This window comes from Rhododendron vialii, chromosome 5a, assembly GCF_030253575.1.
Source record: "Rhododendron vialii isolate Sample 1 chromosome 5a, ASM3025357v1".
NCBI classification, from domain to species: domain Eukaryota; kingdom Viridiplantae; phylum Streptophyta; class Magnoliopsida; order Ericales; family Ericaceae; genus Rhododendron; species Rhododendron vialii.
In genome coordinates, this window is record NC_080561.1 from 40,061,047 (window position 1) to 40,133,135 (window position 72,089).

A 72,089-nucleotide genomic window follows, 5' to 3' on the forward strand; every position below is an offset into this window, starting at 1 on the left:
ATCAAAATCCACTTACCTTCAGTCATTGGTGAGTCTCAAGCTGCCTTTATTGGAGGTAAACAAATATTGGATGGGGTTTTGATAGCTAATGAGGTCATTCACAGTTGGAAAAAGAGTAATCAAGGGGGTCTTGTTCTTAAAATTGATTTTGAAAGAGCTTATGATTGTGTTAACTGGGGTTTTTTGCTGGATTTACTTGCTAAAATGGGTTTTGGGGCGAAATGGTGTAGATGGATTAAGGAGTGTTGCTCTTCTATTTCCATGTCGGTATTGATCAATGGCTCTGCTTCTAAAGAGTTTCAAACTCAGAAAGGCCTCCGACAAGGGGACCCTTTATCCCCTTTCCTCTTTAACATCATTGTTGAAGCTCTTAACATTATGTTGGAAAGAGCAAGGGAGCTAGATATAATCAAAGGAGTTAAGGTTGGAACTAATGGGGTTACTGTATCTCACCTCCAGTTTGCTGATGATACTATCCTCTTTTGTAATAATGATAGAGAGGAGATGGCAAATATTAAAAGGATTCTCAAATGTTTTCAACTAATGTCAGGATTGAAAATTAATTTTTCCAAGAGTTCGTTATGTGGAGTCAATGTTCCACATCAGGCTGTGATATCTCTTGCTCAGGTTATGGGATGCAAAACTGAATCTTTGCCGATCAAATACCTAGGATTGCCTTTGGGAGCCAATCCTAGAAGGATCAAGACGTGGGATCCAGTCTTGGAAAAGATGGAGAAAAGGCTAAATGTGTGGAGGAGGAGAATTAAATCTTCTGGTGGTAGACTTACTTTGATTAATTCTTCTTTTAGTCATCTCCCCACCTATTTCATGTCTATTTTCAAAATGCCGTTGGCCGTGGCAAAGGCTATGGAGAAACTTCAGAGACAATTTTTTTGGGGCGATACTTCGGAAAAGAAAAAATTGCATTTAGTCAAGTGGGAAACAATTGCAACAAAGAAAGAGTTTGGTGGGCTGAGAGTGAGGAGAATGATGCAACAAAACCTTGCTCTTCTATGCAAGTGGTGGTGGAGATTTAATAAGGATAAAGACTCTCTTTGGGTCAAGGTTATTAGAGGCAAGTATAACCTGTCGCAGGAGGCTTGGCTACCGTACTTGCCAAGAGCAGGTAATGTTACCATTATTTGGAGGGACATTTGCTCCTTAGGGGATCCTCTTTCCAATTTGGGTTCTATTATCAATGAGGGCTTCAGAATTCAAGTCAATTCCGAGCACAAAACTTCTTTTTGGAACAATATATGGTTGGGGGATGGTACTCTCAAAGAGGCTTTTCCGAGACTCTTTCTAATTTCTTCTCAAAAGGAAGACACGATTAGCACAGTGAAGGGGGGTTCTAGGATGAGCTTTGGAATCTACAATTTAAGAAGACACTGCGGGTACAGGAGAACCAACTTCTGGACGAATTGCTTCAGAGGCTGCAACAGGTTACTCTAGACCTATCTAAGGAGGATGTGTTGCAGTGGAAGTGGTCTTCTGACAAACAATTCTCAGTTAAATCAGCGTATAACCAATGGGAGCAGATCGGTCAATCCAAGAACCAGGTTTTGGGCTATATTTGGAAGAATCTTTGCCCTCCTAAGGTGGAAATCTTCTCGTGGTTGGCAGTTCAAGAAAAGGTAGCCACTAGATCAATGTTATCAAGAAGGAATTTGATCGAGGAGGATCAGCCGTTATCATGCCCTCTGTGTTCCTTGCAATTGAAACCCCCAATCATTTGTTTCTACACTGTCAGTTTTCTTGGAGTATTTAGTCATTGGTTCTCGACTGTTGGTATGTTGTGTGGGTATGCCCTTCATCCTTGGCAGACCTAACTTTATGGTGGTTCGACAGCAGGTTTGGAAATGTGGAGAAAAAGTTATGGGAAGCTTCTTTTTATGCTACACTCTGGTCATTATGGTTAGTTCGGAATGACTACGTTTTCAACAACGCTACAACTAGTGTTGAGGAGGTGGGGGAGATTGTTAAAACCAGAGTAGCAATGTGAATGAAGCCCAAGTTAGAGATTAAGTTTTACTCGGTGGAGGACTTTAGGCTATTTTTGGATGGTATCCGAAAGCTCAAATTGTAGTTCTTTTCTTTAGGCATTGTAACTGTCCAACTTTTTGTTGGATGGTCTTGCGTTGTTTGTTTGTCTTTGTTTTCTCCCCTCGATGTACCCCTTCGAGTTTTTAATAAATTTTGTTTGCCGAGAAAAAAAAAAAAATATTTCTGTTAGGTTTGTTACTGGATCATCCTTTAGTTTGAATGTAATTATTTGAGGAATAGGTCAATTGAGGATCCAAATGTTCTCCTTTTTGTTTATTACTCAGTCATAAGTGTGGGGTGTGTTGCCAGACAACGACCTTGGTGGTAGTGCAGATGGAACTTTGCTTAGATTTTAATTGAACTTCCTGTAAGTGAACAGTGGGATTGGGTCTCTAATTCTACTTGAAAAATATGGCAAAATGTTGATTATTATCCAAAGGGAAATAAGAGATTTGAATTACACAACACCCATATTATTACCACTTCTTCCAAAATAATACAACACACACAGACGAACTTTTTTAAAAAATAAAAATAAATAATCCAACACAATGATCACACGCATACAAACAATAGGGGAGGAATGGAAACTCCCAAAGGGGATCCCACAGCTAGCTCTCTCTCTCTCTCTCTCTCTCTCTCTCAATATACATCACACAAACACACTCGTTTTAGATGCACAATACTACTTCCAAGTTCCAACTACACCAATATATACATATGCACACCCAATTTTCGACCCACTTGATTTATTGACCCCATCTCTTCGTTCCTTCACAGCTACATTAGCCTTTTTTACCGAAATCGCTGACGAATCCAACCAAGGATATAACAAAAGCAATGAAGCCGACACAGAAAGCTATGAATGTCCACGGAGAATCAAAATACGTGCGTCTCACGTGTGCTATATTCTTCGGCCAAAAACGCTTGCTGTACTCGGTGGCTTCGCAGCACGTGTCAAGGAAGTATTCTCCTGCAACGATTTCCTTGCATAGGTTGTTGAATAGATCGGTGGCGTCCTGGGTGGCACCCAAGCAGTTCCTCAGGACTCCGGCCTTTTCGAGCGCTTGGATATCTTTATCAGTGTTCACGAGCGTGTCCATGACGTGCGCATAGGACGAAACGTGCCGCGAAACGCCAGGGCAGCACTGTTCAAGGGCAATGAGGTTCCTGAGTAACGCCTCCGTGCCGTCGTATATCGCGAGTGGTGGGATTTTGAAACGTGCCCTATGACACCGCCGAAATAGGCCTTTAGGTTCAGTGAACTTGAACTTGAACAGATCGTTTCCAGCATCGGGAACAAACTTGACTCCTGCATAGACGAGTTCCGATGCCGAAGGCATTTCTCTATAATCAAAATCTAGTAGTATCTGTTTTGTTTGATCATGAGCAGGAAGGTAACCATCATGTAGGTTATGGAGGATATGATAGTACTTGGCAGTACTACGGTGATCATCAATATTACCCTTTTGACCTTCTTCTTCTGCTGTACAACCAAAAACCCCAAGGACACAGTCTCTGGGCGAACACCAAGTACTTCTGGCGCTACCACTGTTGTCGGAATTTCGTAGTGTTCTCACCCATCCGCTATAGCACTTCCGCACATAATAGGTGAGTGGCAAGTTGTCGAGGCGATTCGGGATCTGACCCACCGTGAATGCAAACAACTTCTCAAGCACAAAGAAAGGAATCTGGTTCTCGAGGAGTATCAAGTCATTTATCACGTCAGGAAGGGTTGAACTGTTACCAAAAATAGGATCTGTTTTTCCTCCCTACACCATGAAATGCAAAATCATTAATTAAATTTGTATAACCTGATTTATCTGACAAATTATTTGGATTAATTTGATACTACTACACTTCCACCAAAGTAGCCTAATATGACTAAATCTAGAGACAAACTATTTCCACCAAAGTAGCCTAATATATTGCTCAATTATCTCAAACGATGCAGTTTTGAGGTTTGGTAATTTGTTTATATATGTTTCTCTTTCGTTGAACAAAAATGTATATGACAAAAGTAAACTTATAAAGTTAATACTTGAATTAAAATTATTTAAAATTTTAGTGGAAAAAATTGTGGTATAACAACAATGTTAACTGAAAAAAGGACCAGATCAATGAATCGCGAGTTTGTGTGTTGAAAGCTATGCAAAGAGAGAATATTTCTACCTACATAGAATTTTTAAATTTTTTACTAAATAATCGATAATAATGAGGGGCTGCTCAAGGATTTTAGTTCAGCAGTAACAAGAATGCATTAAATTTATTTTGCCTTCAAAATACAAAATAAAATAAAAATATTTATTATGATTGGAAGTCTATAAATCGGACCTAATTTATTTTATTTTGTTGAGCTACATATGATTTACTTACAAATTTCAGTGAATTTTTATTTATTCCAGCTTTGTATGATTGATCTAGTGCGACAATATTAATGAAATATATAGTTACATTTAAAAATTTGCAAAATTTTAGTACATTCTTTTAATCTAGATGCAAAGAAAACTTGAATCATAGAGAAGGCCAAAAGAAAGGAAAAAGAGCGGGAAAAAAAATACATTCAACAAAAATCTTCATAACTAACATCTTATTTATAAATATCCCAAGTTTAATTGCCAAAAATCTATCTTCATAACGACTAGAATAATCCCATTTAAGAAACTAGGATTTTAAAAATATTATTTTCATGATATGTAGTTCAATAACAATGGTTGCATTGGCCATACATGTAAAGAACATATTCAACCAGAAAACTATGTCGTGTTTACAAAAATTTAACTTGCACAAAAAAGTTTAGACACTACGAAAGCATTGCACAAAGTAAAGAGAACCATAATTAAATAATTAATACTACTATTGAAGAAAAAAACGTATAAAGGTTAAAGGACGAGGGAAAAGCTTTATAAACTAATAAGGAAAAAATTCAAAAAACCTCCCAAACTTAACATTGAAGGTTTGTTTTCTTCCGTTATTCAAACTTAACCCTTTTGTCAAATTCCATTAAATTGATAACGGAAATTGCTATATAACATGGATTGTTTTCTATTAATTAAATTATGAATTTGTGTCCCATTTTTAGCTCTCTCTCTCTTTTAAGAAAACTTTTATGTATACCGGGGATACCAAAGGGGTTGGTATTCCTTGTGGTCCGTTTCTCATATTCCGATCAAATTTTGATGATCTGTTCTATTCATTTTGTATAGTTTGGTGTGTAGGAGATGCTCTCAGAGAACTCTATATCCTCAAAATCCTCAAACTGAAAAAGTTTCAAAATGAGAAATCGATCCCTAACAAATCCCAAATGCTAGTTATATTGATTTACTGGGTTGAAGCGGAGCCAACATTCAATTTTCTTGCAGGTTATTGAATTTCACCCTTGAAGGTTAAAGATTTAAGCAAAACAGGGCCTTTTTTACCAAAAATGTGACACAAGAACAGAGCCCTATGGTTGAATTAGACTGACATGTTGTCACCGAATAGTGACAAGCGGAATCAATTAACAGAGCCTTTCACATTTGATCAAATAGTCAAGTAATACATACATACTATATATAGAAAACAAATTATGTGGAATCTTAGGTTAGCACCTAACAGCATCCACAGTGGAATAATTAAAAGTTTTTTTTTTTTTTGCTCGGTGTGGATAATCAAAAATTGCCACATCATCTTTTGATTATCTATTTAAGGGGTTGCTAAGGTTAGCAATGTAGAGGTCCACAATGGTACAATTAAAATTGAATGACCAAAACTTGCCACATAACCTTTTTAAGTTATAAAAATCTAGAAATTGCGGCATATAAAATAATTTTTTAAAAATAGTTTTCAAACTAATAAAAATAGGTTATTAGAAAAAGAGAAAATAGTTTTTTGAAAACTTTGATTTAAAAAAAATAGTTTTTGAATAGAAAAAGTTTTTTTTTCAAAACAATAGTTTTTGAAAAAAATGTTTTAATAAAAAACTGTTTTGAAATAAAACTTTTCAAACAAAAATTTGGGAAAAACAGTTTTAATAAAAAAACGTGTTAAAAAACTGTTTTTAAAAGTATTTTTGTTATAAACATGTTGAAAATGGAAGAAATGAGATTTTTGTATAATGATGATATACTTGATTGAGGAGATGTGAAGACAATGAAATTTGATTATTGGCAAAAGGTTGGTAGTTTTGATTATTCGATGGCCAAAATTTGATGAGTTGCTAAGAAGTTTTTAAGTTTGGTTATTCCGATATGAGCTCTTTTTAAGCAAATGTTGCTAACCTTATAAATTTTTTTGTTTTGATAATACCACTGTGGATTCTCTAAGAGCATCCCTAGTGAACTAATCAAAATTAGATTATTAAAAGTTGACATATCACCTTTTAATTATTCATTAAAGGGGTTGCTAAGATTAACAATGTAGATATCCACAATGGTATAATCATCAAAATTGGATAACCAAAATTTAGCACATCACTTTTTCAAACTACAAAAAACTAAAAACTATTAATATAGAAAACTATAATTTTAATAGTTTCCAAACTAATAAAAATTGTTTAAATTAAAATACAAAGTAATTTTCCCAAACATCAATTTCTGAAAGAAAAAATTTTCAACAAAAGAAAACAGGTTTTGAAAAAATAATTTTCACTTTTTTTTTAAAAAAAATTTTAAAACAGTTTTGTGTAATTTTGTTTTCGAGAAAACTATTTTAAAAATATTTTTTTGACAATATGGTTGAGAGAGAGAGAGAAGTTTCTATCAGGCATAGCTATTGCGAAGCTAATCAATGTGCAGATGCGTTGACAAATGATGCTCTAGTTTCGGTGGAAGATTTATATATCTACCCTGTTATTGCTAATTGTATTTCTAGTTTCTTTTATGCGGATTAAATTGGGGTCTCGTATCCTAGAATTGTAAACGCTTAATTATGTTTTCTTGTTTTAATGAATCATCTGTTTACCAGAGAGAGAGAGAGAGAGAGAGTGGATGAGAGATAAAATTTGTGTGTAATGATGAGTGTACTTGATTGGAAAGATGTAAGATTCACTAAATTTGATTATTGACAAAAGATTGCTAGTTTTAATTATTCATTTGATTAATTGTTATAAGAGGTTGCTAAGTTTAATTATTTCAATGTAAACATTTTTTTGAGCAAATATTGTTAACCTTAGCAATATTTTTATTTTAATTAGTCCACTGTGGATGCTCTAAGTGCATCATCAGCATTGAACTCTTTAATGGGATATGTGTGCTATGTGATAAAAAGTCAATATATATAGGAACTCAATTTGTGCATGTTAAGAGTGTGTTGTCATTATTATTATGTTTCTTTTCATCAAAGAAAGATTTTTTTCAAATAATGACAAATAATAAAAGAATGCAAGCACAATGACATGTATCACTCGGAAGAGGAGTTTCCGAGGAGAAAAATGAGGATGATGAGGTGGATGTTCCGGTGTCGGAGAATGATACTAATGGGTCCTCTTCAGATGCTGAGTCGATAGTAAGACAAGGGAGTGAATCCACTGTGATTTAGCAAGTGGCGGGGCTGATATTTTTTATGGGGCTAATTAGTTAGTGGCCAGCACTAAACCTGATGATACTGAAATTCATGCAAAGGATTCAACCAAAGCCTTGGCTGATGTTGGAGCTAATACTGCAGGGGTTAAACTTCCTTACTTAAAAAGATGGCGCAGAGGAAATTATCCCAGATTTATAGGTTGTGAAGCATGATGTAGGCTTTTATAACCTATCAGAAGTGGGCTTTTTAAATGACAAGGAAGTTGAGGGCCTCCAGTTAGTTGTGGATCTTAACCCAATCGAGGAGACCAAGGATACGGGGAAAGGAAAATGGAAGCAGAAGGCGGTAGAGAATATGTTGGGTTTTCCTAAGCCCAAGAAGAAATTAAAGGTGGAAAAAAGAAGCAAAGTGATCTGTCGAGATCAGCAGTTGCCGCTGCTGCTTTACCTCTTTCTTCTATAGGCATCAACAGGACTCGTCTAGAAGAGGCTCAAGCTGTTTGGGCCATTAACAAGATTATGGACCTCCATTATTCGGGTGATGAAAAGGATCTTACTCGTCGATTTGCGATTATGGAAGCTGAAGATGAGGAAAGGGCTAAGGCGCATGGTATCCATCATAATGATTAACTCTTAGGTGTGTTTTTGGGTGTCCGTTAGGTGTCTATTTGGGTGTTTTTGGGTATCCATCATAATGATTGACTGCGGGTTGCCTAGTTGGGTGTGCCCTTTTGGGTTATTTGCTTTGGGTCGGTCTTAGGTGTTCTCTTGTTGGATTCTTGCCAATTTGGTTTGTTATCTTTTTTCTTAGGGTCCGTGTTGGCTTATGATTGCTGGAGTGGTTGTTTCTCCTTGTGGGTTTTTTCTTTTTCAGCTTGAAGCTGTCTTGGTTCTTTTTAATCTTTGTAATTTGTTATCAAAGATTAATAAATTTTTCGCCTTTTAAAAAAACCAATGACATGTATCACGAACAAGCCAATAATCCGAATGATGGTGCCACCAAAAGCACGGACAAATCATGGCCACCTGTTTGGACCATATATTCACCGCCCGTCGATAATCGACCGAAAGGTGGCGATTATGGGAATGCCACCTATTTTATTATTATTAGTATTGGTATTTGTATTTTAATAATATGTGCAGGACACTTGGCGTATCTCTATTTACTTTGAGGTTAAAAAGACACATGACATTGTCCTACACACTTGGAGGTTGAAAAGACACATGTCATTGTCCTATACACTTGGAGGTTGAAAAGAATACTTGGCATGTTCTTACACACTTTGTTGTTAATGAAAAGTTATTTCGACAAGTGAAAGCAAAGAAGAATGAAGAAGTTGGGAAGTTATTTCCTACGCATCTTGATTTTTCTATAAATAGCCTTTTTAGGCCTCATTGTAAGGACACACACAAACAATACCAACAGGCTTTTATCTTTTCTTTTCTAGGAGTAGTTATAACTTGTTATTGTTCACTCGATTATCTTAATCGACTGTTCTTCTACTTTGGAGATTAATAAAGCCCATTTTGTTTGTCTTCTTCCACTATCCATCCACTTTATTGTTTGTTTTCAAAGAAGTCCTGAAATACAGCAAGGAACTAAACTTCACTTTTCACACTCACATTCCAGCAAGTCACGATATCATTTCTCCGTCGATTTCCCTTCGATTGGATAGAAATCAAAAAATTAGGTAACACCACCCACACCCAAAAGGGGAATATTGTTATTTTTAATCATATAAAGCATGCATGCGCATTAGTATGAACTACGAAGAGTATTTTAATTGAGCTACTTAAAAAGATGCTAAAAGTAGCAATTGAGGGGAAAAAGAACAAGAACAAGATTAAGTTGTCAACTGATAAAAAAGTTGATGCTTTAAGCTTCCTTACCTCTAAGGTATCCTGGAGGTCTCTATATAGAAATTCGAGAATGAAACAACCATCGACAAACATCATTTCCTCATCTAGTGTAACTTCTGCTGCGTAGCATTTCTTTGCCTGATCTATTGATGTCTTCATTTCCGCTAAACATTTTTGTACCACTGTGAACTTTTTCTGCTCTGCTAATTCTTGGTCCTCCATTCCTGCGGTCAGTCGCTGGAGTAGGTAATTCGTGTAGCTCATTTTAACGTGTTGCAAGGGTGTTTGGAGGTGTTCATCTTTTTGGTGAAGAGGGCCAATAGCAATGAGGCGAGGGGTGTAGGCACTTTTCTTCAGCTTACGAAGCTCTCTGGGCACCCTCCATATGTGAGCTGAAGAGAAGAAGGATTCAGTTTTCTGGGTACCTTCACCGATTTTCTGAATGATGGCCGATGTAAGGCGCTGAAGAGCCTCCTCATCATAGTCATTCTCCCCTCGACTCATTTCAGTTGGGTGGATTTCCATTTGATCAACGAAATCAATTTGCAGTTGTCTTATACTTGGTGGTATTTGTTGAAATATGGTAAGCTTGATCTAGATAGGAAAAAATGATTGTGGAGAACGGCAAAACATGGATAGCCAAGGCATGTGTGGCATTAAAGGCTGCGAAGAAAAAGTCTCAAAGCATTCATGGGCCGGGAATAGTGATATTATCTGCCTATAAATGGATGCTTTGATAGTGGGAAATAGAGTGAGAAAAGAGCAGAGAGGGAGAGTCGTCCGGAGCCCCCACAAGGGATTCTCCCCCCAGGAGTGAGTTTTTTGTGAGAAAGAGTGAGGAGAAAAGAGACAGAGAGAGTGAGTTTTTTGAAGAATAATCGAGATGAGGAGGATGGGTTTTTTGATTGACAGATCTGATGGGCCAGACGGGCCAAACGAATTGAAAGCCAAACGGGCCCGAAAAATTGACGGACTCCGACGAAGCAGACGACACCGACGTTTTCCACATATATATGCTGGCCAAACAATCGGAGCAGACACAACGGCAGCAACGACAAGAGGGAGCCAGAAAGGAGAAAGCACAGCAACAATCGGCGGCAAGAGACCGGCAGCGGCAAAGGAAAAGCTCACGACGCAAGAAATTTCGGAGGAGAAGAAAGAAGAGTTGCAGAAGGCGCTAAAAAAAGAAAGAAAGAAGACGGAAAAGAAGAAAGTGCAGACTAGATAGAAAGAAGCAAAGCAATTGCTAAATAATTGCTCCACTATCGCCTAATGATGTGCATTTCAAGTCAGTCAACAAAGGAATCCTGGCATCAATTACTAGCTCTACTCAAGAGAAGTTATCCTGTGTGGGTGGTACCATGTGTGGTATGGTGCAACCATATGATTGAACGAACACTACTGCACGATGATTTGACTAGAAAATCACTCTCCAAGTGATTTCTAGACGATGTTTTGGCTATCCATAGCCAAGTAACAGACGAGACGGGACAAAGAAAAATTAGACGTGATTTTGCTGGTATTTGACGCTAAGATTTTGGGCACTCCATGCCTAAAATCAAAGAGGACAGACGAGACGAGTCATGACACAAATTTTGTTGCGCCAAACAAAAAATGACAAGAAGATGAGATGTAATTGATCAAACGAGAAGCTCCAAACCAAACAGGTTTGTGAGGAGAACAAACATGAGACGTGTCACCCAGACACAGAAGACAAGACGTAGACAAAGGGAGCCCAACCAGGCTCTAGAGACGGAGGAGATATATTGGCTATAGAGACGAGATGACGAGGATTGACGCGCCAAGCGGTTCAAGCTATCTTCAGACCTAAGTTTGACAAATGGAACAAGGAGTGACATATTCCTTGTTTGACGATGATTGGCGCGTGATATCTTGGATATGAGTGCCTACGTAGAGCGAATTAGCGCATTAGAGGCGCGTTTTATTCCTCGTTCCACTTGATGTCGTGCTTTGTTTTGGTTTTGTGTTTTTATTATTTTCTCAGGTAATAAGGCGGATTTAGCGCCAAGGTTGGAATGAGTGGTTTCAAAGCCGGTTCATACGTTGCCGGGATGCCAAAGCTAAGTTGTGAACGTCGGGTGGCCAAATCCCATGCAAGGCTCGGAAGATGCCGTAACGAGGGCGGTATTGATACTAGCTTTTCCTGTATCGATACATGTGAAACTGTTCAGCCTTGGATCTGGGCAGCTAAAAGAATTGATTATGGATTGGGCCTTATTAGTTTTGCTTCTACTACGCACATAGTTTTGGAATTGGAAGTGGTAACAAAATAACACAGAAGTGATGCATGTTTGGTGGGCCCAAAAGAGGAGTAATATTTTGGGAAAATGACGGCCTAGGACGTGTTTTGATAATTAATACCCGCCAAGTACATGTTGAGAACATTTGAGAACATTTGTTAATACTGAAAATATCCTTGGAGGGGATATTAATTATCAAACACGTCCTTGACCGTCATTTTTCCTAATATTTTTGATATTTTGACCAAGTCTTGGACCTAGGAAAAGATTGGGGCTTCTTTGGAAAAAAAGGGATTTTGCGAGACTTTTTAGCCCCTCCATGAAGGAGTTATTAGGTCGGCACTTCATCACATATAAAAGGCGGAGAACAGGAGGCGGAAAAGGGAGGGATGGAACGACAGAAGTTCCGGATTAATTAGAAGCAGTTTTTTTTACTTATGTTATTTTTCTTTCAGAGTTTCTTCCCTTGAAGTTTTGGAAATTTGTTTAATTACTCGCACCGAGGTAAATCGTTTTAATTTTTGTTCTTAATAAATTTTATTTGTTGGTATTTGATTAGTTGATATTTATTGTTTATTTTTCATCTCGCATAACAGAAGCATGTTTCAAATTAGGGTTTTTTTAATTTCATATGCAATGATTAGTAAGTAATCGTATAGATAGGGTCGCGGGGTGATTAGCATACCGTGGCCAGTTCGGGCACTACTCCTATTTTCAAACAATGAAAAAGATAATTTTAGATTGGAAAAATACTTCCTGCAGACGAACCCGGGCATTGTCGGAGCCCATGTGAACGGGAGAATGGGGGTCCAAAACTCATTCTCCACTGCGCATGGGTAAACGGCGACCCTAAGGTTTCGCATCTTGCGGGGTATCTTTTTCTATCTAAAATTGAACGTTTTTAAAAACACCAAATGGAACAGGTTAATCCGAAATTGGTTGCGAGTGCTATGAACCCTACGACCGTACCTCCTTTTAATTATCTGAAAAGTGCAATTAATTTTTAGGTTTTAGTTAATCTCAATATCAATCGACAAGGGGTGGCTACCTAAGAGCTAGTTTAAATAAGTAACACATAAGTTTTTAGTCAGTACACATCACCGTCTCTGTGGATTCGACTCCAGACTTACCGGATATTGTGCTGCGTCGGTCTCCGCCCTACGCTTGGGGCAACCCATTAATTTAGGACTAGGAAATCGGTCAAGCAGACAAGATCAACCAACACAGTGGTTGAAGAGGCTCAATGAGAGGGAGCCAGTACGAACAACAGACGGTTTTTCCTATAGACGGAAAAATTGACAACAGACGATCGTCCAGCGAGATGAGGTGTCGAGACGACGAGACAGATGTAATGGACGAGGGAATCAAGCTTACGGGGGCTGTTGAAATACGGTAAGCTTGATTCCTAGCTAAGAAAATATAAAGATTGTGGAGAATGGCAGAAACTTGGAATTGGATCAAAGAAAAACTTGGATATGTCCCAGGAGTGAGCATCCAAGTTGATAGCCAAGGCATGTGTGAATTTGAAAGCTGGGAAGAAAAAGTCTCCAAACATGCATGGGCTTGAAATAGTGATATTCTCTGCCCGTAAATGGATGCTTTTGCAGTGGGAAGAAGTGAGAAGACAGCAGGGAGGGAGAGCCCCCTCAAGGGGTTCTCTCCCCACCAGTGAGTTTGTGTGTGAGAAAGAATGAGGAGAAAAGAGACAGAGAGAGTGAAGACGTGCATGGGAGCAACGTCAGATAGGGATTCTCTCTCATAAGCTATATATGTATTTGTGCTTTGTTGTTAATCAATAGATAAGAGTTTGTTTAGTGTGTGTCGCTTCCGCTTTCCAAACAATCTTTTACCCTCTTTTCAAAACTGCCCAGAACTTGCAATCTTAGGTTGGTTAAGATTCCATATCAGTTCGTATCTCTGTTGTCAGTCAGTTCAAGACTTATGTTTTCCAGCATTGCATAGATTGAGTTCATATCTTCCACTTCCCAAGAGTATAGAATTTAACTGAAATGGAAGTCCCAACTCCCAAGTATCTAGCTATTCTTTTCTCTGGAAAAACTGCAGCTACAGTTTCATTTTTGAGTGTAACAATGTTGAAAATTCTGGGAAAAGCAGAGTGTAATGGCAGGCCCTCGAGCCAAGTATCCATCCAGAAAAGTGTCTCATTGCCATCCCCAATCTTGAATTTGATGTTGTCCTTGAATATTGCAAGTGCATTTGGGTTTTTGGACTGAATTTGCATGATTGCTTTCCAGATTGGAGAGACCTTGTTGTTTAACCCTTCAATTAGATAACAGTAAGTACTCGGATACATATGGCATGTACATACTATGAACATATAAATTTTGTAGGGCCCTCCTCGGGTCCCATAGAGATGATTCGAATTGTCCATTATTTTTAAATTTTTTTTATAGAATCCTGTAAAAAATCAGCTCAACCCGATTTCTAAACTCTAAAGAAAAAAAGAAAAGTTTAATTACATGGCATGTCCAAAGCACAAAAAAAATTAAATTAAGGACAAATCAATAAATGGGAAAACATAGTTCATTTGGAACTACAATCATTCTAGTACCACACACAAATGCACAGACTCGTTAACAATATTCACCATGGGTCCTGCACACACTGCACAACTCCACTATGTGCGGGACCCACAGTATATGTGAGTGAGTCGGTGTTAGTCTAAGTGTTTGTGGTGCAGTTCCATTGTGTGTGGGACCTATGGTAAATGTGAATGAGTTTTGTCTTTGCGTTTGTGTAAGTGTTGGTAGTACGTACTAATTTATTTGTTCATAACTATACTAACGACTATCGAGGAATCACTGTTCAATATATGAAGGGTTAATTCTTGGGGCGAAAACACTATTTGTTGTAGTGCCTCTTTATGTACAGAAAATTGAGTGATAAAGGTGTACATGACCGTGTGGGTGAACAAAATTGCAGAAACCGATAATGATGGCAAAACGGCCGGGGCCGTCACCTCCGGTTGCAACCACCAATTCTCAGCAGGCCGCTGTTGTAGCTCCCTAGTCTTTAGTTGTTGCTTGAGAAAGGGAGAGAGTAGTTGCATGCTTTATATGATTCTCCTTGGGAAAAGCTATTAACCTAAACTCCTAAAGTATATATATGGTTGAGTTTGTACTATATATATGACTTTAAAATGTAACTTTGTACTATATATGGTTGAGTTTGTACCCAAAAAAAAAAAGAAAATGTAAGTGGCTTGTTAGTTAGTTTCTTGGAGAGATATATATATGGTTGAGTTTGTACACTGTGTTCGGTTGGACTTTTTGAGTTTTTATTTCAGAATGAAGTTTTGAAAGCAATTTGTTGTGGGGCCAAAAAATGCTGATAAATGAGCCCCCACTTTAAAGTCTGACTACAACCATGTGGAATACAATAAAAATGAGCCCCCACCATACTCCAATGTGATGTCTTTTTCATGGCCCAGATAATTTATTATTTGGTCGGAAGTACTGATAGAGATATGTGGTTCAAATTAAGAATTCCTAGAGATATTTAATTTGTTTTTCATTTTCAGCAATGAAAGAGGTTGGTGGTCCAGTAGTTTTGAGTTTCAATCAATTAATGGGTGCCTTGATTTTTCTGAAAGACCTAATGTGAAAACAAACACAGTTTGACGGAAAGAGTTCACTAATACCTCACCCCATGTGGGATTATGCATCGCATGCATGATGTTTAACAGAAATGCTAGAGACAAAGAAAATTTATCCCGAAAGTATTTCGAAAAGATCAACTAGTGATTGAGATTCACTTTGATGTGTGTGACATAATCATTAAAGTGATTCTCAACCATTGATTGCTATTTTCGGGGTACTTTCGGGATAAGTTTTCTTTGATGTTTAATGACACCGGAATTTGTTTGAACCAAATACCGGATACGTGGTCACCGTAGATATTAATTGAATTCGACATTCATATCCGGTCAAACGAATGGAAAATAACGTAGATTTTTCTTTTATGTTGTGTGAGACATACTTATGGTACACATAGTTTAAATTCCAAGTATATTTTGTCGCTTTTCTTATTCAAAAATACTAAAGCCACACACAATGTATAATTCAAATTTTTCTTAAAATTAGCAACCCCGAAATTCCATCGGGTGTTAACTAGGTATTACAAAAAAAAATGGTCCATTTTTTCAAAGAATGGTGATATTATTTTTTTTCATTCGCTAAACCTAATTTATTCTATCTTAAGGATTTGGAGAGGATGTGTCCTTACGAGAATCGAACATTGTCCAAGTGCATAGAAGTATAGGGGACGCACCAACAGCGCGCACTCCACTCAACTTGCATGCGAATTGCGATACTTATGAGATACATTTACATACGTTCATTAATGGTAACTACTTTAAGAAATTAATTATCAAACCTAAGCAAGTACTTTAACAGCTACACCCATTGAAGGATGGTGGGTGGTCATAAATGAGCAATAAGTGGGAGGAAATATTGACGGATTTTGAAAGCTATCAGCCTATCAAGGACCTATTTATTAGTGGGGACACAAGTGAGGTTGGGTTTCGTACAATGATGCTGCTCCTATTGTATATCGCTTTCATATCTTTTCCTTCGCAAAATTCCAAGAGAACTGGTATGTCTACGCGTCGTGGTTTAATTTGTCCAATGCCAATACAACGCTATCCATCTATGATCTCTATAAATTAAAGTCTTCGAACTAGTTTTCACTCTGAGCTTGTATTTGCAGATTAGCTTACCTCTATACATAAATACATAAAGTACCGGTAGCACAATTTATATTTATTGAGGCTTGAATCTAATTTATTTTTACATTAAAAACAAAAATAATAGTATTTCATTCTACTTCCATCCGAAAAAATTATCCGATCTGCGAAACAAGAACTTAAAAGTAATGCATATTTGTTGAAAGAAGTTGAATTTTTTTGCGGCTAGTTACCAGATGTCGATGAATTCTTCTAATTTATTGAAAAAAGTTTGAATTTTGCTTGACAAAAATTGACTACTCTTTTAAGTTATCGTTGTGTGGGCTTGGTAATCTTTTCAACCCAGAGAGCATTTATTCTTGCTAGGTTAGGAAGAGAAACATTGTATATGTACGCGTATAACCGATCGAAAGTATATATATGCACAAAGTAGCAGATGCATAATTTGTATTCTGCTACTTTGTGTTTAGCGGGGCTCAACTAGATCTCTTTATATATTGACTACAAAGATTATACTGTATTATAAGTATATACGTCGTACTCATTTCATTTTGTTGCCAAAAAATGGTTGTAAATTAATGTTTTAATTAGGTGTCTTTATGGCATATACTATAGGAAAGTTGGGGTGTCACACCCCAAAATGGAAAGTGACCGGCCATGAACCACAAGACTGAAACTCGTAGAACATGCAGCCTAAAAATAAATTTGATTAAAAACCAAGGCATTAAACTAATAAATGGTAAATCATTTTTTTTTAATTAAGAACAACTCCAACAAAATTAAGTTCAACAAAAAGTATGGGGCACAACCATCCCATGAACCAACCAATATCCAGTAATCCAACAATAATAAAAAAGGAGTCGTTATCTGACAATTGTTTCAAATGCGGAAGCGATTTATTAAAATAAAACTAAGGTGAGACACCCTAAGGAGGCCAAACAAAAGAATCCCCGAAATGCCGCCAAAGTCCTTGCCTAACTCCCCAACTTGCCTGAAAAAGAAGTTGGAATAAATCCGTCAGCTGACGAGCTCAGTGAATAGCAAGTATGTATAATAAATAAAGTTGAAAACGGAGATTAAAATATTTACCATTAAATCATAATTTGGCATACGAGGTGTCCAACAGAATAATAAATTAATCAATAAAGCCTTTAACCAATGAACATTCTTAGTGGTGATCACAATAATAACTCCATCAACAATGGGGAACCACAATCAAACAGTACCATGGCCAAAATAAATCTCATCAAAATTGTATCCAATATCGAACTTAGAGTCACCAGGGTTGGCAGCCCGTAGTACTTTTCCCTAAGACGATCCGGCGAAAGAAAGCCGTTGAGCATTAGGGTCACCGGCCTAACACAGTCTTTTCCCCAATGGCCAGGGTCACCAACACGAGAAGGAATAAGTTCCCTGGACTTCCGAAATAAATGTTCCCATTAATATCCACCAAGTTCTCACCAAAAAGAATATTAACAATTGATCTCAGAAAATTCATCGTATGCCAATTTATAGAACAACTTATAAACAGTTTTGAGTCTCCGAATAACATTCATATAAATTTCTGAAGGAAATACTTTAAGGGATACAGGGATCTTTCAAAAATACGTAACATACTTAACTACTCACCTGAATCCAAAAGTAATACAATCGAACGCGCAAAAAGATGTTAACCTGAATAAAAGAACAAAGAACAAAATGACTAACTATACATATATACACTTGTAGATACAGAATACCACTTCCTATCAAAATAAAACTTAGCCTAATCCTAACTACTGTCCTCAGTAATCACTACCGCTAAAACCAAACTCCATGCCTCCAACCATAAGCCACTACAACAAAAACGGTTTATCGCGACGAAAACTGGCGACGAAATCCAAAATTCGTCGCCAAATGGTACTTTTTGGTGAGGAAATCAAATTCCGTCGTTAAATGGGACTTTTTTCGCAAGAAAATTGAATTTCGTAGCCAAACGATACCTATTGGCGACGAAAAAAAATTTCCTCGTCAAATGGGGCATTTTTGCGAGGAAATTAATTTTTCATCGGCAATTAGTACAATTTGACGAGGAAATTAATTTTTCGTCGCTGATTGGTACAATTTGATGACGAAATTAATTTTTCGTCGTCAATTCTTAAAAAAATTTAAAAAATTTAGAAAAAAAATAAATTTATTTAAATGAATAATTCTATTTTCTGTGTAAATTACATATATTTCACACATTGTTTAATTTGAAAATTCTCAAAAAATGTCTATATATATTTGATTTTGCATAACTATCAACAAAGTGTTGGTTGGTCGAGTGGTTGAAATCATTGTTCAAGGACCCGTGGGTCTTGAGTTCGAGTCTGTGCAACAGCAAAGTGGAAAAAAATTTTGAGTTTGGGTGTTTTAGGCGACAAAAATAAATTTCGTCGGCGAAATGTACATTTGACGACGAAAAAATTCGTCGTCGAAGGGGCCAACCCTTTTTGCGTGAAACAAAAGACAATGAAATGGGGTGACGAAATTTTTCGTCGCCAAAAGCTTTAGCGATGAATTTGGCTTCTTTGGTGACGAATTTTTTTCGTCGTCATAGACCTTTTTTGTTGTAGTGAGCACACACCACTGTCCAATAACATTAAAAGAAAATAACTTCCAGCGAAACTCGTATAAAACCAAAACCATCCAAGTCTACTGCCACCATAAATTATTAAAATCATTCCACAGGAGTATTCCTAACTCTAGCAATTCCCATACCACGACAACAGAGATCAGCACCGCCCACATCTATTATAATTTTAACCCGTTGCCGCACACACGACACACACTCTCACCCACCGACTCACTCCATCCATATCACACCCAATTAATTCTAATACCACAAAAAGATTGTGCAACCCAACAAACCCAACAACTGCTTCCCTCCTCCAAACGGCAATAGAAAGTAATGGAAACATTAAAGACAAGATTATGTACCGTACAAAGCCGAGAGCAAGATCGGGAAAAGAAGTTCGACTGACACACCGGTACCTCACAACCTCTGGCTGCTTCTGCTCTCTCTTTTTCTTTCACCCAAAGTTCTCTCAACTTCTTTTCTCAAACACTCGGACCAAATAAAACCCTACACCGTGCAAAATATCTCCTAACTTTATAAAACTACCCACTACTCCCTATATTATAGTTAATTCGACTAAGATAGAATGTAACACAATTAATAAAATTACCATTCGGTACCACTTATTTTATCCAAAATCAATCTCATACCCCAAATATAATAAACGCGACATCAATATTCATAGCACGCACAAATTAATTAGTTGGGACCCAATCATAGCACTAATTAATAACGGCAATATAAAGTTGGGGAGATTGTAACACCCCGTCCCACATCGGAAGTCTACATGGATGATTTTGGGCATATAACAAACCTTGTGGGCTATTACTAGTACCTTGTGCTTAAGCTTTTGGGCCATGTGGTGTGGCTTGTGGATCAAATCAGGGTACTGGGCCAGTGGTCTGCTTGGGGTGTTACATGGGGAGTTATTTCAAACACAAGGAACATTAAGCGATATTTGGATGTAAAAGTAGTATAATTAGTAGAGATATTTGGATGTGTGCGGGGCCGGGCACCCCCTCACCCCTTGGGTACACACCTAGCAGTTGATTTACTCGGAGATTGTGGATTAAACAAGTTCGATTTCATTGTTTTCTTCTTGTTGAATTCGCAGTCTATACTGGAGATTTGAGCAAATTCGGGTTCAATTTTGAGGACTGATGCACATAATACCCTCTTACTAATCAATTTGTGGTTTGACATGTTAATGTACATTTTGTAGTTTCATATGATGCTGAACTCGATTCCAACAGCAACAAAACCAAGCCATCAAGGCCACAATACAACAGCACAGCCCAAACTTAGGCAGTAAAGACGATCAAAAATCATGAAGGGGGATATTCCAAGCCCGACACAAATACTGATTGGTGGCTGTCTTCTTAATATGCTTCCAAGAACTCACATACCATAGCAAATCAGTCAACACTCTGCATCACTGCATCCACACCCTCAGATTTGTGTGGAAAAATCTTAGAGTTTCTCGATCTTTCCAGATAAAGTAGATAGTAGTTGCCAAAGATAGTTTGTATAGAACCTGAGGAAGATCATCCCCCTTCAAAGTATTCCTTATTCAATCCAATTCCTAAGCCGGAGCACCAAGAGTTCTTGAAACATTGTTCTTAGCCATCACCTGCCTCCAGAATTGAGTAGAGTAAGGACAGGTTAAAATAAGGTATTGATGGCTCTCAGGGACATCGCGACACTTAACGCATCAATTGATACCAATTAAACTCCAATTTTGAATTCTGTCCATGGTACGTAGATAGTCTCCCCAACACAGCCATCCATTGGATGATAACCCATTTTGGAACCAAATAATCTTGCACCATGGAACTCTAGGCAAACGGTGTCTCAAGACCTGCCAAGCAGACTGGATGGAAAACATACCAGTTGCAGTCAAAGACCAGGAAACATAATCCTCTTGAGTTGAGGAGGGCAACTCAATTATATTTTTGTATAGCTGCACCTCTTTCTCTTGGATTTTGTTCTGCAAATTCTTGTGATTTTGAACACAATTATCACTTCAAAATACAGAGCGCTTTCCTCTGAACTCAATTATCTGTTGTGTGGTGTCCGCTAAAACTAGCACAATGTTTTAACCAATAATGAATAGATAATACATGCATGTAAGTAGGACCGGTAAAGGAACCAAGCTACATGCACGAGTTTGAGCTCATGTAAGATCGGTTTGTTACCTTGACAAATAAAGCTTTAAATTTTTTTTAAAGCTCATTGAGCTTTCAAACCTGCTACTCGGCTGTTTAGCTTATGTACTGTGAAAAATGCAAGATACTCAAGATTGACTCGTGATCGGCTTGATTGACTTTCATATGAGACCGGCTCCTCTAATAAGCAAGCCAAGCCTTATAGTTTCAAAATAAACTAGACTCATTATGAGCAGTTTCGTCCTCTAAGTTTATTAGAGCATCTTAGTACAAATTTTGGAATATGGAAGTTCTGTGGTTCCAATTTTAAGGTGGATTCCATGATGCCAAAAAAAAAAAAAAAAACCTCGTCTAAGAAATGCTAAATATTGTATATGCTAGCTAGTCGGGTGGGGTCAAATGGAATAGATTGTGTTCTTTAATCATGTAGCGGATGAGGAAACGCTAGTTTACCAAGAGAATTTTAAAAGCAGTTTTTATGTCACCAAGCGAATAGGCGACTTAGAGAAATTACTCCATTGATTAAACGTTTCTCTTTGGATCTTAGGAATGTATATTAGTCTTGTGGTGAAATGAACTCGGAGCTATAGAAATTGGGCATTTGTTTCGGCTTGCTAGAGTAAATTTTGATGGCATATTGTTAGTACGTAAACGTACCCTGTGGTATTTTTATAGCTGGCCTTCTACATCAGAGACTGAACGCCACAAAACTTGAACCACAAAGACTTCATCAAATAATGAAAATCTACTTGGTGACTGAATTTGCTGTGAGATACTGCGATGTCATTCTGCACTATGCCTGGTTTTTTTACCAAGCAGCTAACCACTTGCTGGTACTATGTAGGCATTTAAAGCATGTGAAATTTTGATTGTCGGAGACGGACTTTATTGAGCAGTTGACCTCTAGCCTCTTACACCACCATTAGTGTCTGCGTTGCTATCTATTGCATATGCACACAGAGAATGTTTGAGTTCTGAAATAAATTTAGTTCCCCTGCAACTTTGAAATCTCGAATACTTGGATATAATCAAATCTTGAAATGTAAGTCCATGCCACATCTTTGTTTTCCTGACTTGGATCCATATTGCAGCTGTTTTTGGAAAAACAAGCGACGTTCCACGGAGAAGCTAACAAGAGTTATTGGAAAGCAATTGCAGAGCTCATCCCCAACGAAGTACCGACAATAGAGAAGAGGGGAAAGAAGGAGAAAGCAAAGCAGCCTTCCATTGCTGTGATCCAGCGCCCCAAACCCGGTAAGCCAACCGATCTTTCAAGGATGCGCCATATACTCGTGAAGCTAAAGCATAATCCACCACCCCACATGAATCCTCCACCCCCACCACCACCTTCATCAGATACCGAAAAGGATGACAAAACGAAGCCGTCACCTCCGGTTGCAGCCACTAATTCTTAGCAGGCCGCTGTTGTAGCTGCCAAGGGTTTAGTTGTTGCTTGAGAGAGGGAGAGAGTGGTTGCATGCTATATATGATTCCCCTTGTGAAAAGTCATTAACCTTTAAAAGTCAAAATCTGTGTAAGTGGCTCGTTAGTTTGAAAGATGTAGGACTATTTTTCTTTTGTACAAAAGCTTCAGTCAGTCCTACTATACTGCCAAAAAAATCCTTTTGTGCTGTAAATGGTTTGTTATGCTTCATTACATCGTCCTCACTAAATTTCTGTAAGTTTTTTTCTGGATCATTGTTTAGTTTGAATTTAAATGTTTGCAGATAGTTCAATAGAGGATCCAAATGTTCTCCTTTCGTTTTTTACTCTTTTTATCATAAGTGTATCGCATGACAACAACCTCGCTGGTAGAAGGATAGGTTTCAATTGTGTTGTAACCTCGAACCAATGAACAATAATGCTCTTGGGACAGAGACATACGGACACAAATGTGATCTGAACCGTTGAACGAATGTGCATAGAACCGTTGGCGATATCTAGATGCCTATATTTATAGCACCATTCACCAACAAATGGCTTAACCATCAAAATGGCAACCGACTATTAAAAACAAGCAATAGATGACAGACAAAAAAAAGAAAGAAAGGAGAAAAGATACATATGTGCGTGATACACCACATCTTTTAGATGAATTAGCAACAGAGTACATAGCAAAGATATATGACACGGCCGGGGCCAACCAAATTATTTTTGTGAAGCCCAATTTGTTGATCCAACCTTCAAACTTTTCATTTCAGAATCATTAGAATCCTAAATTCTAAATAAAATTTGCAAAAATGGATCAATCATTTACACATATCCAGTTGAATTGAACTTTTTTCCAGAGCAATTTGAAGATTTATATTAAAATTAATGACACAAACACACTACTACTTTATAGACGCACATTACTACTTCCAACTACACCATCAATATGCACGCCCACCTTTTTACACACTTGATTTATTAACCCGGCCCCATCTTGATCGATCTTTGTTCCCTAAGCTTCATCCGCTTTTCTTAAAGAAATCGTGGACGAATTGGAGAACCGCCATGATAAAAACAATGAAGCCAACACAGAAAGCTATGAACGTCCACGGAGAACCAAAATACGTGCGTTTTACGTGTGCCATATTCTTGGGCCAAAAACGCTTGCTATACTTGGTGGCTTTGCTGCGCGTGTCAGTGAAGTATTCTCCTAAAGCGATTTCCTTGCATAGCTTGTTGAATATATCGGCGGCGTCCTCGGCGGGACCCCCCAAACAGTTCCTCAGGACTCCAGCCTTTTCGAACACTTGGATATCTTTTTCATTGTCAACGAGCAAGTCCATTACGAACGCATAGGACGAAACGTGCATCGAAACGCCTGGGCAGCACTGTTCAAGGGCAATGAGGTTCCTGAGGTATGACTCCGTGTGGTCGTCTATCACGAGTGGTGGGATTTCGAAACGAGCCCTATGACACCACCAAAATAGGCCTTTAGGTTCAGTGAACAGATCGTTTCCTGCATCGGGAACAAACTTGACTCCTGCATAGACGAGTTCCGATGCCGAAGGCATTTCTTTATAATCAAGTTGTATCTGTTTTGTTTGATCATGAGGAGGAAGGTAAACATCATGTAGGTTATGGAGGATATGATAGTACTTGGCAGTACGGTGATCATCAATGTTACCATTTTGACCTTCTTCTTCTTCTTCTGCTGCTGTACAACCAAAAACTCTAAGGACACAATCTCTGGGCGAACACCAATTAGTACTCATCCATCCGCTATAGCACTTCCGCACATAATCGGTGAGTGACAAGTTGTCGAGGCGATCCTGGATCCGACCCACCGTGAGTGCGAACAACTTCTCAAGCACAAGGAAAGGTATCTGGTTCTCGAGGAGTACCAAGTCGTTTTTCACGTCAGGAAGGGTTGAACGGTTACCAAAAATAGGATCTGTTTTTCCTCCCTACACTTTGAAATGCAAAATCATTAATTAAATTTTTATAACCTAGTTTATCTAACAAATTATTTGGATTAATTTGATAATACTACACTTCCACCAAAGTATTAGACGAAATCTAGAGACGAAACTATTTCCACAAAAGTAGCCTAACATATTGCTCAATTATCTCAAACGATGCAGTTTTGATGAGGTTTACTAATTTGTCTATATATGTTTCTCTTTCGATGAACAAAAATTTCTATGACAAAAGTAAACTTATAAAGTTAATACTCGAATTAAAATTATTTAATAATTTAGTAAAAAAATTTGTGGTAAAACAACGATGTTAACTGAAAAAAGGACCAGATCAATGAATCGCGAGTTTGTGTGTTGAAAGCAATGCAAAGAGAGAATATTTCTACCTACACAGAATTTTTAAATTTTTTACTGAATAATCAATAATAATGAGGGGTAGCCCAAGGATTTTAGTTCAGCAGTAACAAGAATGCATTAAATTTATTTTGCCTTCAAAATACAAAATAAAATAAAAATATTTATTATGATTGGAAGTCTATGAATCGGACCTAATTTATTTTATTTTGTTGAGCTACATATGATTTACTTACAAATTTCAGTGAATTTTTATTTATTCCAGTTTTGTATGATTGATCTAGTGCGACAATATTAAAGAAATATTTAGTTACATTTAAAAATATGAAAATTTTTAGTACATTCTTTTAATCTAAATCTAGATGCAAAGAAAACTTGAATCATAGAGAAGGCCTAAAGAAAGGAAAAAGAGCAAAAATAAATTAAAAAAATAAAAATACATTCAACAAAAATCTTCATAACTAACATCTTATTTATAAATATCCCAAGTTTAATTGCCAAAAATCTATCTTCATAACAACTAGAATAATCCCCTTTAAGAAACTACGATTTTAAAAATATTATGTTCATGATATGTAGTTCAATAACAACGGTTGCATTATTAAGTTTAGGGTTGCGATGTGGATTAAAGTCAAATTCAATGTTAGGATGTACACTGTGGAGGATTTCAAAAGATTTTTAGATGGCATTCGATCGCTTAATTTGTAATTTGTTTTGACGATTATCATTCAACTGCTAACTGGATGATTATCGTCTTCCCTTTCCCCAGTTGAGTTGAGCATGTTCGCTCCTCAACCTTCCCCCCTCGATGTAACCTTTCGAGTTCTATGAAATTTCTTTTAGCCGAGCAAAAAAAAAAAAAAAACAACGGTTGCATTGTCCATACATGTAAAGAACAGATTCAACCAGAAAACTATGTCGTGTTTACAAAAATTTAACTTGCACAAAAAAGTTTAGACACTACAAAAGCATTGCACAAAGTAAAGAGAACCATAATTAAGTAATTAATACTGAATCATCTGTTTACCAGAGAGAGAGAGAGAAAAGTTTTGTGTAATTAATGATGAGTAGTGTACTTGAATGGAAAGATGTGAGATTTACTAAATTTGATTATTAACAAAAGGTTGCTAGTTTTGGTTATTCATTGATTAGTTGTTATGAGGTTGCTAAGTTTGATTATTTCAATGTAAACATTTTTTTAGCAAAATTTTTTTTTCTCAGCAAAATGAAATTTTATAAAACTCGAAAGGATAGATCGAGAGGAGAGGGTTGAGGAGCACATAATCTCAACTCAACCAGGGGAGGGGAAGAAGAGAATCATCTAGCTGGAAATTGGATGATAAACGTCAAAACAGATTACAGTTTACAGTTTAAGCGAACGGATACCATCTAGAAATCTTTTGACATTCTCCACAGTGTACATCCTAATATTGAATTTGACTTTAATCCACATAGCCACCCTGAACTTAATTAAATCCACCACCTCCTCTGTGCTTGCAGTCCCGTTCTTAAAAATACATCAATTCCGCATCATCCAAATGGTTTTGAGCAAATATTGTTAACCTTAGTAACATTTTGATTTTGATTATTAATTCTACCGTGGATGCTCTAAGTCCATCATCAGCATTGAACTCTTTAATGGGATATGTGTGGTATGTGATAAAAAATCAATATAGGAACTCAATTTGTGCATGTTAAGAGTGTGTTATCATTATTATTATTTTTCTTCTCAGCAAAGAAAGGTTTTTTTCGAAAAATGACAAATAATAAAAGAATGCAGGCACAATGACATGTATGCTCACTCAAAAGAGGAGAAAAATGAGGATGATGAGGTGGATGTTCCTATGTCAGAGAGTGATACTAATGGGTCCTCTTTGGATGCGGAGCCGATAGTAAGACAAGTGAGTGGAAGCCACTGTGATTTAGCAAGTGGCGGGGCTGATTTTTTTGATGGGGCTAATCAGTTAGTGGCCAGCACTAAACCTGATGATACCGAAATTCATGCTAAAGATTCAACCAAAGCCTTGGCTGATGTTGGAGCTAATACTGCAGGGGTTAAACTTCCTTACTTAAAAGATGGCGCAGCAGAAACTATCCCAGATTTAGAGGTTGTGGAGCATGATGTAGGCTTTTATAAACTATCAGAAGTGCATGGGCTTTTTAAATAACAAGGAAGTTGAGGGCCTCCAGTTAGGTTTGGATCTTAACCCAATCGAGGAGACCAAGGACACGGGGAAAGGAAAATGGAAGCAGAAATCGGTAGAGAATATGTTGGATTTTCCTAAGCCCAAGAAGAAAGGTGAAAAAAAGAAGCAATGTGATCTGTTGAGATCACCAGTTGCGGCTGTTGCTTTACCTCTTTCTTCTATAGGCATCCACAGGACTCATCTAAATGAGGCTCAGGCTGTTTGGGCCGTTAACAAGATTATGGGCCTCCATTATTCGAATGATGAAAACACTACAAGAAAATCGTTCTATAGCAACGGTCGAAAGTGTCGCCAAAAAACCGTTGGTAGACTCATTTAGGCTATACCAACAGTTGGAGAACCGTCAGCCAAACCGTTGCAATATATCTGTTGCTGTAGAGGTATAGTAACGATTTTGACGAGCGTTGGTACAGATTTTTTTTACTAACGGTTTCATTAGCAACGCTTATAACCGTTGCTAAAGGCAATTTTCATTTTTTTTAAAACCAACCACTGTGTGACGTAAGTCTCCACGTGGCAGCCACATGTTGCCCGCATGGCGCTGATGTGGCGCCTGCGTGGCAGCCTACATGGCACCCCGCGTGGCGCTCGCATAGCAGCCTACATGGCGCCCACGTGGCGGGTGAAATAATCTTGCTCCTCCTGAGAATCGAACCGCCAACCTCGCGTGCGCGAACCAACTGTGCTAGCCCATAACTTGTGTAAAATCTTACACCTTTTAATATTTATACTATACTAACCGAATTTGTTTAATCCTTTTTTTTTTTAAATCCGGTTTATACTACACAAACACTTACTAATATCATTTTTTTCCGATCGGAAGCGTCTATTTTTTTACATAATAAGGAGTACAATATTCGTTCGAAGAATGAAATTATTATTACATAGAATTTAACGCTAGGTTTAATAATTACCTTTTAAAATTGGTATAAATGCACAAGACTGTATGCATGTAATCATATATGACACTATATTTAATTATAATTGTTTAGATTGATGCAAAGTAGGATAATAATTTTGAGAGGAGTATTATTTTGTAATATTCATTTACAAAAAATGATATCTTGTATGAGAAGAATAGTTCCATTATTCACTCATCTTCAATTAAAGTTTTTTGATTGGTAAGTCATTTCTATGAGATGAGTCTAAAAAATAAAATAAAAATACAATTAAAAGCATAAAAAATCAATATGGGCGAAAAAATATCAAACAACTAACATTTGTTGTCTTTAGTGTCATTTTATATGATATTTTTTTCAACTTTGCTCCACAATTTTATACTTTTTTATTCTTATTAAGATGAATGATTAATCCCAAAATAAATGATTAGTTTCAAAAATTACCACAAAATGCTAAAAAAATACATTAAATAAACAATACCGAAAAAATACCACAACAAAAATTTAGGAAAAATAGCCCTAACAAAAGCAACGGTCTCGAACATCATGATTGTGTCACAGTCGAGTGGCTAAAGTATGTTCAAGAAAGAAGTTTATTGAGTATCGCTACACACTTATCGGACAGAAAAACTCATTTTATTAATGAAATGGTGCATCGATAAAGAAATTTTCTAAATCCGATCGAGCCAAATTTGTACGAGAATGATTTAATCAACATGAAAAATAAAATCAACGGTCTCGATCGTTAGTTCGGGTTTGAAAAACCGATCGCATAAAAGAAAATTGATTTTGGCGGTGTAAAATTTTACTAATGGTTAATGAAAACCGTAGCTATAGTCCAGTTTATAGTAACAGTTATTGAAAGCCGTCCCTATAGTCCAGTTTTTAGTTACGGTTAATGAAAACTGTTGCTATAGTGTTGTAATCTACTAACGGTCACATGAAAACCGTTGCTATAGTTCTGTTTCTCGTAACATTTTGTAAACCGTTACTATACACCATCTATACCGACGGTTTTTTCAACCGTTGCGAAAAAAACCATTGGGAGATCCTGAATTTCTTGTAGTTAAACTCATCGATTTACAATTATGGAAGCCGAAGATGAGAAAAGGGCTAAGGCGCATGCTATCCATCATAATGATTGAACTTTACTCACTCTCAAGTGTACGACGACCCCAAGGTCTCCTCCCCTCCCTCTCTCTCTAGAAAAAAAGACGCTCTCTCTCTCTAGAAACTTTCAACAGATAGGTTTTCTGGGGGGGGGGCCCTGCCTCCGCCGCCTCTCCCCCTCCCTCTTTCCCCCCCTCCTTCTCCTCCCCTCCCTCTACCCTCTCCTTCGGTTCTCTCCCTTCTATCCCACTGTTTCGGTTTTTGGCTTTGTCTCACCCTCAGTCAGGATGGAATGTTGCGTGGCTTAGCCCCCGTGTTTCTTCTGATCTGGTTCGGCGAGGAAGCTCCGGTGATAGGCGGCTGTTGGTGGCGTTTTCCGGGGTTTCTGGGTATGAATAATGGGGCTGGAGTGTTTTGGGGTTTTTTTGGTTTTCTGTCTGTTTTTAATTTGCTTTCTACCGGTTGACTTGGGTTTCCCCCAAATCAATCCGGTTTGGTACCAGTTTGGCTTCCCCAAATCTGGTGTGGAAGAGGAGGTGGGCAAATAATTCGGCGCCTTTTGAGGATCGTCCGAAGTTGGGGTTGTTTGTGGTTGTTGGTGGGTTGAGGTTCATCCGGCTGACTTCTGCTCCGGTGAACGGCTCTTGCCGTCCAGATTTCATATGCGCTTCTCGGGTTTGAGTTGGGGTCCGGTCCGTTTGGGATTCTCTACTATCTTGGCTTTGATTGGTTCTCATCTGGCGATTTCGCCGGTCTTGCTTCTGCAGGGGGTGCCTGTGTCGAAGTCTGGATAGTTTTGACTCATTCTTGTATTTTATGATGAAATCTGTTTTGCCTTCGGGCTTTGTTATGAAATGAATTGAATGTGTTCAAAAAAAAAAAAATCATAATGATTGACTCTTAGGTGTGTTTTTGGGTGTCCGTTAGTTGTCTATTTGGGTGTCTTAGTTGTTGTTCTGACTGCGGGTTGCCTAGTTGGGTGTGCCCTTTTGGGTTATTTGCCTTGGGTCTTAGATGTTTTCTTGTTGGTTTCTTGCCAACTTGGTTTGTTATCTTTTCCCTTAGGGTCCGTGTTGACTTATGATTGTTAGAGCGGTTGTTTCTCCTTGTGGGTTTTCTTTCCTTCAACTTGAAGTTGTCTTGGTTCCTTTTAATCTTTGTAATTTGTTTTCAAAAATTAATAAATTTTTCGTCTTTTAAAAAAAAAAATTGACATGTATCACAAACAAGCCAATAATCCAAACGATGGTGCCACCAAAAAAGCACGGATAAATCATAGGCCACTCACACCCAAAAGGGGAATATTGTTATTTTTAATCATATAAAGCATGCATGCATGCGCACTAGTATGAAGAGTATTTTAATTTAGCTATTTAAAAAGATGCTGAATGTAGCAATTGAGGGGGAAAAGAACAAGATTAAGTTTTGTCAACTAATAAAAGAGTTGATGCTTCAACCTTCCTTACCTCTAAGGTGCCATGGAGGTCTCTATATAGAAATTCGAGATTGAAACAACCATCGACCAACATCATTTCCTCATCTAGTGTAACTTCTGTTGCAAGGGTGTTTGGAGGTGTGTCTTCATTTCCGCTAAACATTTTTGTGCCACTGTGAATTTTTTCTGCAAAGCTAATTTTTGGTCCTCCATTCCTGCGGTCAGTCGCTGGAGGAGGTAATTCGTGTAGTTCATTTTGACATGTTGCAAGGGTGTTTGGAGGTGTTCGTCTTTTCGGTGAAGAGGGCCAATAGCAATGAGGCGAGGGGTGTAGGTGCTTTTCTTTGTGGAAACTTTATATCCATCTCAAAGCCAATTGACAATGAGTGAAGAGGTTCCATATGTTATTAAGTGATCACCCATTCCACTCCCAAGCAATGTGGGATTCATTTCGTCAACATCCCCCCTCACGTGCAACCGCGTTTGAAGTCTGTCACGTATGGCCACTTTTGAGTCCTATCATCGTGCAGTCTTTTTGCTAGTCTGTCATCGTGGGGTGTGAATTGTGAATTTTATAAAATGTGGGGTGGAACGGGCCCCGCTTTGATACCATGTGGAAACTTTATATCCATCTCAAAACCAATTGGCAATGAGTGAAGAGGTTCCATATGTTATTAAGTGATCACCCATTCCACTCTCATGTAAAAACTTTATGTCCATCTCAAAACCAATTGGCAATGAGTGAAGAGGTTCCATATGTTATTAAATGATCACCCATTTCACTCCCAAACAATGTGGGATTCATTTCCTCAACATCCCTCAGCTTACGAAGCTCTTTGGGCACCCTCCATATGTGAGCGGAAGAGAAGAAGGATTCAGTTTTTTGGGGACCTTCACCTATTTTCTGAACGATGGTCGATGTAAGGCGCTGAAGAGCCTCCTCATCATAGTCATTCTCCCCTCGACTCATTTCAGTTGGGTGAATTTCCATTTGATCAACGAAATCAAGTTGCAGTTGTCTTATACTTGGTGGTAGAGTTTTCGGTTTGAGCTAAAGACAGACCCTCTCTATATATAGAAGGCTCACAGTTTCATTAATGGTGCATGATGCACTTAATTTTTGTTGAAATATGGTAAGCTTGATCTAGATAGGAAAAAAAGATTGTGAAGAACGGCAGAAACTTGGAATTGGATTAAAAAAAAACATGGATATATCCCCCCACGAGTGAATTTTTGTGTGAGAAAGAGTGAGGAGAAAAGAGACTAAGCGAGTAAGGACGTTGGAGCAATCCTGGGATTCTCCCTCCTAAACTATGTATTTGTGTTTTACTGTAAATCAAAAGATAAGAGTTTGTTTAATGTGTGTCACTTCCACTTTCTAACAGTGGTATCAAACGAGCCACGTGATCCGTGGTGAAGAATAATCGAGATGAGGAGGATGGGTTTTTTGATTGACAGATCTGATGGGCCAGACGGGCCAAACTTATCAAAAGCCAGACGGGCTCGAAAAATTGACGGACTCCGACGAAGCAGATGACACCGACGTTTTCCACTTATATATGTTGGCCAAACAATCGGAGCAGACACAACGGCAGCCAACAAAGGAATATTCCTGGCATCAATTATTAGCTCTGCTCAAAGAGAAGTTATCCTGTGTGGGTGGTACCATGTGTGGTATGGTGCAACCATATGATTGAACGTACACTACTGCACGATGATTTGACGAGAAAATCACTCTCCAAGTGATTTCGAGGCGATGTTTTGGCTATCCATAGCCAAGTGATGGACGAGACGGGACAAAGAAAAATTAGACGTGATTTTGCCGGTATTTGACGCTAAGATTTTGGGCACTCCATACCTAAAATCAAAGAGGACAAACGAGGTTCTGTTGCACCAAACAAAATATGACAAGAAGAAGAGATGTGATCGATCAAACAAGAAGCTCCAAACCAAACAGGTTTGTGAGGAGAACAGACATGAGACATGTCTCCCAGACACAGAAGTCAAAACGTAGACAAGGGGAGCCCAACCTGGCTCTAGAGACAGAGGAGATATATTGGCTATAGAGATGAGTGTTAAAAAAAATGTAATTTGTAATCTTCTAGAATAATGTAGAATAAGTGTCTAAGTTAAAAATAATTAGAAGTGTGTAGAAGTAATAATTGTATTTATGCACATGGGTAGAATTAGATGATTCTAGAAGATGGGAGATCTTTCATGAAATTAAGCACATGTGCTTATCTCTAGACAATTCTAGAGAAGTGTAGGTTGGTAAAAGTGCTCTATAAATAGAGCCTTGTTGTACTCATTTTGCGTAATGAAAATCTACTAAAAGCCTTTCACAACTCCTCCTTATAACATCTCTCACTCATCCTTTCCCACTCTCTTGTCCAATTTACTTCAAAATATAACCAAGCACCCCAACAATTTTGGTATCAGAGCAGGTTTAACCGATCCATCCTTGTCCTTCTTTCATCCACCATGGAGACCAACTCTTCCACTTTCAACTATGCACAAAATCTCATCCCTATATTTGAGGGAGAGAACTATGACTATTGGAGCATCCAAATGCATACTTTATTTGTCTCACAAGAATTGTGGGATCTTGTTGAAAGCGGATACGAGGCACCGGCACATGCCGAAGAAGAAGCAACTTGGACGGAAGCAAGGAAGAAGAAATTCAAGGAGAACAAGAAGAGAGATGCTTTGGCCCTCCTCAACATTCAACGTGGGGTAAGCAAATCTATCTTTCCACGAATTATGGGTGCAAAAACTTCAAAAGAAGCATGGGAGACATTAAAAATTGAATATCAAGGTTATGATAGGGTTATCTCCATTAAACTTCAAACACTTTGGAGAGACTTTGATAATCTAGCAATGAAGGAAAATGAATCCGTTCAAACGTTCTTTTCCCGAGTTGCTGGAATTATCAATCAAATTCGAAGTTATGGAGATACCCTTCCGGATAAAAGAATCGTTGAAAAGGTTCTTAGGAGTTTGCCTCCAAAGTTTGAACATGTTGTAGCCGCTATTGAAGAATCCAAGGATTTGTCTAAACTTACTCGACATGAACTAATGAGTTCTCTCGAGGCCCATGAACAAAGAATGAGCAGGTTCACAAATCAATCATTGGAGCAAGCATTTCAAAGCAAAATCAATTTTGGAATCAAGAAGATCAAGAGAAGGGCTCATCTCGAGGAGGAGGCATGAACGGACAAAGACGGGGAGGCCAAAATGCATTTCAAGCTCGGAACAAAGGAAAAGGATACGACAATCAGAGAAATCCTAATGGCGGTAACTCTAACTCTTCTTGCATTATTTGCAAAAAATCTAATCATGCATCCAAAGATTGCAGATTTAAATGCAAGAGATGCAAGGTTTCTAATCATTCTGATCGAGATTGCTGGTTCAATCAAGAAAAAAACAAAGCTAATTTTTCAGAAGAAAATGAAGCTGAACACCTATTCTCTTGCATGAATGCTCAACAAGAGTCAGATAACATTTGGTATTTGGATAGTGGATGCAGTAATCATATGACAGGCGATCGTAAAAAGTTTGTGCAGCTGGATGATAAAGTTTCTTCACAAGTGAAGCTCGGAGATGGAAAGCTGCAGAATATCGAAGGAAAAGGAGTTATTGCCGTCTATACCAAGGGAGGTAACAAAAGACTAATTTCTGATATCTTTAATGTTCCGGGGCTTACTCAAAACTTATTAAGCGTGGGGCAATTACTGCAAAAAGGCTATGCACTTAACTTTGATAGTGATGAGTGCACCATCATTGACAAAAAGAAAAATTTTAAAGTGGCAACAGTCAAAATGACTCCAAATAAAGTTTTTCCGCTAATAATGCCACTTAATGAAAATTTTGCCCTTAAAGGAGAAAAAATTGATGACTCATATTTGTGGCATCTAAGATATGGCCACTTAAATTACAAGGGCATGAGATTACTAAAGGAGAAAAATATGGTGAAAGGGCTACCAAATATTGATAAAATTGATAAAGTTTGTGAGGGATGTATATATGAAAAAATGCATAGACTACCATTTCCAAAGTTCGCTTGGAGAGCTAAAGCGCCTTTGGAATTGGTGCATTCTGATATTTTTGGCCCTACCAGAACACCATCTCTTGGTGGAAAAAGATATTTTCTCCTCTTTGTTGATGACTATACAAGGATGATGTGGCTATACATCCTTGACAAAAAATCAGAAGCTTTCTCTGTATTCCTCAAATTTCAAGCCTTGGTGGAGAGACAAAGCGGAAGACAAATAAAGACACTTCGGACAGATCGTGGTGGCGAATTCATCTACACTCCATTCATGGACTATTGCCAGGAAAAAGGAATCAAGAGGCAACTTACAATCCGGAAAACACCTCAACAAAATGGAGTGGCAGAACGAAAGAACCGGACAATTGCAGAGATGGCACGGAGCATGCTTAAAGGCAAAGGGCTTCCTAACACATTCTGGGCCGAAGCTGTCAATACTGCTGTTTTCATCCTCAACCGTTCTCCCACTAAGGCAGTTCGAAACAAGACACCATATGAGGCGTGGAGCAAAGAGAAGCCTCAGGTAAATTTTCTAAAGATTTTTGGATGCATTGCATATGCATTAGTTCCCTCAGAGAAAAGGGAAAAATTTGACGAAAAAGGGGAGAAATATATTTTCATCGGATATAGTGACGAATCCAAGGGCTATCGTCTCTATAATCCAAACACAAATAAATTTACTATTTCTCGAGATGTAATATTTGATGAAGCTGCGGCGTGGAAGTGGGAGGACAATTTCTTCCAAGAGCCAAAGCTTTTTGAGGCTGATAATGCAGGACATGAGCAAGAAGCTTTGACTCCAGACCCAGGTCCAAATCAAAGCCCACGGACCAATCCAGAGAGCTCATCGTCGGATGATCTCAATCCAATAAGAAAGGTACGTTCCTTACGAGATATATATGATTCTTGTGATTTTGCCTTCTTCACTTGTGAACCACATAATTTTGAGGAAGCAGCAAAAGAAGAAATTTGGCTAAAAGCAATGAATGAAGAAATTGCAACTATCGAGAAAAATCACACGTGGGATCTTGTGGAGCTACCAAAAGGAAAGGACGTAATCGGACTCAAATGGGTCTATAAGACAAAATACAAAGAAGATGGATCAATCCAGAAGCACAAAGCACGCTTAGTAGCAAAAGGCTACTCACAGCAGCCTGGAGTGGATTTCAATGAAACATTTGCTCCTGTCGCTCGCATGGAGACCATCAGAACAGTTCTTGCCTTGGCAGCACATCACGAGCTTCCCGTATATCAGCTCGATGTTAAATCTGCTTTTCTCAATGGTGAACTAGAAGAAGAGGTTTACGTGGAGCAACCACAAGGCTATACAGTCAAAGGAAAAGAAGGCAAAGTGTATCGACTTCGGAAGGCCCTCTACGGCTTGAAGCAAGCACCGCGAGCTTGGAATAGCAATATTGACAAGTACTTCTGTCAAAGCGGATTTCAAAGAAGCCAAAGTGAACCATCCTTATATGTCAAAAAAGGAGGTACGCAAGATTTTCTCATTGTTTGCCTTTATGTTGATGATTTAATCTACACAGGCACCAATGTAGCAATGCTCGATGAATTTAAAAATGCTATGATGAAGGAATATGAGATGACAGATCTAGGCCTTATGAGATATTTTCTCGGCATTCAAGTAAGGCAGTCTAAAGGAGAGATTTTTATCTCTCAAGAAAAATATCTTGAAGACTTATTAAAGAAATTCCGCATGAGCGACTGTAAACCAGTCTCTACACCCCTCTCTTTAAATGAGAAGTTGCAATTAAATGATGGAGCGGAGAAGGTCGATGCTACGGCCTATCGAAGATTGGTTGGATCGCTAAACTATCTCACTCATACAAGGCCTGATATTGTGTATTCTGTAAATCTTATCTCGAGATTTATGCACGAGCCGAGCAAGCTACACTATGCAGCCACCAAGCGGATCCTCCGTTATCTCCAAGGGACGAAGAAATTTGGCATCAAGTATACAAAAGAGAATGACTGCAAGCTTATTGGCTACACCGATAGTGATTGGGCCGGATCAATTGACGATCGAAAGAGCACATCTGGCCAAGTATTTTGCTTGGGAACTAAAATTATATCTTGGAATTCCAAAAAGCAAAAGACAATTGCCTTGTCCTCAGCAGAAGCAGAATATATTGCAGCAACAGATGCAGCATGTGAAGCTGTATGGCTCAGAAGAATACTTTCTGATATGGAGCATAAAGAAGAAGGCCCTGCAGTCATCTACTGCGATAATATGTCAGCAATAGCAATGAGCAAAAATCCAGTCTTTCATGGCAGGACAAAGCACATTGAGCTTCGACATCACTTTATCAGAGACTTAGTGCAGAAAGGAGAAATTCAGCTTGAGTTCATCAACACGAAGGAGCAGCTAGCTGACATAATGACCAAAGCAGTGGCAGCAGATAAATTCTCTCAATTTCAAGAGATCATGAAGATTACAAATTAAGGAGGAGTGTTAAAAAAAATGTAATTTGTAATCTTCTAGAATAATGTAGAATAAGTGTCTAAGTTAAAAATAATTAGAAGTGTGTGGAAGTAATAATTGTATTAGAAGTGTGTAGAAGTAATAATTGTATTTATGCACATGGGTAGAATTAGATGATTCTAGAAGATGGGAGATCTTTCATGAAATTAAGCACATGTGCTTATCTCTAGACAATTCTAGAGAAGTGTAGGTTGGTAGAAGTGCTCTATAAATAGAGCCTTGTTGTACTCATTTTGCGTAATGAAAATCTACTAAAAGCCTTTCACAACTCCTCCTTATAACATCTCTCACTCATCCTTTCCCACTCTCTTGTCCAATTTACTTCAAAATATAACCAAGCACCCCAACAATGAGATGACAAGGATTGATGCGCCAAGCGGTTCAAGCTATGTTCAGACCTAAGTTCGACAAGTGGAACAAGGAGCAATATATTCCTTGTGTGACGAGATCAACCAACACAGTGGTTGAAGAGGCACAATGAGAGGGAGCCAGTACGAACAACAAACGGTTTTTATAGACGGAAAAATTGACAGCAGACGGTTGTTCAGCGAGACGAGGTGTCGAGACGACGAGACGGACGTAATGGACGAGAGAATCAAGGTTACGGGGATGTTGAAATACAATAAGCTTGATTCCTTGCTAAGAAAATAAAAAGATTGTGGAGAATGGCAGAAACTTGGAATTGGATCAAAGAAAAACTTGGATATATCATAGGAGTGAGCATCCAAGTTGATATAGCCAAGGCATGTGTGGATTTGAAGGTTGGGAAGAAAAAGTCTCCAAACATGAATGGGCTTGAAATAGTGATATTCTCTGCCCATAAATGAATGCTTTTGCAGTGGTAAATAGAGTGAGAAGACAACAGAGAGAGAGTTGGAGAGCCCCCTCAAGGGGTTCTCTCCCCACTAGTGAGTTTGTGTGTGAGAAAGAATGAGGAGAAAAGAGATACAGAGAGTGAGGACGTGCATGGGAGCAACGTAAGACGGGGATTCTGTCCCATAAGCTATATATTTGTGCTTTGTTGTAAATCAATAGATAAGAGTTTGTTTAGTGTGTGTCGCTTCTGCTTTCCAACAATCTTTTACCCTCTTTTCAAAACTGCCCAGAACTTGCAATCTTAGGTTGGTTAAGATTCCATATCGGTACGTATCTCTGTTGTTAGTCAGTTCAAGACTTATGTTTTCCAGCATTTCATAGATTGAGTTCATCTCTTCCACTTCCCAAGAGTATAGAATTCAACTGAAATGGAAGTCCCAAGTATCTAGCTATTCTTTTCTCTGGAAAAACTGCAGCTACAGCTTCATGTTTGAGTGTAACAATGTTGAAAATTCTGGGAAAAGCAGAGTGTAATGGCAGGCCCTCGAGCCAAGTATCCATCCAGAAAAGTGTCTCATTGCCATCCCCAATCTTGAATTTGATGTTGTCCTTGAATATTGCAAATGCATTTGGGTTTTTGGACTGAATTTGCATGATTGCTTTCCAGATTGGAGAGACCTTGTTGTTTAACCCTTCAATTAGATAACAGTAAGTACTTGATAAAAAAACTTTAATTCTTGAGTGGACAATTGGATAGAGCGAAATTGGAGGTTTTCTTTTATCGAGTATTACTTACTGAGCACTATTATGGATACATATGGCATGTACATACTATGAACATATAGATTTTGTAGGGCCCCCTCGGGTCCCATAAAAATTATTCGAATTGTTCATTATTTTTAATTTTTTTTATAGAACTCTGTAAAAAATCAGCTCAATCCGATTTCTAAACTCTAAAGAAAAAAAGAAAAGTTTAATTACATGGCATGTCCAAAGCACAAAAAAAAAAATTAAATTAAGGACAAATCAATAAATGGGAAAACATAGTTCATTTGGAACTACAATCATTCTAGTACCACACAATATTCACCGTGGGTCCGGCACACATTGCACAACTCCACTATGTGCGGGACCCATAGTATATGTGAGTGAGTCAGTGTTAGTCTAAGTGTTTGTGGTGAGTTCCATTGTGTGTGGGACCCATGGTAAATGTGAATGAGTTTTGTCTTTGCATTTGTGTAAGTGTTTGTAGTACTAATATTTTTGTTCATAACTATACCAACGACTAACGAGGAATCACTGTTCAATATACGTAGGGTTAATTCTTGGGGCGAAAACACTATTTATTGTAGTGCCTCTTTATGTACAGAAAATTGAGTGATAAAGGTGTACATGACCATGTGGGTGAACAAAATTGCAGAAACCGATAATGATGGCAAAACAGCCGGGGCCGTCACCTCCGGTTGCAACCACCAATTCTCAGCAGGCCGCTGTTGTAGCTCCCTAGTCTTTAGTTCCCTAGTCTTTAGTTGTTGCTTGAGAAAGGGAGAGAGTAGTTGCATGCTTTATATGATTGTCCTTGGGAAAAGCTATTAACCTAAACTCCTAAAGTATATATATGGTTGAGTTTGTACTATATATGACTTTAAAATGTAACTTTGTACTATATATGGTTGAGTTTGTACCCAAAAAAACAAAAATGTAATTGTTTGCAGAATAGGTCAATTGAGGATCCAAATGTTCTCCTTTTTGTTCATTACTATGTCATAAGTGTATCGCATGATATATAACGACCTTGTTGGTAGTTCAGATGGAGTTCGCTCTGGCTTTAATTTGATTCCCCGCAATTGGACGGTATGATTGGACGTTCAGGATTAGTCGAGCAGCAAGTAAGTTGGCCCTGACACCTAAGTTATCAAAAAAAAATCATTTTCTCTGCACCTTCACCAAATTTTTCATCAACTCTGAAAAGCCTACTCATATTCATTCTCTCTTCTTTTTTTTTGGCGAGTTTCGACTCCATTTCTGATGGGTGGAAGTGCTTTTCATCATGGAAATCCGTGCTATATAGGCTACATTGGATCACTTTGAGTGTACTTTCTTCCAACGGGTGCAATCACAAAAAATCATTAAACAAAGTATTCTCTTAAAGTTTAAAGATAACAATCTTTAAAATGCTCAATCAATAACAATGACTTACTATGTCTACTAACTTTGTTGGTCGATCAATTTCAGTCATTTGTTTTTGCTGGGAATTTATCATATTACTTCCCAAAGGAGGGGATTCTAATTGTTAAGGTTTAAATCTCACATAATGTCACCATGTCATTGGTAATGGTTGTGTGTCTTAGCCTGAATGCTGTCTTTTCTAACTGTATTGCTTCTGATGTTTTTTTATTGACCATTCTAAGGCAAGTAGTTGGGTTAAAGCATACAATGGATACTCTGTTTTCCTTGTTGATGAAGCTGAACCAACTAGAATTGGGTAATGTTCAGTCCACTCACAATTGATGTTAAACCAATTCTGAATTCTCAATGAAGTTGGTCCATAGCTTCATTCTTAGACAAGCTATTGGTGCAACTGTAACAAGTCCTCGGTTTCCTTGTAAACATATCAAGTTTCTTTCTGTTTTTTTTTTTTTTTTGGATAGATAAGCAAATGATCTTCCTTGTCAAGGTAGTTGGAAATGATTGATCATGCGAGATTGTGTATTCATTTATAGGGGCAAAAAATAGATTGCCACGTTCAGCATTTGTTGCGATGTTTTAGGTTCTAATACCATGTAAAAACATAAGCTGGATTTTACTTAAGCTTTGGAATGATATGAAAAGGGATTAGCCCTCAAATTATCAGTCCCTAAATCATAGAAACATTAGTTGCATACTTGTCGACTCATTTGCAATCTGAATTTAAAGAATTCCACGTGCAAGGCATGTGCACTCTTACTAGTATAAAAAAAAAAATAGTAATACAATACAAATCTGATCACACACTCACTTTCAACCTCGCCCACGCAAACAATGGGGATTGGAAACCACCAAAGGAATGCACAACACTACTTCCAATTACACCATCAATATATTAGGGGTGAGCATGGATCGAATTGGTCTGGTTTTATAGTAATCCAATAACCAAACCACTACTTACGGATTATGAATTTAGAGAACCAAACCAATCTATAAAATTCATAAAACCAAACCAATCCAAACCATTCAAAGGCGGTTTGGTTTCGGTTTTAAACCATGGTTCGTTTAAAATTGAGATATCATTACTATAAACTATTTTAAGTACTTAAAATTGCATAGATAACTTAAACTAAAAGTTATATTGAAATTAATATATTAAAATCATCAAAACTCACTAACATCAATCAACTAAATAAGAATAGAATACATTAGAAAGTAAGTTACCGAGATAAAAGAGTAGGAAATCACTTTACTAAGCCCAAACCATGTATGTTTAGCGTAATGAAATTGTAGGAATAGGAAGTTTAGGAAATTAATATTGAAAGTGAAAGAAAAGAATAGGGTGGTGGAATAGAGTATTAGATAAGGAAATTAAGTTTATTAAGTATATCTAAACAAATTATATACTATATGTGTGTGTGTCTATTACACGGTTCGGATTGGTTTGGAACCAGAACCATTAACGTAAATCCATAAACCAAACCATTTAACACGGTTTTTATTTTTTTTAAACCAAGACCTAACCACATCATTAAAAAACCAAACCAAATTATTCGGTTTGGATTGGTTTGGACTGGATTTACGGTTTCATGGTTATTTTGCTCACCCCTACAATATATATATATATTATACGGGGCGGTTCTGGGGACCTCTAAAAAAATCCTCCAAATCTTAATCTCATAGTTTCCGATCAAATTTTGATGATCCGAACCGCTCAATGCGTTCAGAACGTGATTTTAATGGTGCCACCACGAAATTGGCAAAAAAAATAACCGGGAAGGGCTTGATTTGAGCAGTTTTTTATTGAACCGTTCAATAAAGTTCAATAAAAAACTGTTCGGATGAAACCCTTTCCGGTCATTTTTTTTGCTGATTTCTCACATTTACTCATAAAATCACGTTTTGATTACATTGAGCGGCCCGGATCATCAAAATTCAATCGGAAACTTGGGGAGGTTTTTTTAGAGGTTTTTTTAAGAGTTCCCGGAACAGCTACATTCGCCTTTATTACCAAAATCGCGGGCGAATTGAATCAAGATATGACAAAAGCAATGAAGCCGACACAAAAAGTTATGAACGTCCACGGAGAATTAAAATACGTGCTTGTCAAGAGTGCCAAATTCTGCCGCCAAAAACGGTTGCTATACTCTGTGGCTTTGATGGCCGTGTCAAGGAAGTAATTTCCTATATAACATTGCTTGCACAGCTTGCTCAATAGAGCGCTGGCCTCGCTGGTACCCAAAAAGTTAATCACGACTCCGGCCTTTTCGAGCACTTGGATATCTTTATCAGAGTTGACGAGTATGTCCATGAGCCATGCATAGGACGAAACGTGCTGCAAAACGCCAGGGCAGCACTGTTCAAGGGCAATGAGGTTCCTGAGGTATGACTCCGTGCTGTCTTCTATCACAAGCGGTGGGATTACGAAACAAGCACTACGACACCACCAAAATAGGCCTTTAGGTTCAATGAACTTGATATTGAACAGAGTGTTTCCTAATGCATCGGGAACAAACTTGACTCCTGCACAGGCGAGTTCTGATGCGGAAGGCATGACAACTATTTCACTAGGTTTTTCCCTGTTTGTTTGATCAAGAGGTGGAATGTAACCATCATGTAGGTTATGGAGGATATGATAGTACTTAGCAGCACTTTGAACTACTACTACTACTTCTTCTGCTGCTGCTAAAACCCTAAGGACACCGTCACTGGGCGAACACCAAGTACTTTCGGCGCTGCCACTGTTGTTGGAATTTCGTCTTGGCATCATCCAGAAGCGATAGCAGTTCCGCACATAATCGGTAAGTGACCAGTTCTCATTGCAATGATTAGGGATCCTATCCACAGTGAGCCGGAACAATTTCTCAAGTACAAAGAAAGGAATCTGGTTCTCCAGGAGTACCAAGTCGTTTTGCACTTTGTAGAAGGCCATACTGTTACAAAAAATAGGATCACTTTCTGGTACCTGTTTTTTGAAATGCAATATCATTAATTAAATTTGTATAGCCTAATTTATCTGACAAATTATTTGGATTAATTTGATACTTACATCTTCAACAAAAGAAGCTAGCCTAGCTAACGTGACCAAATTTGGGGACATTTTTATTTCCTTGCAAATGGTACACGTTTGGCGAAGGTAAAGGGAATAACCCCTTTTGAAAACTAGAATTTAAAAATATTAATATTTTCATATGTGGTTTCAATAACAACGGATGTCACCTACATGCACCATATATATAAAGAACAGATTTAACCAGCAAAAAATGTCGTGTTTACAAAAGTTAAAACTTGCTCAAAAAAGCCCTATACGCTACGAAAGTATTGAAAAAGGTAAAGAGTATTGAAAAAAACCAAGAATACGTTTTGTCGACTAATAAAAGAGCTGATGCTTTAAGCTTCCTTACCTCAAGGGTACGACATCTGTAGAGAAATTCGAGGATGAAACAACTATCGACCAACATCATTTCCTCATCCAGCGTAACTTCTTCTGCATAGCATTTCTTTGCATAGTCTAACGATGTCTTCATTTCCGCTAAACATTCTTGTAGCACCCTTAACTTTGTCTGTTCTACTAATTCTTGCGGGTCCTTCATTCCTGCGGTCAACCGAGAGAGTAGGTAATTCGTGTAGCTCAGTTTGACGTGTTGCAAGGGTGTTTGGAGGTGTTCGTCTTCTCGGTGAAGAGGGCCAATAACGATGAGGCGAGGGGTGTAGGCTCTTTCGTTCAGCTTCCGAAGATCTTCGGGCACCCTGAAAATGCAAGCTGAGGAGAAGAAGTATTCAGCTTTCTCGGCACCTTCACTGATTTTTCCAGCGATGGTTGATGTAAGGTGCTTAAGATCCTTCTCATAGTCGTTCTCCCCTTGACTCATTTCAGTTGGGTGTGTTTCCATTTGATCAATGAAATAAAGAAGCTGTTGTGTTATATACTTGGTGGGTGAGGTTTGGGTGATAATGGTTTTGGATTTTATATTTGGGTTTGCGCAAAATGTAGGGAGGTATTTCCGAGCACATACATTAGTTGCCGAACACGTGATATTCGGGAGGGATTGGTAAGTACGACAGGACTTACCGCCGGGCAGTTCGGTGAACAGCGATATGGACCAATGATATGAGAAGTCATGGCTATAAACAGACTGTTCGGCAGTTAGAGACATTCCGATTACATTGGACCAAGTTACATGTGAAGTAGTTGGTCCAAGTAGACTGTTCGGTTATGATACAGCCGAACAGATGATGTAAAGAACCAAGCACGTGATACGAGGGATCACGGGTTAAAAGCAATGCAATTGATATCCGAATAAATGGTACGTGGGACCATAGTTTGAATATAGACAGGACAATCATCGTGCTAAACAAGTGTTCGGCAATATGGACCAGTGACATGAGAAGTCAATGGTCCAGGAAGGTTGTACGGGCTCAAGGACCAGTTACATGTGAAGTAACTGGTCCAAGCCGTCTGTTCGGCCATGAGACGGCCGAACAAAGAAGGAGCTCCAATCGAGAGTAGGAGCAGAGGAAATACTCTGGAAGATTCCAGAATAGTCATGTCCCGTAAAGGAATAAGATCCCAAAAATATAGGATCTAAGAAAGATACCCAACGAGTATGAGATGTTCGGCTCTTTATGAAAAAGAATCCGAGAAGGACTCTTTTCTAATAAACTGATAAAGGGAACGAGAATCCTTGATATCCTGGGTTTCCTATACGAGTTAGGAATCTCAGGGCAACAGGGATGCTTGGCCAGCAAGCATATGCAAATCTATAAATATGAGGTAAATCTAGAGGCAAAAGGTACGCAATACTTGGCATTCTTATTGCTTTCCTACTGAGAATTAGGGTTTAACTGCTAGTACGTGATACTAACTTTTGCATCAGAGGGCCTTTGCCACGAGAGGCAAAGGTGCGTTCACCCCCTGTCTATTTTACAGATTAGGGTTCCGACGACGAATTAGGGTTCCGGTGAAGAGGTCCAAGAAAGCCGTTGCAGTCCAGTTGATCCGAAGCATCAATTGTTTTCATCCCCCTACAATTGGCGCCGTCTGTGGAAAACGAACCAGCTTTTTTGAAAAGTAAGTACGATGGAAGAAGATCCAGTTACTCCATTTAGTCCAAAGGACCAGTTGGGTGGGGGAAGAGATAAATCCCCACCAGGCGCTCCAAGAAAGCCAACTGGTAGACATGACAGAGGTAACTCCAAGGAAAAAGGAGACAAAACTGCTACTGGCTCCACGAGAAAGAGTAGGTCTCATCGAAGAAAAGAGTCAGTTACCCGTTCAAAGAGTATACACGATGATAACGATGTCCTTGATAAAAAGAGAAGGGAAATCGAGGAGTATGCTCGTTTAATTAAAAAACGAGAGTATGAGATACAGGAGTTGCAGCGGGTACGAGAGCACCCAGAAGATTCTGGACTCTCTCGTAGGCATTCCCAAAGGGATGGACGAACGCTGGTAGTCCATAAGCAGACCCATTCACGAAGGAGAAGGAGCAGAAGTCCTGTCATAGGGCGTTATGAGGCTTCTCCACGAAAAAGGGGAAGAAGAAGTAAAAGCCGAACACCCGAGAGAAGGGCTTCTTCACGAAAAGGGAGAAGCAGAGACAGAAGTTCCACCCCCGAAGAGGAGGGAACAAGGAAACACCATCGAGATAGGTACAAGAGACCTGATGCTGATTGGGCCAAAGCCACGGCTCACAAGTCCAAGGAGTTCGAGGATGGGACAGTGACTGCACGAGAAACAGCATGCAAGGCATTAAGTAATATTGCAGCCTCCCCATTTACAAAGAGGCTACAGGAGGCTAGGTTGCCGAGCAGAGTGAAGCACGGTGCGTTCGTACTTTACGAGACAAATACGGATCCCGTGGCTCACATACAGCATTATCAACAGGCTATGTTTATGCATGAAGGGGATGATTCCATCTTGTGCAAGATGTTTCCCTCCAGTCTTGGCAAAGTGGCTTTATCCTGGTTTCATAAACTGGCCCCACGATCCATACGAGGATGGAGGCAGTTGGCCGAGGAATTCACTGCTCGGTTCTTGACAAGCAGAAAAGCCCCAAAGACCTTTGAGAGTCTTTCCACCATGAAACAGGAGGAGAACGAGCAAATCAGGGATTATGCAAAGAAGTACTGGGAAACTTTCAACGAGATTGAAAGTTGCAGTGAGGAATACGCAATAGCCACCTTCAAGACTGGTTTACCTGTTCGAAGGGAGCTACGCCGATCATTGAATAAACATCCAGTAGCCACTTTGGCTAAATTGATGGAATGGATAGAGCAACACGCCAGAATGGAGGATGACATACTCCGTGAGGATGGCAGGACAGTTGCCGAACAGCCAAAGGCACCTGCCAAAAAGGTGGATAAGCCAGAGCTCAAGACTTATAGAGAGAGAAAGGAATATGGGCAGGCTAAGAAAGAGCCGTACAAAGATAAGCAAGCTCCTGATCCAAAAGCTTTCTTTTCTATCACTACGGTTTGGAAGGAACCAATATATAGGATTCTTTATCGAATAAAGAATCAGCCATATTTTAAATGGCCACCAAGTCTAGGCGGAGACAAGGATGCAAAGCGTGCTACGAATCAGCACTGCAGTTACCATAAAGATTGGGGCCATATGACCGAGGACTGTGAGATGTACAAAAGGCACCTTGACGATTTGGTCTCTCGAGGCTATCTCAAGGAATTTATCCAGGAGGACCCAAAGGAGAAAGGGAAAGCTATGGAGCTGGGTTACGAGCAAAACCCTAAAGGAATAATCCATATGATATATGGGTTGGCCACACCTTATACGAGAAATGAGGTTAGGCTGTTACATAGGCAAGTCAAGCACGATCAGCACGTGATGCGATTGGGAAACAAGAGAGGACGAGAGACTGATGCATGCAATGAGAGCTTGGCATTCAGTGATGATGACTTAGGAGAGGTCCAAATACCCCACAACGATGCATTGGTCGTAACCCTACGAGTTGGGGAATATGACATTGAGAGGATCCTTGTGGACTCAGGAAGTTGTACAGAGGTGTTGTACTACGATGCGTTCAAAAAGCTGGGGTTGGCCCAAACAGATTTAGAGCAATCTACAACACCCCTGATCGGCTTCGGTGTAGGAGGAGTCTGGCCCCTTGGAAAGGTAACACTACCTGTTCGGGCTGGAACCGTGGTATTGAGGACAGATTTCTTAGTAGTCGATGTTCCCTCTTCCTATAACGCGATTATAGGAAGGACATGGTTGCACAAGATGAGGGCAGTTTCCTCGACTTATCATCAGATGGTAAAGTTCCCAGGATCGAATGGGGTCGAAGTGCTCAGAGGCAATCAGAAAGTGGCTCAACAGTGTTTGATCTCCATCGTTAAAACAGCCCCAAAGGTCCACCATGTTCATACGTTAGAAGTACCGGATTAACCAACTATCGAGGATGTTGGAAGAAGCCCGGCTGAAAAAGTGGTTGAAGGTTTGGAAAAGATTCAGATCAGCGAGACTGATCCTGAAAGATATTTTTTAATTGGGGAATCATTACCAGCAGAAGAAAAGGCTAAGTCAATAAGATTTTTGAAGGAATATATCGATGTATTTGCATGGGTATCAGAGGAAATGCCGGGAGTGGATGCAGATGTGATCTGTCATCATTTAAACATTGATCCCCAGCATAAACCGGTCATTCAGAAAATATGAAGGGCAGCCGTGCGGCATGTGGATGCAGTAATAGAAGAGGTCGATCGTTTGCTGGAGGCTAAAGCGATACGCGAGGTCTACTACCCAGAATGGTTATCCAACACCGTTGTGGTGAAGAAAAAGAATGGGAAGTGGCGTGTCTGTGTAGACTACACAAACCTAAACAAAGCGTGCCCAAATGATAGTTTTCCTCTTCCAAGAATTGACCAGTTGGTTGATGCAACCGCTGGTTATGAGCGAATGAGTTTTCTCGATGCATATCGAGGGTATCATCAAATTGCTATGTTCGGCCCTGATCAAGAGAAGACTTCGTTTATCACGCCACGAGGGTTGTACTGCTATAGTGTTATGCCGTTTGGGCTAAAAAATGCTGGGACAACATACCAAAGACTTGCAACCATTATGTTCAAGAAATTGCTTGGAAAGATTATGGAAGTTTACATAGATGATATGGTGGTAAAAAGTCGAGATAAACAGGGGCATATAGCTGATTTGAAAAAGGTTTTCGAAATCTTGAGGAAGTACAAATTGAAACTCAACGCCTCAAAATGTGCGTTTGGAGTTGGTTCAGGAAGGTTCCTGGGTCATTTGGTAACCATGAGAGGGATAGAGGCTAATCCCGATCAGATTGCTGCCCTACAGAGGCTACAAAGTCCCAAAACCACAAAGGAAGTCCAGAGACTGACTGGAATGGCAGCAGCACTTAACAGATTCATCAGCAGGTCAAGTGATAAGTGCAGACCCTTTTTTCAATTGCTGAAAAAGAAGGAGGGATTTGAATGGGGAACAGAGTGTGAACAAGCCTTCCAGAACCTGAAGAAGTATCTGGCCGAGCCCCCACTTTTGTCAACACCGCAACAAGGTGAGTCTTTAATTCTGTACTTAGCTGTTTCCGAGCATGCAGTAAGTGCAGTTCTGTTAAGGGACTTAGGGATGGAACAAATCCCTATTTATCATGTTAGCAAGACATTGCTAGATGCGGAAACGAGATATCTGCCTTTAGAAAAGCTTGTCCTGGCACTTAGGACAGCCACAAGGAAGCTGCCACACTACTTCCAAAGCTACAAGATTGTGATTTACACTGAGTTTCCATTGAAATCACTGCTACGAAAAGCAGACTTCTCGGGAAGGATCTCGACGTGGTCCGTGGAGTTAAGTCAATACGATCTCGATTACCAGCCACGCACAACAATCAAAGGCCAGGTGTTGGCTGATTTTCTGGCAGAATTTTCTCCCACGGTAGCACCTATGCCTCCTACGAGAAAGGAGCAGGAAGCACAATCACCTGTAACGAAGAAACAGGCATCAGCCGAACAAGATCCCCAGGAATGGAAGCTGTTTGTTGATGGATCAGCATGTAATACTAGTTCTGGGATTGGGATTGTGCTTTTTCCCCCTGATGGAGTGATGTTGGAGCTATCTGTTCGGCTAGGCTTTAGTGCGTCAAATAATGTGGCAGAGTACGAGGCACTCTTAGCTGGCTTGATGAGTGCAAAAACCCTAAAAGCAACACGGGTTAGGGTGTATTGTGATTCACAGCTTGTGGTGAACCAGCTGTCCGGCGAATATGAAACTCGAAATGAAAAGATGGTGGCCTACGTGCAGGCAGCCAAGGACTTGCTTGATACCTTCGAAAGGGTATACATTGAGCAGATAAGTTCTGGACAGAATGCTCATGCAGATTCATTGGCTTGGTTAGCTACAGCGGTACCAACTGAGTTCAAAAGAAAAGTGGCAGTAGAATATCTAAGTGAGCCGAGCATTGGAAGAAGTGAGGACTTGGTCTTGGACGTGAACCAAGGCCCAAGTTGGATGGACCCAATCATGGAGTTCTTACGAGACGAGATACTCCCTTCTGACAAAAAGGAGGCCCACAAGATAAGAATCAAATCTGCTCGGTTTTGGCTGTCCCCAAAGGATAAATTATATAGAAAATCCTTTACAGGCCCATATTTGCTATGTGTGCATCCTGAGAGGGTGCAGAAATTTCTTCATGAAATCCACGAGGGAACATGTGGGAGCCATGCTGGAGGCAGATCCATTGCCCACCGAGCAATTACCCAAGGGTACTGGTGGCCACACATGCAGGAAGATGCAAAGGTGTATGTGAAGATTTGTGAGAAGTGTCAAAAATTCTCACCAATGATTCGAACACCCGCCGAGGATCTGGTGCCTTTGACAAGTCCCTGGCCATTTGCTCAATTGGGGATGGACATCGTGGGTCCACTACACAAAGCGACTGCGAATCGAAAATTCCTACTTGTGGCAACTGACTATTTTACTAAGTGGATTGAGGCAGAACCACTGGCCAAAATCACTGAACCTATGATAGAAAGGTTCGTGTGGAAAAGCATCATCACTCGCTTTAGGGTCCCTTACTCATTGATCACAGATAATGGATCCCAATTTCAGAAGAAATTCAAGGCTTTTTGTGCTCAGTATGGAATACGAAATTATTATTCCACCCCAACCTACCCTCAGAGTAATGGGCAAGCAGAGGCGTCTAATAAAACTATCCTTGATGGGATCAAGAAAAGGTTGGACAAAGCCAAAGGGAAGTGGCCAGACGAGTTACCCTTAGTTTTATGGGCTCACCGAACAACGCCCAGGAGGTCTACGGGAGAGACCCCCTATTCTTAGGCCTATGGAACAGAGGTTGTTATCCCTCTTGAAGTTGGTCTGCCGACCAACAGGACCATTTTGGTTGAAAGTGGAGGTAATAACAGGGCCCTTGAAATCGAGCTTGATCTACCCGAAGAGAGGAGAGAAAGGGCCCTGGTGCATCTGGCTTCCTACCAAAAGCAGCTAATGAAGAGCTATAACAAGCATGTTCACCCTCGAGAGTTTGGTGTTGGGGACCTCGTACTACGAAAAGTGCCCGGCAACACAAAAGTGGCCAATGAAGGCAAGTTGGGGGCCAACTAGGAAGGCCCTTATCGAGTAACAGAGATTGTAGGTATAGGGGCCTACAAATTGGCAGATTTGGATGGTCATCCACTTCCGAAGCCTTGGAATGTCCATAATCTACGAAAATTCTTTGTTTAAAAGAATCATTAAGTTCTGTTTTAGATTTGCACTACGTACTTGTGTGGGGATTACGAATATAATTCCCTTGTTCTAGTTTTGATTATTCTAGTTGCAAGGGGTACGAATAATGCCCTCTTGAGTTTTGCAGATTATGAATAAAATCACTTTTTAGTATACCTACTGAGTTCTTGGTATTTGTTTGAAAAATACGAACTACGAGATTAGTTTTCCTCATTCGTATTGGGGAGCAGGGTATATGTTTAAGTACGTGAAACTTAAACGCAAGTATGATTCTTTAAGTACTTGAAACTTAAACGAATACATGTATGAAAACACTTGTATGACATTTAAAGTACGAGACACTTGTAGAGGTTTATTGGCTTGGCTTAAAGCATAATGAGTATATGTTAAGCCATACTTATTCAAGTACGTGAAACTTAAATTTGGTTGAGTACGTGAAACTTAACACCTGTATGATTGTTTGTAAACAGTCCGTTGCAACAATTTTAAGTACGTGACACTTAACATATTTTTAGTACGAGAAGACTTAACAAGTATGAATACACTTGTATGTATTTACGTGAAAAATACAAATAACTTGTCAACAATACGAGAAACTGAGAAGCAAATGAATTTAAGTACGAGACACTAAACAAAAGAAAAGCAACGAGTATATGTTAGCCATGACTATTTAAGTACGAGACACTTAAATGGGAATTAAGTACGAGAAACTTAGACAAATCTTTACGTACGTGAAAAAAACAGTACACGAAATCATGTTTGCTAAAAGTACGAAATACTTATGCAAACAAGCAAAACAAATGATGATCAACAGTACGAAATACTTAAACATTATGCCACGAAGGGCCGAATACCTGTGTTAAAGTATTGATGCCTCACAGGGCCAAAAACATGTTTATGATCACGCAGGACCAGCAGCCAAAACTCAAAAAGTTCATGTTCTCACCAGCTCAGTCCACATTCTAGACCTCTGGAGTGCTAGTGTTGATCTCAGTATCAAAACCATCTTCGACTGCATTCTCCTCCAAGTTTATGGGCTCAAGGGTCGAAACCCGAGCAGGAGATTGAGCAGGGTGCACGCCTGTGGGTGTGTCTTCCTCAGCATTAGCAAATTCTTCAATTTGCTGTTCGATATCGTCCTCTAGATGTCCTGCTGGTTCCTGAATGTTTTGAGAAAGGGTGCTCGGCAGATCATTGTCAACCCAGAAGGGTGAATCCTCAGCAACCCCTAATTTGGTCAGACATGCCTCCCAGCATGCAATCCAGATCTGGTCCTGTATAGCTGGCATCTGTTCGACGTAACTTGTTGTTGTGGTGTCAAAACCCTTCTGGTACCCTTCTTCATAGGAGGCTTTTTTGGTGTTATCAATCTCCAACAAAGCCTGATTTAGGCCCTCCTCAGCAATCTCTAGCTTGCCCTTAGCTCCTTCAAAGTCAGCTTTGGCTTTGTCCCTCTCTCTTTCCAAACGAGCAACTGTCCGAAGTAGCCGCGTGTTGTCATTTAGCAGCTTGATCCTTTCGGTCTCAGCTTCTTGGTACTTTTTGCCCAAAGTGACCATTTTTTGAATAAACTGGCAAAACACCGAACAGTAAGTAACGAGTGTAGCAAATTCATGATATGAAGTATACGAAATATACATAAGCACTCACATATAACTGGAAAGAAAGATCAAGATTACACTACCTTGATGCCACTGACGAGTCCAGTGGAAACAAGCCGGCCAGGTGTAGATCCGGACTCCTTTTGCATGTCAACGGGGAGCAGCAACCCTTGAGCTAGGGCAAGAGCTGTTTCGGATGAACCAGCACTGTCCCCAACGTGAATGGGACGATCTCCCCTAGTAAATGGAGGAGTCCACGTTTGTGGAAGGTCTTGGGTAATTGGTGAAACAAGGTGATGTGTTTCAGTATCAGCTTGAGAGGCAGTTCCAGTTGGGTCTTCTGACCTAGGCCGTTTGTCTCTGTGAACATCACTGGCCTCTACGGTAGTGTCCACTTCACAAGGGGAAGAGGATGACCGAGCAGAACCACCCCTGGTTCGACGGGGTGGTGGGGGAGCAAAACCAGAAGAGGCTGCCCGGCCAGCACCACGTCCTCTGGCTGAGACGGTTAGCAAAGAACTTAAATTTAGAGGTTGACGAGACATACTTGCTAAGTTTGGAGGAGAAGGAGAATATCCAGAAGAGGACGATTGGCTGGTGTCGAGATTTAATACTGGTTGTTCGGGTTGATGATGAATGACCTGTCTTTGAAAGGGTCTTCGAAGTCTTAAGCGGGGTAATGAAATGCCTTCTGAAATAGGGACTTCACCCAGCTGTCCGGCTACCGTCACTCCAGTATTAGCTCTTTGACTTCTTGGTTGAGGAGCAGTTGAAGTAGAGGCGGCACTGGTGCTGGGGTGGGCAAGCCTCCTGTCGATGACACCTCTGTACGCAGGATCGTATCCCAGAAGTACGTCAGCCCCGACCTGCTGTTCGGGTACCAGGCTCGCCTGTATATTTTAGGACTTTGTTAATGTCCTCTGTTCGGATGTTGCTCGGTACACGTCTGGGACGATGGTTAGCGTTTTCAGCTGCGAGATCCGTATTGAAAAACCAAAGTTAGACATATAGAAAAGCTATGAGAAAGCAGTAAATGAAGAAATTACAAAAGATAAAAGCAAGAGCATACGTGGATAGCCCCATATGTGGGGGCAATGGAGCCCCAGCACTTGGCCATCTTCCCCTAAAGGCTCGAATGCTCCAGTTACATAGAGGAAGTCGATCTCGTGGTCACGAGCAGAATCTGGCAGATTGAGTACGAAACGTTTCTCTGCCCTCCTAACCTTGAAGTAGTAAGTATTGTACTCGGGGTTTAGTACTATACTGTACCACCATTGGATGTCCCAGATTCCTAATTGGGTCTCTAGGATCCCATTTAAAGCTATAGTCTCCATTATCAGTCTGAAAACGTTGGTTGAAACTTGCATGGGTGTGAGACGGTACCAGCTTAAAATCTGGCGGAGTAGTGGGTGAAGGGGAAAACGAACTCCGCCTTCGACAATGGCTACAATTGGGATACACATCCTATCCCAAGAACCGCCATCCCTGTCTGCACCTAAAGGGGCGAGTCCAAACCCTACATTCTCAGGGACGTTATATTTTTCTCTAAATGCTGCCATGGCAGCAGGGGTATCACAAAGCTTCCTAAACTTACTGGGTCTAGGAGGGTTATCATTATCATCCGCCATGGGTATACTTAAAGGAAAAGTAAAACTGGAAATGGGTGCGACTGAAACCCTAGAAACGACCCACAAATCTGAGAATGAGATCTCAGATGGAACCTAAGCAGAAGAAATGGAATAAGAACAAGGATCTTACAAGAATACTGTGACGATTCCCTAGAATGCAATCGAATTTGCAGACGGCGGCGATGGCGGAAGGCTTAGAGAGAGAAAGACTGAAAGTTCGAGTTTTGGGTAAAAACCCAAACGGCGCCCTTTCAGGGGTTTAAGAGCAAGAGATGGAGATGAAACGTCTCCTCTTATGCCGTTACAGGTTAAGGTAACGGAAAGCAAAGACCGTTCTTACGCCGTTTCAAAGAAAGTTAGTTCTTCGAAATTAATGATTGGCATACGAAAACGTGCCACGTGGAGTCACTGCCCCGAAATGGTATAATGATGGAGGCGCCAAAGGGCGTCAATGAAATATTAAAATTATGACCGCATGGGATCAGAAGAGTTTGGTCTAAATAAAATTCTGTTTCTAAGCTTCATATATTGCCCCCGAATAGTGGTAAATAGATGAAACTGGGGAGCAATTGTAGGGAGGTATTCCCAAGCACATACATTTAGTTGCCGAACACGTGATATTCGGGAGGGATTGGTAAGTACTACAGGACTTACCACCGGGCAGTTCGGTGAACAGTGATATGGACCAATGATATGAGAAGTCATGGCTATAAACAGACTGTTCGGCAGTTAGAAACATTCCGATTACATTGGACCAAGTTACACGTGAAGTAGTTGGTCCAAACAGACTGTTCGGTTATGATACAGCCGAACAGATGATGTAAAGAACCAAGCACGTGATACGAGGGATCACGGGTTGAAAGCAATGCAATTGATATCCGAATAAATGGTACGTGGGACCATAGTTTGAATATAGACAGGACATTCATCGTGCTAAACAAGTGTTCGGCAATATGGACCAGTGACATGAGAAGTCAATGGTCCAGGAAGGTTGTACGGGCTCAAGGACCAGTTACATGTGAAGTAACTGGTCCAAGCCGTCTGTTCGGCCATGAGACGGCTGAACAAAGAAGGAGCTCCAATCGAGAGTAGGAGCAGAGGAAATACTCTGGAAGATTCCAGAATAGTCATGTCCCGTAAAGGAATAAGATCCCAAGAATATAGGATCTGAGAAAGATACCCAACGAGTATGGGATGTTCGGCTCTTTATGGAAAAGAATCCGAGAAGGACTCTTTTCTAATAAACTGATAAAGGGAACGAGAATCCTTGATATCCTGGGTTTCCTATACGAGTTAGAAATTCCAGGGCAACAGGGATGCTTGGCTAGCAAGCATATGCAAATCTATAAATATGAGGTAAACCTAGAGGCAAAAGGTACGCAATACTTGGCATTCTTATTGCTTTCCTACTGAGAATTAGGGTTTAACTGCTAGTACGTGATACTAACTTTTGCATCGGAGGGCCTTTGCCACGAGAGGCAAAGGTGCGCTCACCCCCTGTCTATTTTGCAGATTAGGGTTCCGACGACGAATTAGGGTTCCGGTGAAGAGGTCCAAGAAAGCCGTTGCAGTCCAGTTGATCCGAAGCATCAATTGTTTTCATCCCCCTACACAAAACACAGACCCCGGCCATCTATATATAGAAGGTTCACAGTTTATCCTAGTGCTGCTTGCGGTCCGATTCGGTTCGGATTTCTAGGAATCCGAGGATCGAACCGCTAGTCACGGTTTTTACAAAATGAAATCAGTGTCCGGACCAAAAGTCTTACGGTCCGGTTTCAATCCGATCCGTAACTCGCGGATCGGTTACAGTTTTGTCCACGGATTTTAGCAAAAATAAAGTTCAAGCATATATCCCACAATAAAAAGGAAGAAGGTTACATTCAGAATTAAGTTTAACACTACTGGAAAGTACTTGTTACATAAACTACTAAAGGCTTACTTTAGAAATCAAATTCAAAAGAATCTAAAACACTAGTAGGATTGTATCATTGTAGTACATACACAATTTCTGATGGCTTTCTGTTTCGAGCATTTCCCAAGTCTTGCTCCCTCCCCCGCGGACATCAGCGGTGGTGATGAACCGCGACCCAGGATAATGAGATGGAGCGGGGTGAGTTCAACGAAGTCCTGGGGGAAACGTATTGATGATGCCAGCACCTTCTTTCCGCGACCTTACGCCGAGCACGTCGAAGCCCTTCCCACCAGTTTCTTTTTAGAAAATGACTGTATCGTGGATTTCCAGACCGCTGGTGTTGCTGTCCCTGCTTCTGCTCTTGCTGCATTTGCTACTGCTTGCCCGTGTTCTCTTCCTGCATTATGTGCGGAAGGGATGCGCTTGATGTTGTATCGCCTCGACAGGGTAGCACGGCAGTTTGGTTATGACCAGGGTGCGCCAGGTCAAGCGCCACCGCTGAGGGGTTATGTTGAGAGTCTTTGCCGCTTTACTAGGGCTCATGTGGAAGAATTGACTGAGGGCTATAACATTGTGGTACTCCCGCGAAATGATAGGGAGACTTTCTTTACAGCTAACGGTTGCCTGGCTTGGCGTCGCAACCTTGACTCCATCATAAATTATGTTCGCAACGTCCCTGAGATTCCAGCTTTGTCAGACGTTTACCATCGCGACGTGTCCTTAAGGTCCCCGAAAGCGAGGCAACCTGGATGGCGTGGCAAGAAAAGTTATTGGGCTCCGTCAAGCATCACCTCCGCGCCCAGCCGCGGCATTACCATCGCGGAGCTAATTTCGATTGTAATCCTGCAAAGGCTGACCTGTGCGAAGGCAAAGGAGAAAGCCTCTTCTCAGCAGCAAAACCCTCAATTGAAACGGCTATGGAAGGTACGTCTCTGGAGCAACACTTCTCCATTTACCCTTAGCGGTATTCGCCATTCACATTCGCCGTAGTTTTTGAACTCATTTCTTTCTTCAAGGTGCCCCCGTTCGGGCAGCAAGGACTCCTCGCTCTGAAGAGACCCCTATGAGTGTTGCATCTGCCGGTGAGATCTATTTTGCTTCCATCGCTTCCTATTGGCTCTCTCATTACTTCATTGTTGCTTTCTCACATGTCCCTCTTTGCTCTGTAGGCTCCTCGTTTAGGCATAAAGGGGGGGAACATACCCCTTCGAGCAAGCTCAAGAGAAAGAGGGTGGTTCCGATAGCAGTATTAATGACACTGTCCCGCTTAGCTAGTCTTTCAAACTGCCTCGCACCTCACAGCCCAATCCGAGCGGCACGTCTGTCGCCGCGGGTAAGAAGGCGGTTATTGATGTGGCCGAAGGGGAATCTAATGGAGCTGATAGCGATGCTGAGGAAAACGATGGTTGTGATAGTGAAGAGGGTAAGGACAGCGATGCTGGTGGTAGCGAGGAAGGCCAAAGTGATGAGGTTGGTGATAATGAAGACCTTGGCAGTGATGACAATAGTGATGAAGATCTGGGTGATGGCAAAGAAGGAGACGGCGCTGAGGATGAAAATGGTAATGATGGCGATGGCGACGAAGGTCGCGATGGTGGTGGAGGCGATGGTAAGGATTTGGTTGCTGACACAATGCACCCTGTAGTTGAGGAGGACGAAGAGGATGATGACACTTCAGGTCTGATACCCCGTCATAGGATTTCGACAGAAGGGCTCCTTTCAATTCCAGACATCAACCAATTGGCACCGGAGGCCGTCATTCCGCAGCTTTCTCGCCAAAAGGCAGTAAAGGCTGCTTTGGACCTCTTTGACAGGCGTGTCAACATGCCTCCTATCGGCGACCTTGCTACGCACTTTCAAACACATGACGCGGCAATGACACTTACAAATCTGACTTCCGTGGAGGTCTTCGCGGACTTGCAAGATGACTCTCTGATATCTCTCGGGACCCCACAGGTGGGGTATGTTGTTGGCGGCATTAGCGAGGGTAGCTCTCTACTAGCCGGGGGGTCTTTTTTGCAGCAGCCAATTGAGGCTAGTACCAGCCGCGGGCATGTGGCGGCTGATGATGATTCTGAAGTACAAGTGGTGGAACCACCCGTGGTCAACGAGGCGGAGGAGCTTTCGAACGAGGCCTTCTTTGAGCAGTTCCGCCTCTCTCGCGATGAGACCTCTTTCCTTTCCTTTATTTGAGACCGCTTCCCTTACACGTTCTTCAAGGTTCATGACCTTTATAGCCAGACAATGGGACGGATCAGCTCGGGTGCCTTTACAATTTCTTGTAGAGTATCAAGAACATAAGGGTGTGTGATTTGGACCTCAGTCAAATTGAGGACATCGGACTCACCGTTCAAAACTTTGACAAGTTGGGGTTCGATATCTGGTGGGTGTATAAGGACCTCGATGCTGCCAGGATCATGCGAGAGAATGAGAAACTGTGGAGGCATTGTGAGGGGGCAAAGGTAGCCCTGGAGGAGGCTTGCGCTGCTCTTGTTAGAGCACAAGGCGCGGTGGTCGCGGTTGAGGCGATTGCGGAAGAACGAATGAGGGTTTACGAGCACATGGTTGAGGAAGCTCGTCTCGGAGAGAGGCTCAGTGATGCGCCCCTTTGTGATGCTGATCCCTTTTTGAAGAAGATCTTTGGTTGATAGTTTCGTTTGTTTTGGGTATTGTAATGAAATGACTTTGGAGAATAATTGTAGTAACTTTTGTGGTAACTTTGGTGATGTAATGACAATGTCGGATGCTCGCAGTAGTTTTTATGTGTAATATGCCTTTGTTTTAGGAATATAGTTAGGAGATATTACAACCGCCGCTTTACTTTCTGCTAATTCCCATTACATGATTCGTCTGCCATCCTTTAAAGGAAAACTGTTCATAAATGAACTAAGGATAGCACGGACGATACCAAACTGAAAACATGAGAAATACCCGTACATCATGGGTAGTACATTTTAATAAACTTAGCATTGATGGGACCAGTTTTAAAACCATCACTGACCCTTGCTAACTCATAGTGACAACTGTTACTGGCCTTGATTACCTCATACGGACCTTCCCACCTTAGAGTAAATTTCGGTTGCTCCAGGTTCCTCATGATCGCGGTTGTAGACTTCCACACTAAGTCTCCAACTTGAAATGCTCGTTGCACCACCCCTTTGTTGTAATACTTGGCTACCGATTCCCAGTACTTTTCCTGATTTCTCGCGGCAGTGCTCCTTCTTTCTTCCATGGCTGCAAGGTCTGCCCTTCTTTCTTCTTGTGTCACCTCCGCCGCAAGGGCTAGCCTCGCGGAGGGCACGCTTAGCTCCGCGAGGAGAACAGTTTCTGCCCCGTAGACCAAACTGAAAGGACTAGCCCGCGTGGCTTTACGATGAGAGGTCTTGTATGCCAATAGTGCTACTGCCAAGTGGTTAGCCCATATCCCTCCTTTTTCGTCCAGCAGCTTGCTGATGATGAGGATGAGTGTTTTGTTGGTTGCCTCGGCTTGGCCGTTGCCCTGCGGATAGTATGGAGTCGACGTGAGGTGACTCACTGAGTAGGACTTTAAAAGCTTCTTCACGTTCCTATTGATGAAGGGAATGCCATTATCTGAAAGGATGACTTTGGGTATACCGAAGAGGCAAATGATGTTTTCTTTAATGAAGTTTGCGACTGTCGCGCCAGTAGCTCTGCGCAAGCTCACTGCCTCTACCCATTTCGTGATTATCTCAATAGCGACTAAGATCTTCTGATTTCCTCTGGATGACGGGTGTATAGGACCGATCAAGTCCATCGCTCAAGTATGGAATGGATAAGTGGCGCGAATGGAATGGAGTTCCACAGATGGCGCATGGACTAGGTTCCCAAATTTTTGACAAGCTGCGCACCTGCGCACATGTCGTTTCGAGTTCGCTTCCATCGTGGGCCAGAAATATCCGAGATGGATCAGGTGCTCATATAGTTTCCTCCAACCTTGATGTTCCACTTCGTGGACCTTCTGTAAAACTTCTTTGGCTTTTTCGCGAGACAGACAACGCAGGGGAATCCCGTCTAAAGCACGTCGGTAGAGTTGCCCCCCTTCTAAGAAGTAGCGCTGAGAGCAGCGTTGAACTCTCTTGGCTTCTTTTGGATCTAAGGGCAGCGCTCCATCGCGAAGGAAATCAATGTACTCTTGTACTCTTGTCTCCAGTCTAGCTCTTCCATGAGGCAACACTCTGCTTCCACGGCGTACAACATGCACTTTTGGCAAGTGCGGAGGACCTTCGCGGCGTCCTCTTTCATGCTGGGCCAATAATAACCTTGTCTTTGAACTCTGCGGTATAGGGAGATCTCGTTCTCGCCACGATCTGACGCAACTTGGTCTTCGCCTCACCGAGGCCTACGCATCTCGTTACCCATCCCTGAGGTCCGCGGTAGTATAGCTCACCGCGAAGGACGGTAAACTGGACCACCTCCGCGATGGGCAGGTTCCTTTTTCTGGAAACCAACTGCTTTAAGATGGAATCACGTCAGTCTCCCTCGCGGCGTGCCTCGAGCCCATCAATGATTGATGGCTCTGCCTTTCTAATGATCTCAATCGTCACTTTTTCTTCGTCGAATTCTATCTTTGCCCTTAGCGTCACGAGGGTGTCCGGGAATTTGTTATCTGATCTTGGCCTGTGAATTATGTCCACTGCCTCAAACCTTCCTATTAACTTTTGTACGGTAGCCCTGTAGGGCGCGAGGGTGGGCTCCTTCAGCGCATATTCCCCTGATGTTTGGAGAATGATAAGTTTTGAATCCCCCACAATTTTCAACCGTGAAATTCCTTTGAAACTTGCTGCTAAGAGCTCTAGGATTAGAGCCTCATATTCTGCTTCGTTATTGGAGCATGCGAAGCCTAGCTTGTAGGATAAGTATTCTCTTTCCCCTTCATCACTTTGAAGGACAATACCTACGCCACCATGTGTTCCTCCTGCTGCCTCGTCGAAGCTCAGCGTCCAAGACGCTTCACTTGGACTGGCCGCTAGAGCTTCGAAACCGTCTCCTGGCAACGCCTCTTCCAATGGTTCACATTGTCCGCTCGGAAATCGGAAATTGTGCAAGGAGATCTGCTAAGGCTTGACCCTTGATAGCTCGGGGGGTAACACATATGATCTCGAATTCTGCCAAGGCCAAGAGCCATCTTGCGATCCTCCCAGATAGAGCCGGTCGCGACAGTAAGTATCTCACAGGGTCACTCTTAGTGATGAGTTGTACTGAAAATGATAGGAAGTAGTGCCTCAGCTTCTGAGCAGTGAATACAAGGGCTAGGCAATGTTGCTCTACTGGGGTGTATCTCTGCTCTGCTCCTTGAATCTTCCAGCTAATGTAGTACACCGGTCGCTCTACCCCCTCTATCTCTTGAGCAAGGAGTGCCCCGATGGATTTTGGCGTCGATGTCAGGTACAGGATGAGAGGTTTCCCTAGTTGTGGTGCAATCATGGTTTGAGGCGAGGCTAAGGTAGCCTTGACGCTGTTGAAGGATTTCTGATGCTCGTCGCTCCATTTGAACTCTGCCTTCCCTCTTAACAAGTCACTAAATGGCGCGGTTATTTCTGCTAGTGCTGGAATGAACCTCCGCAAGTAAGAGACCTTTTTGAGAAAGCGCTTGAGGGACCGTTGCGAGTGCGGCGCGGGCATCTCCGCGATGGACCTTATCTTTGTCTCATCCGCGTCGATTCCGTGCCTGTGCACCAGGAACCCCAAAAACTTCCCTGCCGTTACCCCAAAGGCACATTTCAGCGGATTCATCTTAATGTTAAACTTTCTGCATCTCTCGAACACTTCTTCTAGGTGCTTCAAATGATCAACGCTTTCTTTTGACTTGACCACCAAATCGTCCACATAGTCTTCTACTATGTGGTGCATTAAGTCGTGAAAAATCGCAGTCATGACGTGCTGGTAAGTGGCGCCTACATTTTTCAGACCGAAAGGCGTCACCACGTAGTAGAAATTTTCGAGAGGGATGCGAAAGGCCATCTTCTCCGCATCCTCGGGAGCCATCTTTATCTGATTATACCCGCTGAAGCCGTCCATAAATGAGAACATTTGGTGACCTGAAGCGGCGTCGACCAATGTGTCTACGTGCGACAGTGGGAACTCATCTTTAGGGCATTCTTTGTTAAGGTCGCGAAAGTCCACGTAGACCCTAATCTACCCATTCTTCTTCTTTACTGGCACAATGTTGGCCAGCTAAGAGAGATATTGGATCGGTCGTATGAAACCAGCTTTTCTGAGCTTCTCGACTTCTTCCTTTATCCTCTCCTCTAACTCAGGGTTGTACTTCCGCTGCCCTTGTTTCACAGGCTTGGAGTTGGGAAACACGTCCAAGTGGTGCGAAACTAGGCATTCATCCAGCCCGGGCATCTCTTCATAGTGCCACGCGAAGACGTCCGCGTATTTTCTCAACAACTCAATCAGCTTTTCCCTTCTTTCTCCCGCCAGCGCCTTGCTTATGAACACATGCCACGGGGATCCTTCGCCTTCTCTTAGGTTTACCTCCTCCAAGGCCTCTTGCTGTGGCCGAGGACCATCTTGCATGCATTTTGGTGCCGGTTCCGGCTCATCCACCAAGTCTGGCTCGACTTCTGCTGGTGTCACAGTGTGGGGGCTGGCGACCCCATGAGGGACCGTTACCCCCGCACACCGTCATAAGCAGTACACCGTCTTGCCACCTTTTTGGATCTTAATAACTTTCCTCGGGACTGTTGACGCCACCTTCGCGGCAGGTCGCTTGCTCGCAACCTCCTCTTCCCTGTTCTTTATATTCTCCCACCTTGGGACTTTGATGCCTATGGGCTTTGCTGACACCACTTCCACTTCTTCCTCCATCTTGGAGAAGTAGACTGCATCGGGCAGGTGAGCCTCATCCGTATCGAAAGGCTTTTCTGACGCGGCTACCGTGACTCTCTTTCCTGCCCAGATTCCCTTCATGCACTGATGGTAACTCAACGGGACTACAGCATATTTGTGCATCCAGCTCCTCCCTAGGATAATATGGTAGTTCGTCTATGCCTCGATGATGTGGAACTTTGTTGCAGCGCGGATGACGCCTACTGCAAGTTCTACCACCACGTAACCCAGAGATCCCTTCTTAATTATCTCCTCCAAATTCGGTGATCGCGACGAAGGATTTCACAATTCGATTCTCTAATATTCCAAGCTTTTTGAAGGTAGCGAATGGCATGATGTTGATGGACGCCCCTCCGTCCAGGAAGGCCCACTTCAACTCGACCCCCTTAACGTGGGCTGTCACATAGAGTGGCCTATTGTGGGAGAATGTGACGCGACGATTTGCGTCGGAGAAGGTGATGGAGTTAGCTCTTTCTCGGATGGTTCGCGGCACCAAGCCATCCGTGGCCATGCACGACTACTGGTGCGCCTCCGCGATGTTCACGATGGACTTAGTGATTTCTGTTCTAGCCGCGGCTGTGAATCCCAGCGCGTCATAAAACACCTTGTACTTAGTGCTTCCTTGCAACACCTTGACTGCAGCGTCAGGGTCAGGGATGACCCTTGGCTGCTCGTGAGAGGCAATTTCATCCAAGTGATCATAATAGGAAGTCATACAAACCTCCTCATCCGTGTACTCGTCCTCTTAGGCAAAGAAGTTATAACAGGCAGCCATATGGACAGCCCGCTCGTGCTCAGGGTAGAAATGTTCGCACACATCATTAGGGCGGCCGGTCCCAACTCTCAGCTAACTAGCTTCTAGCTTTCTCTTGAAGATTCTCCTCAGAGTCCAATAGTCGCTTGTTGGGTGTTTCATGTGCCTGTGGTAAACACAGTACCTCGAACTCTCGCGATCCTGCCGCGATGGTTCGTGTTCCACTTCGGGCAACCTGAGTACACCGTCAGTGACCCATTGTTCCACCAGCGCTTTTACTTATTCTATGCTGCACGGATATTCTGGGGCCTCAGCTGGTTTTCTATCCCTTCGCTTCCTGTGACCGCCACCGTCGCTACCACGCCCATGCCTCTTGTGCGACTGTGGGGCAGAAGAGACAGTACCGACTGTGATAGAGCAGCTAAACTTCCAGTTGTCCTTGGAGGGTGGCTTCACTGTATGGCGCAGGTTGTAAGCTGCCTCGAGGAGAGCTGAGAAGGTCGGGATCTTAATGTTTACCAAGAAGATGCGATAGTCGCGCAGAATTCCGTCAATGCATATTTCGACTAAATGTGACTCATCCACTGGCTCGTGGCAGTCCACAGCTTTGTCTTGAAAGCGCTTCATGTATTCAATAATATCCTCTCCGCTACACTGAGTTTGCTTCACGAGGGATAAGGTAGTGACCTTCTCGCGGACTTGGAAGAACTTAGTGTAAAACTTGTTTACCATTTCTTCCTAAGTTTCGATCGAATAAGGCTTAAGATTCACATACCAGGTGTATGCTAATGAGGTAAGGGATTTTGAGAACTTGCGAAGGCGAAGGTTATGGTCACCGGAATGGGCCCCAAGTGTTTCGATGAAGCGAACCACATATTCTTGGGCGCTGCCCTCTTTTTCGTCAAACTTAATGAACTTAGGTGGGGAATATCCTTCTGGATAAGGTAGAGAGATGATGGTTATGGGATATGGGGTTGTATATCGGGGTTGGGTAGGGAGGAAAGAGTGGCTTTAGTCTTTTCTTTGAGTAGGAGGGCTTGCACATCAGCTGCGGTGAGAAATTGATTCTGAGACTGGCCATTGTTCTCGGCCTGGAGCGGCTGCTGATGGACTGAACCAGTGCCCGTAACAGGGGCTGGTTCGCTGATTTGGGGGTTGGGGGGATTTTGGATAGGGTTTTGAACTGGGTTTGCTGGATTTGCTGTTGCTGCTGCGTTTGCTGCTACTGTAGCGGGAGGCGGCTGGGCTACGACAGGCGGCACTGATGGTGGTACCGCCAGTACTGTAGGCAGAGCTGCTATAATAGCCTCTCTTAGGGCAGTCAGAGCAGCAATCATTTGATTCTGGCCATCTCGAATAGCTTGGGGGACCTTCATGGTGGCGTCTCCTCCCTGAGTAGAGGATCCGTCGCCCTCGACCAAGATCGGCCCGGTATTGAGCAGATTTTTCGCCATGGCTGCCGATGTGTGAGCCGAGGGTTGCTGAACAGCTGGGGTTTCTAGACCACTTCTTAGGCTAACCATATACTAAACAACTTCCCCAGCAGAGTCGCCATTGTAGGATAGGTCCGATTTCTGAGTGGACAAATACCCCTTAGGAATAGATGTGCCTAAGAGGTTAGAATAGTCTACGGAAAGGAATGAGAGGAGTGATCTAGAAGGGTGAAGAAGAAGAGCAGGGGTGAACAGAGAGGGCAGGCAGTGGAGACCCAAACCTAAAGATCCCAAGGAGGAAAGACAATAGAGCCCCTGAAAGAGGATAAGACCTCCTTTAAAATCAGTGCCCACCAACTTTCTTTCTCTAGGGACTGTTCACAATGTGCTCAACCTCTTGGATTCAACGAAGAGACGTTCATATTTATAGACCACACGAGCTAATGCTCGGGCACCAAGTGGCGCGCTGTTAAAATGACACGTGTCCCTTTTGTCCCCCCTGACTGCCGAGGTGTCACTACCCTCACGATGACCACGAGTATGACAGTATGCGTATCCTCTTATTCGCGGAGATCCCCTTCTTCTTTTACAGCCACCAAGCCACTAGATCCCCTTCATTCCCGTAGGGTAAGGTCGTGACCTACTCGGTCGCGCCAATACCACTGCCAAGCCTCAAGGGGCCCCTCGAGTCCTGCCTAAAGGCCGGAGCAGACATAAGAGTCTGGGCAAATCATTAGTGTCTTGGTTAAACCGCGTTATCATCTCCATTAGATCGGGACCGCTGTAACACCCGTTCCGAGCATGCACGTGCATCGCATATGACATTTAATTTTATGTTGCATAGGTCATGCTAATTGTTACACGTGTTGGGTTATCGTTCACATTTCATTCATAAATTGTTTAGCGATACATGATTAAGTTTGAGGGTTTAATTAAGTTAATTAAAAGTGTTTGACTTGGTTGGTGGAATGAAGGGTGGAGATGAGTTATGACACATTTAAACCTATACACCCAACCTCATGGGATAATTCTTCCCTTATAAATCTAGCTTCTACTGTATTCTACACTATTCCACACCCCTCCACCGTTTCTTTTGTATCACGTAGAGAGAAAGAGAGAGAGAGAGAGAAAGAAGAAGTAGAAGAAGTAGAAGAAGAAGAAGAGGAGGAGGAGGAATTGGGGAAATCTAATTGAAGGTAAACCCTATTTTATACCTAATCTATGTTTTGGGTTTTGATCAAACATGTTTATACCTGGATATTCTTGTAGTTTAAATCCTAATTGGTTCATGAGAGAATGGATTTTAACCTAGCAAATTCGTCCATCTTTGGGACATGTCTCAATTCTGTCAATTAGAGCTTGAACTTGACTGAATCTGTCCTGTTCTTAGCGAATTTTTCTCACAGACTTTACGACCTTGTAGTTTTCTGGAATTTTTACTGGAGATGGATATGCATGTCTAGTTTATTGGGTAAAATTTTCAGAATTTATTTCAAAGAGGGGAAAAAGTTAAAAATCGCGCACCGAACTGCTGCTGTGAAACTCGTATTGCTGACTGCACTGACACAAGTTGGGAAAACAGTCATATCTCCTAGCTCGAGACTCAAAATCACATTCCGCTTGTTTTTCTGAAAACTAGACTCGTAGAGCTTTCCAACGGTGCAACCTGTGTGCTGTGGTTATGCCCGAGCAATAACAGATTTGCTGTTAAAGTTGACCCAAAATCTGTCTCTGCACCAGTTTTGGTGTTTTGTTAAGTTATAGTCGCGAGGCCCCCATTTTTTATGAATGACCTGTCGATTCGAAGAGGAAGAAGTTAACTTTTCAACGGTTTAAGTGAAATTTCTTAAAATTCACGATTATGTACTGGATATGGTCAGAACCGTACATGTTGGTCATGGTCTAAGCCTTACTCTTGGGAATTCTTGTATCAAATCTCATTGAATCATCTTTTGAGCATTGAAGAACATCACCCATCATTTTTATTGCATTTTTCTTGCATTTTAACATGAGTTGGTGTATGAAATATACTAAGTATAGTGTCATTCATATTCTAGGATCGGGGGACGAGTCTCCACCTCAAAGTTGAGAAGGGAGCCTTTCGCTTTTGTCTTTTGGATCTTTAAAGTGAGTGTGCTATTTCATTGAAGTGGCTAGCTAAAAATAAACTTATCATTTTTCTGCAAATGTTGGAAATTTTGACGGAAGTGATATGGATCAAGTTGCTTGAAACATGATTTATTTCAAGAGCATGCCATAGCTGTATTGTTGGTTGGAATTGTTTTCTTCTTGATGTACACAAGAAGGGTATAAATTGTCTGTTTGCTGTACACAAACAGGGTATAAATTGTTGGAAGTACCCTGTTCACAGGGTCACGGTACCGTCATAACTCCTGGTTGTGAGGGAAGCAACCCTATGGTTTCTTGAAATATTGTTGCTTACTTAATGGTTTATGAAAAATAATATGTTTCTTTCTAATTATGATTAGAAGCATAACTCGATCCATGTTTGTTTGTGTAAATTGTTTTATGCTTTCCGCTTGAATGAAGTAGTAACACTCACAATCCATCCAGGTAACTGAAGTAGAGTTTTGGTCCACTACTGGTCTGACAGGCTGTAGGAGCGAGGACGAGGGTCGACTTGATGTCCTTTTGGCATAGTACATTTTTGTGATATCAATTTTTGGAGAGTTGTCGTACCTTATGTGGATGCAACTCATCTTGTAAAGTTCTCTTGTAAATTTTATTTTGGAAGCCGGTTGTAATATACTTAGTTGACATTGTCTTGCGTTTATGGAATTAATTTCATTAAGGTTGATATTAAGCTTTCATTAAGACTGATTATGTTAATCCTTCTAGAGCGGGTCGTTTCAACCGCACCAAGCATCCATCTGAAATAAGTGTAACTCTCTCCTTAAGGGAGGAATCTGAGCTCGCGACCTTTACACGGTCGCTGCAAAGCTATGGGCAGCGCGTGGCTCCCACGCGCGAGGCCACGTGTCGCGCGACTAAGGCGCCACGTGGCAAGCTAGGGTTCGTTGGTCAAATTGTCAACCCCGCAAGGACGAGTGCACGTGTCACATGCTCATTGGATAGTCAAACGGTCAACAGTCGCGCCTATTGACCTTTCCTACGAGGGGTAAACTCACGGTTGTATTGGGCATAAGCTCGCGTGCATTGTGTGTCTCTCTCTCTCTTCCCCCACTGAATAATAATTACTCCTACACATTAGATTGTAAGTTCTGCGCACCAATTAATTATGTTAAGGAAAAAAAACTCATATTATTCACTTTCAATTTTAAAATCAATGGTACTAACATTTTGCTTCACCAAAAAGTAAATGCAAACCCAACATTAAAAAGAAAACAAAAAAAAGGTAAATACAAAATGAATAGAATATTATAAATTTGGTGTTTCTAGGTTGGTGGGAGGTAACAAATTTGTAGATAGAAAAAGTGGATTGAAAACTGGATTCAATTATTTGGTGTTTGTTATCTGATCTGCTCGAGATGGTCTAACCATCACATTCATTTGCCTTTTCATTCGTTTATCCAAGTGAATCACTCCCCTATAGGCTGCATGCCAAAGGCGTCGGCATCAAAATTGAAGAGGATCATTGCATTGAGGATTTCAAGCGGTTCTTTCATTTGGTGTAAAATATTAAAAATTATGCATTGAAAGTACTTTACTCTTTTATCCGAAAATTGTACGTCCTTTTATACTACTACTAGACTATCTTTACAGGACAAAATGAGTATATATCCGAAAATTGTATGTCCTTTTATACTACTACTAGACTATCTTTATAGGACAAAATGAGTATATACACATACTCTGTAACGCCCCGAATTTTGGGTACGTTAAAAAGACAATTTCATTGAAAACCTCAAAATAGAGTCACAATTTATTGATAACCTCAAAATAGAGTCACAATTTATTGATAACCTCAAAATAGAGTCTGGCTCTTCTTACAACAAATACTCTCACAAGAGTTCAATATTTACACAAATGAAAGGGGTTCTAAGGTTCCTAACTGCAGCTCTTCCTTTTTCTCCATCCTAGCCAGCTCTTCAGCTCCAAAAGCTTCCACGGTGTTCAGCTTACCTTGATCATCTACAAAATCTGACACATTATACCGGCGTCGCCACCCATATAATATGTCAGGGTCACCAAAAGGTAACACCGTGAGCTACAAAGCTCAGCAGAGTAAACCCATACCCGCTAACCCATAACTTACAAACCACATGTTATACTAACACATCGATTTCCACATGATACATATATACGCAGCTAACAAAAGACAATAACAAAAGCACATCCACATTTGTCAATCAACTATCGTTGGTGTCCAAGAGTCTTGTGTTTCTCCTACGCGACTCATCGTAGACCGTGTCAACATTTTCATTTACAAAACAATCTTTCAAAAGCCATTTGTTTAACATAAAACATTTGCATTGGCTCCGTACCGCGGATAACCAAGCTACACACCCAACCTCGGTTCCGCTGTTCCGGACTCCCGAGTATCCTCACAATGGTTCCGCCGTCCCGGGTTCCCATTGGCACACAAAAAATATTTGCATTGGCTCCGTACCGCGGATAACCAAGCTACACACCCAACCTCGGTTCCGCTGTTCCGGACTCCCGAGTATCCTCACAATGGTTCCGCCGTCCCGGGTTCCCATTGGCACACAAAACTTGCATTGGCTCCTCTCCGCGGATAACCAAGCCATATTACCAATGAGGCTACCACGTCCGGCCGCATTGGCAATCTTCACAATGGGCTACCAAGTCCGGCCACATTGCGGTTTTCACAATCCACGCAATGGGCTACCAAGTCCGGCCACATTACGAGTTTTCATACACACAACGGGCTACCAAGTCCGGCCACGTTGCGGTTCTCACAATCCACACGATGGGCTACCACGTCCGGCCACATCGCAGGTTTCCATACACACAATGGGCTACCAAGTCCGGCCACATTGCGGTTTCAAAACACAACTCATCATTTCAAATGTTTCTTTTACGCACACACTCACATAATGCCACCCAAAAATTGGTCATTATGTTGTTTCAAAAATATTTTCTTCCTCGAAAAATATTTCCTTTCATTAACCACACCCTAAGTGTCATGTTTCTACTTTCTCAGTTCTTGTGTCTCGTTTACATACAAAGACTCCGCGGTAGGACAAACGTAAGCAAAAATCATCCTAACAAGATCATCCAATTCTATATTACTCATCACGCTCAATTACTACTTATAGCATAACGCCACATGTACGGACGCCTTTGGAGTGTATCACTTATGCTTTATTCAAAGCACAACGCCACATGTACGGACGTCTTTGGAGTGAAATCACTTATGCTTTATCACATACCACAAGTAATACAAGCAACTCATATACGCATACTCCTAACTATCTTAAAGATCAAAATACGAATACTTCTTATCAAACGATAAGTACATAAATAAAGATAACCTACTTTATACTTGAGTAAGTAAATAAATAGGGAGTAAGTAAGGATTTCCTTACAGTTTTTCTAGGCGGTAGTCGGCTACGGAAGGTTAGTCGGCTACGGAAAGCATGTTGGCTATCGGACGGAGTAACTTCCTACGGTATGCCTTCGGGAGCTTCGAAAGAGAAAGGTTTCTCTCGAAACTTCTTCTTGACTAACACTACTCTACTTTATGGATCGAGAGGGTGGTCGAGTGGCGGTTTAGTGGCGGCCTAGGTTGAGTTTCTTGAAGAACTCAAGAACTACTCAAGAACATGAAGAACAAAAGAAAGAACAAAGAAAGAACATAATTTTTCTAGAGAGAGAAGTTGCTAGGTTAAGGTGTGAGTTGAATGAGAAGCATGGGGTGCTATTTATAGGCAAAAATCTTGGGTTCTCCCTCCCTCTCATGGCCGGCCCTCTCTCTCTTCAAATCCTCCATGGATTTGCTCCATTAAGTCATCAAATCACTTCACATGTCAAGCCATGCCTTGTCCAATCCAAATCTTAGGTATAAGGCTATGTAATCAACTAAGATTTTAGGCTTTTTAGGTGAATCTAGATAATTATAATCTAGGTTTAGCTTGTAGTCAAGGTCTAAGGCTAATAAAGGCTAGGATAATGGCCCATCATAGGTTGTCATTAGGCAAAATAGACTTAGGCCTAATAAGGTAGCTTGCAAGGCTTGGTTAGGCTAAATGGTAGGCTTGCATGGCTAGTTTGTACCAAGGATGGGATTATGGAAGATTTGTTGGAAACAAGTAGACAATGGTACAAGATTTGGTTTCAAATAAATCATAAAAGTACAAATGGGGAGTTAAGTTTGGTTAGGAGAAAGATTCACCCATGGATGGAGAAAGATCAAGGAAGGATCATGGAAGGTCAAGAAAGTACAACAAAATCTCTCCCTCTCTCTCTCCTCTCTCTCTCTCGGCTCTCTCTCTCTCCTCTCCCTCTCTCTCGGCCTCTCTCCCTCTCTCGGCCTCTCACTCCTCTCTCTCTCTCTCACTTGCAAAGGTACACACACACACACACACACACACACACACACACACATATATATATATATATATATATATATATATACACTTATGTACTATAAACAAGAAAGAATAAATACAAAGTACCAAGTAAAAGATTCTTCCAAATCCAAAAATCAATAAACAAAAAGCCAAATAGGCACAAGATAAATAAACTAGGGTACTTTGTAATCTAGGTAGATCACACCTCCTATTAAACAAATCCAATTGGGTATAAAACCTCAATACAAAATAATAAAAAGGTACTTTGGAAAATTTAGGCTTTAAAGGCTACAAGGCTACTAAGTACTTTTAATAATAAAATAATGAGAACTTTCATCACATGGGGTTTAAGAAAAATATTATTTTAATGAACCCATGTACTTGGTGAAAGAATAACTCTTTTACCCAATGGACAATAAATCTCCTAACTTTTATTATCCATTAGACAATAGTTAAAAGGAAACTTTTATATTAAAATAATCAAAGTGTACTTTTAAAGCATGTGACAAAAGCCCTATATTAAATATAGGTGTGGTACCAAGTACCCCAATTAAATAAAAAGGCTAGGATT

At 40.9% G+C, this 72,089-nt stretch overlaps 4 protein-coding genes across 4 annotated transcripts; 1 reads left to right on the top strand and 3 right to left on the bottom strand.

Annotated features, from left to right (window-relative positions):
* Positions 1-2,500: 2,500 nt before the first annotated feature.
* On the bottom strand, positions 2,501-10,649 carry LOC131327182 (UPF0481 protein At3g47200-like). The gene is made up of 2 exons (XM_058360221.1): positions 9,435-10,649; positions 2,501-3,815 (listed from the first exon to the last, which is right to left on the bottom strand). Exons 1-2 carry the CDS (start codon positions 9,927-9,929, stop codon positions 2,829-2,831), a joined length of 1,482 nt encoding a protein of 493 aa, XP_058216204.1. The 5' UTR covers positions 9,930-10,649; the 3' UTR covers positions 2,501-2,828.
* Positions 10,650-21,126: 10,477 nt separating this feature from the next.
* Positions 21,127-22,549, top strand: LOC131327918 (clathrin light chain 1-like). Its single transcript, XM_058361038.1, has 4 exons — positions 21,127-21,146; positions 21,682-21,685; positions 21,779-21,967; positions 22,226-22,549. Exons 1-4 carry the CDS (start codon positions 21,127-21,129, stop codon positions 22,547-22,549), a joined length of 537 nt encoding a protein of 178 aa, XP_058217021.1.
* Positions 22,550-23,584: 1,035 nt separating this feature from the next.
* LOC131327919 (UPF0481 protein At3g47200-like) lies at positions 23,585-25,677 on the bottom strand. Its single transcript, XM_058361039.1, has 2 exons — positions 25,636-25,677; positions 23,585-24,529 (listed from the first exon to the last, which is right to left on the bottom strand). The coding sequence occupies exons 1-2, from the start codon at positions 25,675-25,677 to the stop codon at positions 23,585-23,587; spliced, it is 987 nt and encodes a 328-aa protein (XP_058217022.1).
* Positions 25,678-42,069: 16,392 nt separating this feature from the next.
* On the bottom strand, positions 42,070-44,074 carry LOC131327184 (UPF0481 protein At3g47200-like). Its single transcript, XM_058360223.1, has 2 exons — positions 43,499-44,074; positions 42,070-43,059 (listed from the first exon to the last, which is right to left on the bottom strand). The coding sequence occupies exons 1-2, from the start codon at positions 43,985-43,987 to the stop codon at positions 42,127-42,129; spliced, it is 1,422 nt and encodes a 473-aa protein (XP_058216206.1). The 5' UTR covers positions 43,988-44,074; the 3' UTR covers positions 42,070-42,126.
* Between the last annotated feature and the right edge of the window lie 28,015 nt (positions 44,075-72,089).

Bases quoted from the DNA above. Each gene is read 5' to 3' on its own strand.
- LOC131327184 (XM_058360223.1), bottom strand. From the start codon at position 43,987: ATGGAAACACACCCAACTGAAATGAGTCAAGGGGAGAACGACTATGAG. The intron at 43,060-43,498 runs GTAAGGAAGCTT...TTCAAAAAACAG, and splicing joins ACAGATGTCGTACCCTTGAG to GTACCAGAAAGTGATCCTAT.
- LOC131327918 (XM_058361038.1), top strand. From the start codon at position 21,127: ATGCACGAGTTTGAGCTCAT. The intron at 21,968-22,225 runs GTACTATGTAGG...TCCATATTGCAG, and splicing joins AAGCAGCTAACCACTTGCTG to CTGTTTTTGGAAAAACAAGC.
- LOC131327919 (XM_058361039.1), bottom strand. From the start codon at position 25,677: ATGCTCAACTCAACTGGGGAAAGGGAAGACGATAATCATCCA. The intron at 24,530-25,635 runs GTTAGCAGTTGA...TTCAAAGTGTAG, and splicing joins GGGAAGACGATAATCATCCA to GGAGGAAAAACAGATCCTAT.
- LOC131327182 (XM_058360221.1), bottom strand. From the start codon at position 9,929: ATGGAAATCCACCCAACTGAAATGAGTCGAGGGGAGAATGACTATGAT. The intron at 3,816-9,434 runs GTAAGGAAGCTT...TTCATGGTGTAG, and splicing joins ACCTCCAGGATACCTTAGAG to GGAGGAAAAACAGATCCTAT.